This window comes from Cryptomeria japonica, chromosome 8, assembly GCF_030272615.1.
Source record: "Cryptomeria japonica chromosome 8, Sugi_1.0, whole genome shotgun sequence".
In the NCBI taxonomy this organism is placed as follows: Eukaryota; Viridiplantae; Streptophyta; class Pinopsida; order Cupressales; family Cupressaceae; genus Cryptomeria; species Cryptomeria japonica.
The window spans coordinates 511,335,279-511,407,367 of NC_081412.1; the positions used below are offsets into that span (position 1 = coordinate 511,335,279).

General features: G+C 36.1%; 1 protein-coding gene across 2 annotated transcripts; it reads right to left on the reverse strand.

Annotated features, from left to right (window-relative positions):
• Positions 1-22,040: 22,040 nt before the first annotated feature.
• On the reverse strand, positions 22,041-44,815 carry LOC131053764 (basic helix-loop-helix protein A). Of its 2 annotated transcripts, none has more exons than XM_059209895.1 (8): positions 44,120-44,815; positions 43,753-44,007; positions 28,939-29,035; positions 28,238-28,252; positions 28,059-28,134; positions 26,705-27,775; positions 23,534-24,019; positions 22,041-22,739 (listed from the first exon to the last, which is right to left on the reverse strand). In XM_059209895.1, the coding sequence occupies exons 2-8, from the start codon at positions 43,883-43,885 to the stop codon at positions 22,659-22,661; spliced, it is 1,959 nt and encodes a 652-aa protein (XP_059065878.1). In that variant the 5' UTR covers positions 43,886-44,007; positions 44,120-44,815; the 3' UTR covers positions 22,041-22,658. The 2 variants fall into 2 exon arrangements, with proteins under 2 accessions (XP_059065878.1, XP_057844388.1); XM_057988405.2 differs by having other exon boundaries at positions 28,059-28,115; positions 44,120-44,813.
• Positions 44,816-72,089: the final 27,274 nt, after the last annotated feature.

Sequence of the window (72,089 nt, forward strand, 5' to 3'; positions counted from 1 at the left end):
GATGGTATGATGAAAGAATAAGTATCTGGTAGAAAACTGAGAGAAGGGGGGGTGAATCAATATATTGAAAAACTGATACAAAGTTCCCAATCTCAAACTCAGTCACAAGAAGTAAACATATCTTAGTCAAGATCAATATTCATAAGAATACTTGACATCAACCGGTTTAACTGTTATGACAACTTAATAGTAAACAACTTCAATCTTGTAAACATCAACAATGCTTAATCATAACTTGACATATTCATCTTTCAGTGCTTCTACTTATTATGCCCTACCATAAGTTAACCAAATCAACAAATAATATCATAACACAAAACCATTCACCACTTGACACAAATTTTTATACGTGGAAAACCCAAATAGGTAAAAACCACGGTGAGATGAGCTCTTTTGAAGTTCGCCCTGTTAGGATCCAAGCCTATTAAATCTTTACAATAAGTCATGTTAAGAATTAATTCCAATTAGGAATCACCTGATTAAGGGATTTACAAATATGCCTTGATGAAAAGCACAATACCCTGTTAGGAGTAACCTCACTGAAGGATTTAAGAATCCAAGATAATGGACCACCTTGTTAGAGGATTTAACGAGTAACAAAGCTTGTTAGAGCTTACCCGGTTAAGGGATTTCACTACTGCTTTAATTGTTAGAAAACAACAAGTTTTCTTGATCTGTCTGAGTAGCACTACATTTGCTTGATCAGATCCTTCTAAGCTTCAATCTGCCTTCACTCAAAGTGTAAATCCATTCACTAGTTAGGCAACTACACACTCAACAGGTTTCTATCAATCTTGCCAACAACCTTTACAAACAACTTCATCGAACTTAAATACAAATCAGTTAGGTCGGTAACACAACAAAAACCTAATTCTCATCATCGAGATTACAAACAAGTCGGTACAATCCTGACTATTAGAAATCATGACAATCTCTTCATATTCTTCAAGAAAATTCCAACCGCTTCATCGGACTTTGTAACTCATCACGCTTTGTGCATTAGATGCAATCCACTTTGCTCCTTCCCTAGACAAAAAACAAATGCGCCAAAACAATTTGAACTTATCCTTATACAATGATCACACATGTCTTCATCATTACCGCTTATCATATAATAAACCAACAAACTTGATCAGTTAGTGTTTAACAACTGATAGGGTTTACCAGTTACATTACTTAGAAAGGTTTAACCCTTTACACCAGTTCACCGGTTCAACTCATAAACTTTGCATACCGTTTTACAGCATCTTCCACAATTCTCTTCTTACCAGTTACTAGCCAACATCAAAAACAATAATATCATCAATAACATGAATACCATTACCAGTTCAATTGACATCAATGACAACATATAATTAATGCAATCTCTATGCAAAATGCCAACAAACTCAAAATGCCAACACCTTCCTGCATGTGCAGGCCCCTCATTGTATCACATACTTTCTGCAAAAGTATCATCTAACTGTGGGTAGGCTTCCCACTGTGGTTTTTACCTTTACGAGTTTTCCACATACAAATCATGGTGTTATGTGGTATGGTTTCTTTGCATTGATTATCTGTTTAATTGTTAAGTTGCATTATTTATCGGTATTTGTTTCTGCTTTATCGGTACTTAATCTGGTTAAAGGTTATTAAGTGGATTAAATGTTATAATCTGTTAACAATTGATTCACCCCCCCCCCTCTCTTAGTTGTTCACCGGTTATACTAACAATAAGGCTCCTGAGTTTACAAACTTTATCAACTATTGTCACCTTTTCACGATTCAGACTCTTGATCTTCTCAAGCAAAGATACTACTTGTGCTTTGTTACTGCTCAAGGGGACTAATAGGGGATCAAATGCCTGAGATAATTGATCAAGCTGATCATCATGCTCTTTAATCTTTCTCTCAATATCCTGAGTAAACTTGGATAGCTTTAAACATGAATTATAGATATTTCCTTCCTCAAACAATGCTTCGTGAACACTTTTTATGCCATCATCCAAAGTGATTCTATAATCAGCAACCATGTTTTTTAGTGTCTGAAATCTTCTAGCATGGAATTCATTGCAGAATTTCTCTTCAGCAAATTTTTCAAATGATTTAAAGTGATTGTCCATAGAATTGATTAAGCTTTTTAGATTATTGAATGGAGTGTCTGATAAGTCCTTCTGAAATGAAGGCATGAGTTTCTCCAATACACCAAATGCCAATATGACCAACTCATTGTTCTCTGTGCATGATTTTTCCAAGTCTTCACTAGTTTTGGCTTGAGAAAACACAACTAATTTGAGAACTTGAATAGGGGACAAAGAAGCTAGGTTGATGGGGCCTTGAGAAAATTCCAGATCCTCTACATAGATTTTCTTTCCCTTTACCAGATCCTAAGTGGCTCTTGCCTCCATAACAAAATTAACCTTTGACTTCTTCTCTGAATCAACCTTATCTACATCACCAACATCAACATTAATCTTATCTCCTTCATCTTCAACTTCTTCAGAAATTGGTTTCTCAACATCTTCTTGTGATTTCTCTAGAACCATCTCATACTAATTATCTAACAAAATTGCTCTTAAAATTTATTCAGTTTCTCTTCTTACCTCTTCACTTCTGCTAATCATTATCTTATTCACTCTCTTCTTGCTTCTGAATTTTTCCTTGTTTTCTTCAAGAATCCTGTCAATTTCTACCTTTTCTATCATAGGAGAGAGTTCAACTAATATATATTCTCTTATTCTCTCTTCCTCTATTTTGGCAGTTTCTTTCCTCATGTCTAGAATGTCATATAAGCTCTGAGGAATCTCTAACATTATTTCAATAAGACCTCTATTATATTTATTCAAGTATTCAAAAATTTCCTCTTCTATAGATCTCTTTCTAGTATTATCCAATAACTCATAATATTTGGAAATAGGTTTAAGGTTACCTTCCTTGACAATGGTTTCCTTAACCTTTCTTACAGCCATAATAGTGTCATCTGACTGGGTGTTCTTGTTGGAGTGCTCTTCACCGAATTATTTTCCTTTGACAACTTTAGCTTCTTTACCACTCTTCTTTATTTCTTTTGTAAGGAAACTTGCAACCATCTTTATGACAATTTCCACATAACCCAATTTAGATTTTAATCAAATCAAAACATAGAATCCACATGCAAAGAATAGACAACATACCCATGAAAATGTGACATGAGATATATCCTGGGAAAACCCTCATGAGGGAAAAACCCAGCCTCCAAAAGCATCATCCACCATGCATTATTAGCAATTCAACCATTACAATACAGCTATGGAAAGCCTTCAAAAACCCAGCCATAACCAAGCACTCCATGTGACCAAGCATGAATCCACACATCGCATGCCATGCTTCCTCCTTCACAAATGCTAACCTGGCTAACTGACCAACCCAAACAAGTACCCTTGTGGTGTTTTTATAGAGACAAGCAACCACAAAACTACCAAGTGGTATTACATCAAACCAAGTGCCCAAAACCATGTGACAATAAAATATAATATTTTTCCTACCTACCCTTGATCCACATTTAATGTTGGGTACTTCATCACAATTACATTCCCCAATATTAAATAAATACAATATAATAATACCAATGTGTCAATACAACTCATCAAGTGGTTACAAGAATATTCCAAGGGAATCACTACATGTTGCACGTCCATCCTAGGTGCAACAATACAATATGATATTACAATATAATTCTATGTCCACCTCACACAATAATAAAATCATACAACAATGAAACATTATTATGCAAGGTGTACAACACCATTTTCCCAACATTCTCCCACTTGTTGTATACATTGAATAAGGGTGAAGAAGTAATATGTCACACGAACAAGAGACTGATCTCTCCACACACATATACCATCATGGAATCCAACTGCTTCATGTGCTCCATTAAGATACCTGCAACAAGAAACAAAGTAACCGCCATCTCATACATGAATGCTCCCACCCTCCATCATGCCATTGCCACTAGACATGAAAAGACCATCCAAAGAGAAAGCTACACAATGTATCGCAACAAATGATAAGTCCTACACCAATAGATATTCGAACACAAACACTAATCCAAATGTATCCAATGCAAAGGTAGTTGTTTACATGGATGAAATAACACCCACACCAAGTGCTAACACATCAACTATACATGCCTCCAAGACATACAAACCAAGTGAATAACATCTCATCAACATATGCAACTTGCAACATGAAACCATAAGCCCCAAGTGCAATACCTTCCATGTGTGTACACCAAGGAACTCATATTGCATAGGTAATGTCAATATCAGAAATGAATCCAGTAACATCATATCATAGAAGTGTAACCATGTAGTATCAAGAACATCCACATCAATATGAACATCATGTGAACCGATAACCTACAAGTACCACTCTCACACCATGTCTCCAATATTCTCCCATGTTCTCCACACCAACAAAAGAAAGTGATAAAGGAACCACTATGACATCTCCCACCTGACAACACATGAACACAAAACTAGTGAGCACGTAGCTCCAAACAACCTCTACCCAATGTAATGTAAATACAAACATCCAAGAAGATAACCGAAACAAAGAGAGAAACACTGCAAATCAAAACTTGTAGTATGTCCTTCTACACACACCTCTAAATGTCAATTGTTTCAAGTATGATCTCGTCCATAAAACCCAAAATGAGAAACCATCACAACACCCAAACCCATTTAGTCCCTTTGACCAAACAAACATATATAACATGTAATAAACATGGATGTAAGCCCCTCATAACCAAGAAGATCAAACTAAATATACATTCCTAAGCCTAGGGAATACGCCTAATAAACCATCTCCCAAACTAATATCAATGACTGCCACCATCATAATAATAACTCAAATGCACAAGGAGATAACCAATGCCATACATCTCTCAAATCAACCCTCTAGAACTAAACATCTCCATAGCTCAAGATCCATATTTATGAAAGATAAGCATAAACATAATACACCTAAAAGGAAACAATGGGCAATACCTATCAATTAGTAAACTATCAAGGAGACCAAGAGTAGGAATGAGAATGCTCATCAAGCTATCCAAGTCATTATGACTCATTTAAGAACAATCTCCTATCAAGTCCATACCAGGTGAATGCTCCTCGGACTTTCTACTGAAACCATCAACCATATCAACACATCTCTAATCACAAGAGAATATCAGCATCACCTATGTCTCCATGTACCCATGAGTATTTGTAACCAATCAATCCATGCCAAACTCCAAATGCAACATAGCACTACCATGAAGTAATCAAGCAAATGATTACGTACCCAATACAAAGAGAACTACCAATATCAATGTCAAAGCTCCAACCGCAAAATCAGGAACATAAACATGACAACATGATCTAACCACCCCCTCCAAGGAGATAACATGCTCCATATGAACATCTCAAATAACTATAACATGCCATAACTCTAAATGCATATCAAGAGTGTACCATGACATAATATCAACCATCCTATCAAACAAGGATAACATGTCAAATGAAAGCATAAAACCACATCTCAACCAAGGACTCCTTGAGCCCTCAAGATGTCAACATCCTCAAATATCATGAAGATCACCATCTCCTACCAGTCTACCTGTAAATGTGAAAGACCCTTCTACAGCAACAGGATCTAAGGCATCCTCCAAACATCAGCACACTAAGAATATCATCCACCATCCAATGGTGAATACACATCACTGATACAAGATCCCACTAAACTGTGATACTGAGATCTTCATAGCAACATGATAACCATCTCCTAAATGAAGAGCATCTAGGTATACACACATACAACTAAAATGTCAACAATATCAAGTAAACCATGAACTCCATCTCAAGAAGATACAAAACCACCAAACAAACAATCAAGAACCAATCCTACACCACCACATCATCACTGTCAAAAGCTCCCACTGAAAGTGTAACCAAGTTATCCATGACATCATGATAAAACCATCCTCTAACATGAGAATCAACCAAAGCCATCTAACAATCAAAGAACTCAAAGTGCACATCATTAGCTCCCAAAAGTCAAAGTAACCATGATCCTTAACAGAAGAAGATACACTGTCATAACCAATCAGGAATCCAATCAAATAATCATCAATCAATGCACTTGCAAATCCAATCATGTCATGCCAAAGTCCCTAAAAACAAGGAATAATCATGGCATCGTGATCACATCCACGAAACAAGCATCTAACTCTCAATATGTCTAACCTATCAGCATCACATGGTCAACAACATAGGTCCTCCATCATGATTGTACCTGGTAACCACATCTCTCCTCATCAACATGACAATAAAATCAACAAAACATGTGACTAAACCAAGCCACCAATCTGAATACGCATAAACAATAAAATATATATGGGCATTCACAACCCATATCCAAGCCATAATTGCAATCCCGTAAGTATAGACCGCCTGCAACACTACACAACTTGTAGACCCAACAATGCAACATATATAATCAAACCAAAAATGATAACCATATCATCATAAGAGCAATATGAGATACAACACTGAGTATACAATGACATCAAATCCAAATTTCCAATATGTAACATGTCATAAACTCATAATGTCACCATAGTCAAAAGAACCTATAAACAAATCAGATCAAAATATTAACAAATAAAACATGTCAAACCTACTCCAAACCTAAACCAAAGTGAATTTCTCTCCAAGAGCTTTCCATTGACTATTTGAAGTCCAAAATCTAACTTTGTATGCTCAAGTTATGACCTCTCAAAGCTATAAAGGTAACTTTTCCTTCCAGCTGACATATCACTACCCAAACAACAAAATCTAGAAAACCTTATCATATCAAAATTAAGTTCATTGAACCACCTTTCCAACAACTATAAGAAGTCGAAAAACCTACATCATATGCCCGAGTTATGCTTTGTGAAAGAAAACAGCCAGTTAGGCTAAAACTGCAAGCATGGACTCCAAAATAATTTTGCCAATATGCCATAAAATCATTTTTCAAATTTTCTCAATATGCCAACAAAATTATTTTCAAAATTTTTTAATCGCATATGGCCCCTGGGTGGACCCCTCCACAACTGGCATATAAAACATTATTGGCAATTTCCAAAGTTTTATTTTAAAAAAAAAAACTTTATAAAAAAATTATTGGCAGATTTAATTTTTTTGTTTGTTTGTTATGTTATAATTTTTATCACCCCATGGGGGAAGCCGACCCGCACCCCACAAGGCCCTGCGGAGTACACTACAGGTTGTGGTGTACTATCACATGTTGCGGTGTACTACCGCATGTACTATTGCCTATAGAAGGTACGGGGGGGACAAGGGTTGGTGGCCCCAACCCCACCAAATATTTTTTTTTTTAAATTTTTTTTTCATAAACTTTTTCAATCAACCCTCCTTGCAGATAATTATATATTTTTTTTAATTTTCTAAATTTTGAAAGAAAATTTTTGCCGACGATATATATATATATATATATATATATATATATATATATATATATATATATATATATATATATATATATATATATATATATATACATATATATATATATATATACATATATATATATACATATACATATATATATATATATATGTATATATATATATATGTATATGTATATATATATATGTATATATATATATATGTATATATATATATATATGTATATATATATATATATGTATATATATATATATATATTGCAGACTAATAAAAATTGATGGTCGTCAGACTGTGACATCCACAAATTTGCATTTTTTCAACTGTGGCCAAAATAGGTCAAATTATATATTATTTTTCATCTCTCGGCCAACCTAAATTTATCCATGAAGTCTATTTTGTCCCACAATGCCATTTGTGAAAGATCACCCCCAAAACCCTCAAATAAAATCACAACCAAGGAAACCCATTTGACCTAACATTTTGTGAACCCCACATCTGCCAACAACACATCATAACAACAAATCCAAAAGCCTCAGATCTGCAATAAACAACTTGCAAAACCCTCATATCTTGCCTTGTCTAGCATTCCTTCATGCATTCATTGATTCAACTTAGGGTTATAACACCATAAAACTATATAGCTTTGATACCACTTGTAAGGAAACTTGCAGCCATCTTTATGACAATTTTCACATAACCCAATTTATATTTTAATCAAATCAACACATAGAATCCACATGCAAAGAATAGACAACATACCCATGAAAATATGACACAAGATATATCTTGTGAAAATCCTCATGAGGGAAAAACCCAGCCTCCAAAAGTATCATCCACCATGTATTATCAACAATGCAACCATTACAATACAACTATGGAAAGCCTTCTAAAACCCAGCCATAACCAAGCACTCCATGTGACCAAGCATGAATCCACACATCCCATGTCATGCTTCCTCCTTCACAAATGCTAACCTAGCTAACTGACCAACCCAAACAACTACCCTTGTGGTGCTTTTATAGAGACAAGCAACCACAAAACAACCAAGTGGTATTACATCAAACCATGTGCCCAAAACCATGTGACAATAAAATATAATATTTTTCCTACCTACCCTTGACCCACATTTAATATTGGGTACTTCATCACAATTACATTCCCCAATATTAAATAAATACATTATAATAATACCAATGTGTCAATACAACTCATCAAGTGGTTACAAGAATATTCCAAGGGAATCACTACATGTTGCATGTCCATCCTAGGTGCAACAATACAATATGATATTACAATATAATTCCATGTCCACCTCACAAATTAATAAAATAATACAACAATGAAACATTATTATGCAAGGTGTAGAACACCATTTTCCCAACATCTTTCGCCACATCATCTGATTTTGTTTCCTCTTCATCATCAAGAATAAGAACTTTGGCTTGCCCTCGTTTCCTTTTCACTTCACTAGATGATTTATCTTGGGGCTTGGGTGAACTAACAAGTTTTTGACCACCAGATGAGGATGCAAAACCCTTTGACTACTTAGGCTTGGGAACAAGGACTTCCGATTTAGCCGTCTTTGGCTTAACCATATCTTCTTCCTTCAAAATGTTCTTTTCTCTTTCTCTCCAGACTGCCTCCTTGGTTATTTTCATATTCTCGACCAGCTGCTCAACCTCCTTCCTGACTTTTCTCTATATCTCAAGCTTCTTAAACTGAGAATGTAGGCTCAAGCTCTTTTCCTTCTATGTGTTGAACCTCTCATTAGACTTGTCCACCGGTTTGCTTAACAAATGTTGGGCATATGCATCAAGAATGTGTGCTTCAACCTCATATCCCATGGGCATGATCCATGGGGTTCTAGGCTCTACAGCTTCCATAACACATTGGTTAGTGTCCACCATAAAGAAAATAGTATCTTGATACTTATCAACTATCTCTTTAGGAATCCTTTCTCTGCTTTGCATCATGTTTTGAAAGGTTTTGAAGTATCTCTAAAGAATTCCATTCTGGACTATAGCATCTCTGAGACCATAAAGTGAATCTTTTATCTGCACTGCCACTGGTTTGTCATAGGCCCATTGCACTTTGCCAACACCTAGAATTTCAATCATGAAGTAAAAGTATAAACACATAATCAAGGTTCCATACTTGAATACATGGTTTTTGTCTTGCTTGATTTTCTTCAAATTTCTCAATAACTCTCTTTGGAGTACTTCACACAAATCATACCACTTATCTTCCTTCAATATCTGATAGGAAGCATATATTATTGTATCGGATACTGAATTGTCTCTACTGGACTGATATAAAGTGTAACCCATCACCATTGATGCAAACTGAACATCATACTCAACAATATCATGGATTGTCATTGATCTGTTGTCAAATTGTGAACGGATTGCCTCAGTTACCATTTGATTCTTCATATTTCTTAAGGTAAATACTTCACCAACTGAGCTTAAACAGGTTACTGCCTTGATTGCACTCTGAGTAACCTTGTAAGGTTTGTCAAGCCACATGACTTCATCATGTATTCTTCTCAGAATGTATCAAACACACTCTGGCTCATCGAACACTGGAAAATGAACAAATTGTGTGAAACCCTTCTCCTCAATTGATTTGAATTCAGGTTTCAAGCTTCCCATTCCATAAATCATGTGCTTTATGTACAAATTCAACATTTGGGCACTTCTGAGCTCTTCAATATTATAATGGATGTAAACCCTAATATCTTCCACATGCAATACTCCATACAAAATGGATGAAAAAGAACCATTTGGATCATTTTCCATAGATTTATAGGGATGCTTTTTAAAGATTGGCCTAGCCCTTTCAGTAACACTAAGAGGATCCGCGGAACACTGAGAGGGGGGAGGTGAGTCAATTTTCTGCAATTTAGTTTAGTCATCCAGACCTATAAACCACTTAATGCAGATTAAGAAGAAGAAAATGTAGAGACACAAAGTGAGGAACAACAACAACACCATAACACCAAGATTTTAACATGGAAACCTGGTTAAGGGAAAAACTAAGGTGGGATTCAAACCCACAATATTAGTATACTCTTTTAGAAGTATAAAAATATTACAAAAAGGAATGCACATGCATTCAAGCACACTTCCTAGAGGTCACTGCTCAAATTATAAATAAGGGAAGCGACTTCGGAAGGCTCACTGACTTACAAAACATTTGTAAGAGATTAAAATGAAGTTTTAACTATGAAGTAGCATCAACAAATGCCTATATATAGTTCCAGTTAAGCACAAAATATATTCTTACTGAATTCTGCAACACTGCTCTGATCTAATATTCTGCTTCAATCCGGAGCATAATTCTAACACTTGTGCATGTGGAACTGGGCATAATCACTCATACACACTTCACACACTACCACCACACACAAAAATACCCATTACAATAGATCTTATATATCCACATCACAAATTAAGAACCATTTCATGTCGACTTCAATGCCACGCCACAAAAGATGAAACATGTAAATGAGTCAGCTCAAATCCACCTTTAAAGCATATGTGGACCAAAACAAAATGTCCACACACTTCCCACATGACAACTCATCAACTCTAATATGCAAACAATCGCCAAAATCAATCTACATGATCCACAAAAGCGAATCACCACATGCTACGGGTGTTATACACTGTTCATACCAAAAACATGATTCTTGAATCTTCTAACTTGCATGAAACTCATTATCGGAGGCCACAATCCAACAATTAGGCATATTACATGACCACAAGCCTTCTCTAAAATCTGCATAGAAAAATACACAACCAAAATAATTCACTTACCAAAACTATTCACTACCGAATATCCTGCTTTACTAATTGCATCTCACCGAACTCAAACAATCTTCACTCAATCTATCAGAATGATGAAAACAGGAAGTGCAGATACCAAAACTGATATGAGTTTCCATCAATGACAACATCTAAACATACTTGTAGTGTCTCTTGCCAACATGTGTACCCCAGGGACAAGTGAATGTTGTCTTGTCTTGGTCATGTGGTATAATTATTATTTGGTTGTACTCATTGAAACCATCCAAGAAGGAGAAATATTTTTTCTTGCTAGAGAGTCTATTACTTGGTCAATGAAAGGAAGAGAAAAGTGATCTTTCCTTGTTGTTGAATTAAGTTCTTTATAATCCAAAAAAATTCTCCACTTCCCTCCATTCTTCTAGAAAGTGGGCTACTTGTGGAATATGAAGGGATATTGGATTGGGATTGGGTCATGTTGACAAATTGTTGTTCTAAAGATTAAATTTTTTGAACAAATGGTTTATGGGAGTATTAATAGGTGAATTGTCTTGTGAAAATTGGATTGTGATGGAGGCTTTGAAGGGGTATTATGTTAGGTAAGTGGAACATTTTGGTATGTGGATGGAGGAGATAGTTGATGCATGCTTTGATAAATAAAAGGAAGATTGGTTAAAGATGAAACATAAGCATATTGATTAATAGGATAAGTTCACTACTAACATGTATGGTATTACCATTTTGTGCAGTGGTAGTCATGATAGAAGATGTGTATGTAGGAACATTGGGTATTATTTTAGGAATAGGCATTGGTATCTCAACTTGGGTTTTAGGAGCATAATATCCAAGTATTTTTGTGCAACTAGTTGTCTTTATAGTGTTTTCATCCATTATGTGATCTATGCTACATAGAACATCCACACTATGTTAATCACTTTGTATCAACTTCCTTAGATTCTCAATCAAGGGGACTACCTCTCCAACTAAGTGTTCTTTACTCACAAGTTCTTTAAGACCTTCCAATTCCTTATCAAGCCTCATCAATTGTTCTTTAGATGCTTGTATTAAAGGGTCGTCCTCATTATGAGAAGCAGGAGGGAAATGATTTTAAAATGTTAGGCAAGATAGGTGTTGGATTGTGGGAATATTGCTCTCCTAGGTGTTGGATTGTGGGAATATTCCTCTCTTAGACTCCTTAGTTAGAACAAGTTAACACTCAACTCCGGCTCAACACCATTACTAGTTAAATCATGATAAGCCATGAGGTGATAAATTCTTCTCACTAGATTAACAAAATAAGTTATGATGCTCATAAATAAGTATAAACTCTAGCAACACATGATTGTTCCTAAGAAATAAGAAAGGAAAGCTAGAGGCAAAGAGAAGGGATTTGGTTTATGCTTGTAGTGCTTTTAATCAATTGACAAAAGTAATTGCAAATGTAAATAATGATAATATAATCAACTAGCCAATGATATGAAATGATAGCAGTGATGCAATTGTTTAAGAAAATGATTAAACTATGTGATATAACAATAATATGATCAATTAACCACTTAATTAAGTAATATGAGATTTAAAAAATATTAATTAATTAATGATTTAAAGCACATGAAAGATGAATTTCATAAAGAAATGCATATAAATCTGAAAATAAATTTAGATATAAACATCCAAATAAAAAATAATGGAAAAACATATAGGTTCACCAAAATGAAATATTGGGAAAAGGATCCTTTTTACTAAGACTTCATTTCCTAATTTGATTTCATTGGAGATAATCAATGAGAGTAAATAGACAACAAGATCCAACTTTAGTCCTAAAGGAGAGTTGGATCTTATGTATGATTACTTCCTCTTTTTGATTCGGGATTGAACTAATATGAAATATGAATGATATAGGTAATTTTATAGTAAATCAACAACTTTTTGCATAAATACTAAGATACATCACAAAAGGCAACAAAATAATATAGATTTGTAAATGAGAAACATAAAAGAACCTGTAGCAAAAATCTAGGGTAGAATTTGCTACACACTAGGAATGGGTGAATTTTTCTTGAAGGTGTTTTTGTCAACTAAAAGTTTCAAATTCCAAATTATAAGGCTCTTGATGGGGTCTTTGTAATCCTCGTCATTTAATTTATCAATCCAGAGCTGTGTCCATGGCTGTATGCAATAGAGAATTGAGAAAACTCATGTGAGTCTATTCTAAATTGTAGGAAAGGAAAGCTAATCTAAGGCACACTTGCATGAAAGGAAAGGCTAATGTAAGGAAAAAATTGCATGATTTGAAAGGCCTAAACTAATTCACACTTTTTGGAAATAAAATACTTGTTTTAATTCAAATTTACTCTAAGAAATTCTAGAAAATACATTGCTGGAAATGAAACTAGTCTATCCTATTTCCTCGAGCTAAAACAAGCCTTTCTAATTACCCCCCTTTGCTTGATTGATTGCAATATATTTATATAATTCTCATTCCATATCTACCAAACCAATATACTAATAATGTGGATCCAAGATCCTCTTTTGAAGGGGGCATTTACAAAACATTGATAAAATTGATCTTGTCCTTAATCCTGCCATCTTTGTCTCAGTCATCTTTAGTCAATTACTTCTCTCTCCTTGTTGTGAATCACGTCAAACACTCAAAAGGGTTTTTATCCCTTCAAGTCTAGTTTTTAGATCCTTTTGAATTTTTGAGTTTTATTAAGAAAAGAGGGAGATATCGTTGTTTTATTGAGACTGCATTTTTCACAATTTCTGGGCGGTTGATTTCTAGGAAGTCTTCAAGTTCTCAACGTGAATGAAGGAATTATTCTTCAGTCTAGTTGACCAAATAATTTTTGATCATCATGAAGAATATTCTACAATAATTCAACTACATTGTAGTTCTTTGGTAGCTTGAGTTATCTTTGCTGGAAAAAGATAACACAGTGTAGTGTGCAACTGCAACTTGTAGGAAACAAATACTTTGCCCATTGATCTAGGAATGACTGGTGCTCCATGATTTTGCATGATTGTTGGAGTGTGCTAGGAGTCTTCAAGATTATTCTCTATCTTCTCTTAATCTCTTCAAAGTCTTCTACAATATCTTGAGTTATCTGGAGTTAATGCCTAGAGCTCTCTGTTGCAAGTGTTTTTGAAGCTTCTTCTTGTCATGAGTTATTCAATAACTCATTCAACCATAATGCAACATCTTTCACACTCATGGAGACATATTAGAAGTATTTTGGATCACATTTATTTAACTAAAATAAACCGAATAACTACTTTATATTCTACCTTAATCAAGCTAAAGAACTTTCAATCATTACTCAAATCCACTTTTACAACAATACACTAAGAAGAAATAGATGATTTTAATGGGTTAAATATGAGACAATTTATGGTCTCATCATCTCCCCCACACCCAAAGTGTTGTGGGCCCCTCTGTAACTCATAATGAGCCTTCACATTCAATAAATTCACTTTTATAACATTTTCTTTAGGTAGCTCCGGGTAGCTCCTGATGGCTCCTTATGACTCCCGATTAGCATTTAAAATAAAATTTTAGCTCTTGACATCTCGATAAATCTTGGAATAAGCTTTTAGGAACCTTTTCTTCTTCTTTTTGAGTGGATTGAGTAGAATGAAAGAACTTTAAGCTGAATAAGAGTAAAATAATAAAGCAGATACTTGATTTTACCTTAGTTTTTCATGCAACCATCTTGCGTGAGTTGTAGTTCACTTTCCTCATGATGCATGCAAAGATTTTCTTCAACTTTTGAGAGCTACAACTTGATCTTTTATGTTGACTAACAACTCAGATTGCTTCATCATTGTTTTTGCTTCCATGCTTTTGAAGATTTAGTGTTAGAGCTAGAGCTCAAGACTACAACAACCAATCATCCATGATGCCAAAATATTTGCAACAAGTTTTGAGTGCAACAACTTGTACAAAAGTGCATGTTTGCAGCCTTTGAGAAGATGAAATAGCATGTGCAAAGCACTTATTTGCAAAAAGCAAACCTATCCTAACCTACTCTACTAAATGATGTAGAGAGGTTACACATAACCATTAACTAGTTGTGAAAAATATCTCCCCTTTCTCACAATATGTTTCCATGCATTCATATTTTTGAGAGAAGATTATGAAAAGAAGATGACAATTTTTTAAATCTAATGCTTCACCTTCCTTTGAAGTGGAAACCCTCTACATGATTTCTGATCCTCGAAAATGCATGGGTTGATTGGAGAGATATTGTAATTCTTCCTTCTAATCTGGTACATGCATGACTGGAATTAGCTCCTTGTTCTTCAAATCTTTGATTGGGAAGCCCTTCTTGGACTTTGAAGGTCTCCAATTAAGTCTCGCCTTTGCAAGCTTTTGTAATGAAGATAAGATTTCTTCATTGTATTCTCTACCTCTTGCAAGCAATAAGCCATCAATTCTTTCTTTAAAGAAATATCCTTTGCTAGGACTTGGAGTGACGGTCCTCCAACTAAGGATATTTTGAAAAAAATAGCAGTGTTTCTCTTCAGATCTAGTGTTTGGGGGTTTTAATTTGGTGTTTTGGGGGGTTTTGAGAGAAAAATCTTTCTTGGGGAACTTCTAAACCTAAAAGGTTGCCAAATTGATTTTCCTGGTTCCCTAATGACACCTTTCCCCGGCAATGGTGCCAAAAATGATGGGGTCGTTGTAATCCTCATCATTTAATTTATCAATCTAGGGTAGTGTCCATGGTTGTATGCAATAGAGAATTGAGAAAACTCATTTGATAGTCTATTCTAAATTATAGAAAAGGAAAGCTAATCTAAGGCACACTTGCATGAAAGGAAAGGATAATCTAAGGAACACTTGTATGCATTGAAAAGGTTAAACTAATTCACACTTTCTAGAAATAAAATACTTGCTTGAATTCAAATTTACTCTAAGAAATTTTGGAAAATACATTGCTAGAAATGAAACTAGTCTATCTTATTTCCTCAAGCTAAAACAAGCCTTTGTAATCCCCCCTTTTCTTGATTGATTACAATATATTTATAGAATTACCATTCCATATCTACCCAACAAATCTACTAAGAATGTGGATCCAAGATCCGCCTTTGAAGGGGGCATTTACAAAACATTGAGAAAACTGAACTTGTTGTCCTTCATCTCGCCATCTTTGTCTCAGTCATCTTCAGTCAATTACTTCTCTCTCCATGTTGTGAATCGCACAAAACACTCAAAAGGGTTTTTATCCCTTCAAGTCTCATTTCCAGATCCTTTTGATTTTTTGAATTTCATTAAGAAACGAGGGAGATATTGTTGTTTTACTGAGACTGCATTTTTTACAATTTTTGGGCAATTGAATTTTAGGAAGTCTTCAAGTTCTCAATGTGAATGAAAGAATTATTCTTCAATCCAGTTGACCAAATCATTTTTATCATCATGAAGAATATTCTACAATAATTCAATTACATTGGATTTCTAACACAGTGTAGTGTGCAACTGCAACTTGTAGGAAACAAATACTTTGCCCATTGATTTAGGAATGACTGGTGCTCCATGATTTTGCATGATTGTTGGAGTGTGTTGGGATTCTTCAAGATTCTTCTCTATCTTCTCTTAATGTCTTCAAAGCCTTCTCCAATGTCTTGAATCATTTGGAGTTAATGTTTAGAGCTCTCTGTTGCAAGCGCTTTTGAAGTTTCTGATTGTCATGAGTTATTCAATAACTTGTTCAACCACATTGCAACATCTTGCACACTCATGGAGACATATTAGAAGCATTTTGGATCACATATATTTAACTAAAACAAACCAAATATCTACTTTATATTCTACCTTAATCAAGTTAAAGAACTTTCAATCATTACTCAAATCCACTTTTACAACAATACACTAAGAAGAAATAGATAATTTTAATGGGTTAAATATGAGACAATTTATGGTCTCATCAGCTTTATAGATTTTTCTCACTAAAATTCAAACAAAAAGTGTCAAACACTAGAGTTGTGCTCCAACATCTAGGTGTTTATGTTTGTTTAAAGTTTGAGAATGTTTGTCAACAATTTTCTTTGTGCAATTCCGCAACTTTCGATTGTTGAATCTATAACCTACACATATAGAATAGGTAAAAATATTGTGTTGTATAGGGCCTTGCCTAAGTCAAACCTTGTGTTGGTGATTTTGCCTTCATTACAACAATGTCGGATGAAAGAGAGCTTACCCCTAGTAGGGTAGAGGCTAAAAACCTTAAAAGAAATGCTTGAAATGACAAATTATACCTTTGATGTGAAACCACTTGTCTTGAAGCCTCACACAAAGCTTGATGTTGCTTGATAGATGTTAATCCATGCCTTAATTGGGTAGAAACAAATAAAACTTGATCATGATTGTTGAACTTGAATGCTTAATTGGAGACTTCTCAACTGCCTTGAAGATGCTTGATTGAAAGCTTGATTGGAATTGAATTCATAATAGAAGGATATTTAAATGAGAGAGGGGGTTGTGTTTATACACAACTTGCACCTTTTCAGGTTTAATTTTTGAAGAAGGTTAACATTGAGGAGAACTTTCTTGCTACTCACAAAGCTAATCATTGTAATTTCAAATTTGGTGCTAAAATGCCTAAACAAGGGCATTGGGTGCCCAAATCCATGAGGATAGGGGTGCTAGGCACCCAACTCCTAGCATTTTAGGCCAAAAAAAAAGTCTATGAGTAGGAGATTGCACCATGTCTTTAGAAATGGTCCCAAAACTGAGTGCAATCAAGTATAAATCAGGAGCATGAGGCACAACCACCAAAGTGAGCTCAAAATGAGTGTGAAATTGTAAAGGGATACAATTGACAACACTACACATTGATATAAATGAATTTTATAGTATTAAGTGAAACTTCATATATCCATTTTTCAAGCTAAAAATAATGTAAATGCAAAATATATGTATGATAAAGAGAGCCTGTGTTAAGAATTATTATTTGAAGAGTTATTTTACCTTTTTTGTGTAACTTTAAATTTTACTTTTGACTTCCTATCATTTATTACTCTAGTAATTCTTTTATTTTATTCTTACTTTGAAAAATGTAGTAAATACTACATATTTATATGTTATTTTTTAAAATCTACCTTGTGAAATTAATATATATTATTTATTGGAGAAATATATTATATTGCTTTAGAATTAGAAATAATTTTTGAAAAAAATAAATACATGTGTCTTCTTTAAATATTTGATTTCTTGTTTTGTTTTATATTTATATGTTTTTAAAATTTTACTAGTTATACATTTAATTTACAATTTTATTTTGTCTTTAAACTACTATATTGTGTTTTGATTTTTATGTACATAAACACAATCACTACACAACACTCCATACTTTGCCACCACTATAGAATACATATCAAGGAATTTTAAAATTTCTTTTCTTAAAAAAATTGATATTGTTTTTATATCAAATGTTGTTGTTTTCCATTAATCACATATAATATAATTATTATACTAACTAACATATCTATCTCAAATAAATCTATGGAAAGGATGTTGAGAGATATCCTACTTGAGGTGCTTATTTTATTTCACTTGTATATGATAAAATTATCAAAAGTAGGTGTCTTGAGAAGGACATCTCTCCACTTTTAGACATATTTATCTAGAATAGGTATGCTACTTAATATAATACTTATAGTACATGTCAAAATAAAAAATGTGAACATTTCTTATAAAATTAAATAAGAGAAATGAGGCAAAAATGGGTGGGGTCTTATTATTTGTATGGTACTTGTGCTTATAAGATTTAATCTTGCAACATATTCATACTATATATTGTGAATATTTATTCCGTATGCAAATCAACAAATAATTAATTGTTCATCAAGATGGTCTCATACAGGAACACATGAACTTATGTATCTTATATAAGAAATCATAAATATGTTCATTAACAAATGAATTAAACAATTTTTTTCTTTATATAAAATATCATAACTATCCAATGAAAAATAGCGTCATTTACAAAATAAGGCGTTCATGTAAACAAATATTGTTGTTATTTGGACAAATATTATTCAATATTGTTGTTATTTGGACAAATATTATTCTTATGTGTACAATTACTGGGATGAAAATGCATATGCATTGGAGTACTTCATAAATGTTTGTCTAATGACAATTGTAGAAGGTGAGCACAATAAATAGCTTGTATTTTATCATGAAATATGAAAAGGTAGCCAAAAGAAATTTATGATCATTCAAAGTTGAAAAGAAATTTATGATCATTCAAAGTTGAATATGCTTTGATTATCTCTTTGATTTTTTGTCTTATTTTTCATTGTGGCTAATGTTGTTTGGACATCTCTATGTATTCCTTTTTTTTTTAAGGGGTAAATGCTTGTAACCCGGAGCTATGAACCGGTGGGGCTTGAACTGGGGGGTCTTGAACCTTGATGGCAAGAACAACAACACAACAACTTAACCATCACAACATGCCACTATATCTCTATGTATTCTTGAAGGCTTATTGTTTAATATAATTTTTACCTTTTTGTCCAAAAAGAATAAGAAAAGAGAGTTGAATATAGTTATATTTTAAATAAGAATGTGTTGTTTTTAAAAACATAAATAGTATATCGTGTTTAATTTATGTACAATATAAAGATTTGAGATAAAAGGATTTATGGTTACCAAAAAGTGTCGAGATCATTAATTTCGCATATAAACTATATTTTAAATAAGAAGTGACATTCTAACATTAAGTAATATTTTTTTCAACTATTAGTGATTCCATGATAAGGTTTTTGGTCATTCTTTAAAAAAATGTTTCAAGGACACTTCTCATACACATATTGATGTGGTGAGTTACATGATGAATGGCATTTCCTAACCTTGGTTGTAGATAAATGTCCATACACATTTAAAAAAAAATAGAGTTCCTACAAAATTCCATATAACCCCTACATTATTGCAAAATCAACTTGCATTACTACCAACATTTTTCCACTATCATGAAAAAATCAATTCTTTATTTTAAAAAAATGTTAAAATGAATAAAACATGTATTATTAATATTTATTAATATACTTCCAATTGTTAAAAATGCTAATAATAAAAAATAAACTGAATTAAATAACCGAACTAGATCCAAAGTTGTAAGATTTTGGTCTTCCTTCTTCAATTTCTGTAGTGTTTTTATCTTTCAAAATTTAAACACCAAATTAAAGTTTCGAAAGAATTTATAGATATGAAAAAATCTGTTAATATTATACTATTTATCTTATACTAATATTAAATTTAATTTTAAAAAATCATAAAAAATTTTAACGCCAGATTGAGGATTAAAAGGAGTTTATAGATAGCCAAGCATTGCAATAAAAGCTGAAAATGATATTTCGTCATAATTCATGAGCGAAAGAAACGTGAGCGCAGAAGACAATTGATTCAGAGTGTGCAAGCTTCATTGATTGGATTTGATGTGACCATTAATAATTGCTTTTGGCAATGTTCTTTTCAAAACGATAAGTAGGTCTGGCCAGGATATAAAACAAAACAGGCCGAACCTGTTTGAGTGAGGCATGGCCAGGAATGGTCTGGCATTCAAACCTTGCCAACACCTAAACATGGAGGCGGCAGAATAGACAACATGAACTGCGTAGAAACACCAACCCATATTCATCAAAAACCATACTAATAATTCAATGTTTACAATTCATAGTGAATGTTGTTTCTTAATTCAATTGTGTTTAAGATTTTTCATCAACATTTTTTATCACATCTATGATAGATCAGAATGAAAGAACCAAAGGAATCATATCAATGTTTCCCGCCACATTCCATGATCTATAATTAGATGAAGAGAGCCAAAAGAATCCTATGGCTCTCTTTATCTTAATGATTGGATCACGGAATGTGATCTGAAACATTGATGCAAAAATCTTGAATACAATTGAATCTAATAACAACATTAGCCCTACACTAACAAAAACAGAAAAAAAGTCCAGTAGGAGTCTCAGTCTAAGGGATTGGTACCCCATATCAAGATCTGTATTTCATCAAATTGAAAATTGCAATTCCATTAATGGCCCATGAGGATTTTCCTAGGAATGATTCCAAGCCTTCATGGTTTTTTCTTTTTTGGGGAATCATTTACATCTATTTTATTTATTTATTGCTCCTGCTACCTACAATTAATAAAACAGTCTCGTCACATCAATTCTTTTCTTCAACAATGGTTCGTGGCACGCGTGGTATACATGTGAGGTGACTGGTGATTTAGTCTGCAACGAAAAAGAGGTTGGCATTGACCGAACAAGAAGGACAATAAGAAATTTTAATGGAGATAAATCAGAGAATCTAAGTTAAAAAAGTTTTCTTAGCAGGTAAACTTGTTTGGGCCCATTCCTCGCGTCCATATCAACACCCACTTCGACTTTGGAATGCATTGCAAGCTCACTCTCTGTCAAGTGATAAGTGATCCGTGTGAAAGACAAATTGAATCTACGGGCATATGTCCCATTCAATTGAAAACAAACATATGCAGACAAGTGGATGGCAATTTGAAGACGGGCATCTGTCCCATTACAAAAGAAAATTATCAAGATGGCTACTTCCACCTTCCAAAATAAGCCATCTTCCAAAATAAGCAATTTGTCTGCCTCATATCATTTTCTAACATCATTTCAATATTATGAGAAAGTTATAATAAGAACTACTTAGTTATCAAATCTATATTCTAGAAAGGCATCATGGTACCCACAGAATGACCTGAGGTTATAACCAGATTTGACTGGAAAACAGAACGTCTACAAGAGAGAGAAGAAGAGAGGAACTCTTTTTCTTTTCTGTATATTATTGAAGCACTGATATGTTCAACTATTGTAATAATAGGCAGGCTGCACACAAATTTTTACATTTTTCAATAATCCAAGCTTAACTCCTTCAATTTACATAGCTTTCAGATGAAGTTGCCGCCCAAAACAGGCATGTTGAACCAAGTGGGTGTCGATATGCACCCACCTAAATATCTTTTTTAGCCACTACATTAAACCCCAATACATATAATTAATTTACACAAAAGACAATCATTAAAACTCTGGCTTGGCAGCCTAAGAGGACAGAAACAGTTAACTAAAACACCTGCTAATCCCCTGTAAAATCTTGAATAAGTGGTATAGATGCTCCAAAATTAGATGATGAAAATCTTAGAACCTCCTCTTGCAGCAACTCTTCAAGTAGAACTCTACTTCATACATACAAGCAAAGATCAAAAGGAAAAACAATTAGCTTGATGTATTCCCCTACTAGTATGTATGCATTCTGATAAGCCAAGCCATAGAAGTTTCAACCCTGTGGGATGCATTGCATTGTTTCTTTTCGCCTTTGTAAATTTCGGCCACAACTGAACTTCATAAATACAGCTTACAGCAACAGCAGTTCAACCCCTATAGGCAATGCACTCGACTGTTTCTTTAACTTCGGCAATGCTTACTATTTTACCAGCCATGGATTCCCGGATCTGCATTGAGTATGCACAGTTGTTAGCATAAACTGCTTCTATTCCAGTATTATCTGAAATGTTGATGCAAAAACTAATACACAATTGAATCCAAAAGCAATCTTCAAATAAGAAAAAACTGTTCAAATGACACAACTCCAAAGCTCCCAATAAGCAACTCTGAGATTCAGCACTCTGCTGATGACTTCTCCTTAAGTTGGCTTCTCATGATTATACTACCTATGTCATCTCATTGGATACATAATAAGAACAAGAAATCAATTTGTTGGTGGCGACCACATAAGCCAACACATTTCTAAGTGTATGCCCACAGTTTGACATGCCTGTCTTCCCTCAGGCTACATAATTTCAAGTTTCCTCCCTTATTTAATCCTTGATGCAAGTCTGTTTTTACAAAGACTACATGCAACAGTGAGCCAGACTCCACTACCCAAATCAATACTAATTTCTAGAAAGCTTTAGATCCTCTGTTATATGAAAATACTCTTTATAATTCAAAATTCACAAATGAGAATCAAACTAATCCCTGATGCAAGTCTTTTTGACAAAGACTACTTGAATTAACAATGAGCCAGACTCCACTACACAAAATCAATACTAAATTTTAGCAAGCTTTAGATCCCCTGTTTATATAAAAATACACTAAAAACCACAAATGAATAATACAGTGGAGGAATCAAACTAATCCCTGATGCAAGTCTTTTAAATCAAGCAAGCTTTAGATCCCCTGTTTATATGAACATACTCTTTACAATTAAAAAACACAAATGAATAGTAGAGTGGAGGAATCAAACCTTAGCTTTAAGTGCTACAAGAAGCATATCATCCACCACTGAAGATTGGATTGAGTATGTGTCCAAGTGTAGAGCACTCAAAGCCTGCATTAAATTGAGGAGTACATCGTCTCTCCTAGGACATTGTATATCTATTGAAACTTTACTCTGTTCAGTGAGAGAAACCTGCACATCTGAAGCTGCATAACTATTTATACGGGATCCTTGAAGGTCACAGATTTTCCCGTTCTCCAGTCTTGGAAATTTACAGGGTGGCTTTGTGTCTGTTAAGGTCCAGCTGAGTTCCTCATCTAAACATTGCACATTGTCTATGTTTCCATCATGTCTTCCTATTCTGTCATCCGTACGCGATCGCTTTAGTGAATTTGGATTTCTGGTACTGATTTCTGTTTCCATTTGCTTGTTGGAAGTTTCCAACTCCTCTACCCGCCTCTTAAGTTGCTGCAGATATTCTATGGCATCTGCTAAGATTGATGCCTTGTCCATCTGCATTAATATGTTTTGACATAATAAGTACATGTAAAAGGTGATACAGTGGTTCTTGAGTCTTAAAGAAAAGTTTTGATATGCTTAAGCAATGGATTTTCCCTTACACGCAAGTACATTGCAGAGACATCTTCTGAAGGTATAAAGTGTTAAAAAATGTATCTCCAGGTTTTGTGTACTCTGGTTACGAATTCATATCCATGAGGAAAAGCTATCTCACTTTCAAAAAATTTAAACAAATCTTAAAAATTCACACAAGTCAAATCACCCCAAAATTTTGAGATTTCAAATTGGGTCCCTTCCTTTGGTTTATCTTGATATTCCTCTGGCTGTGGTAGTCCGCTTAGGGGTACTGGCAGGAGCTGTAGGACAAATTACGCAGGAGGGTTAATCACTAGACTCATTGATGGGTTTCCACTAGGAGGGTGACTCTTCTGGAATCAATGATCCAGGCTCTCCTATTTACAGGTGCTTTGTTCAAATGGCTCCTTCGTATTTTATTAAGGAATTTGACGTTCTTTTCCACCAATTCTTCTGGAGTGACAATTTGCTTGCTTCTAAGTGGAGCTTTATCAAGTGGGAGATTGTTTGTTGGCTGAAGAAAGAGGGGGGCTTGGTCTTCATTCAGCGGCTCTGAATGGGCAAGTTCTAGCTGCTAAATTAATTTGGTGATGGTGCAAAAATTAGGATCAGATTTGGGCAAGAATTTTTACTAATAAGTATCTATGAGGGGTTGACAATGTAGATGTTTCTCGATGTCGCCTGGAAGGAATGGATCTATGATTTGTCATACTTTGAAGATAGGGGCAAAGTTAATTAAACAGGGGCTTTTTTGGATCTATGACAAGGGCTCCGAAGCACTCTTTTGGCTTGATTCCTAGGATGGTCACCCTCCAATCCTTTCAATGTATCTGCACTTACAATCCCTTTGTGATAGTTTTATTGCAGTTGGATGGCGCAAGGTGGCTGATTATAAGACTGTTCAGCATTTGCGACAAGTAGATGTTTGCAGATGGAAAGACCCCCAAGGATGGCCACCTGGAGGGATAGAGGAGCTCGGCAAGAGTTAGTTCGGATTCTTGCTAGTAGGGAGTGCAATTCCCTTATAGGGGCAGATATTCTGACGTGGGGTCAAGATCCAACAAGTAAGTTCTTGATGGCTTCAAAGTACTTGGAGCTTGATAGACAGATATTGAGGAGAGTAGGGGTTCCATGATGGAAAAAAGTGTAGAACAAATTTTCTTGGCCCAAATGCAATTCTTTCTTATAGTTGGTTGATCAAAATTGATGTCTTACTTGGGATAACTTACGCAAGCACGACTGTCGGGGACCTACTATGGGTATTATGTCTTAATAGTGAAGAATGTATGTCTCATCTTTTCTTTCAGTGTTCTTTCTTTAGGAAGATTTGGCATTTCTGGTGGGGAGTTTGGAATCGGGCCTGTTTGCATGCCTCCTCCCTGGCTGAGTTTTGGGGTCATTTAGCTAAGCCTCCAATTAAGACCTATTTTCTCCAAGTAGCCTAGATTATTGGGCCTACTTTCATTTAATGGCATCTTTGGTTAGAATAGAATAGCAAGATCTTTCAAGATGCAAAATTGGTTGTACAGCAATTGTGGTGGAAAACTATTCATACACTTCAGGAGACAGTTTTGGCTTAGTGTGATGTTTCTGGTGTAGTGGATCCCAGTGATGTCAATTTTTTTCTAAGGTTGACCTTTTTCAACCAGGGGACTGGTACTTCTACTGGTTGAGGAGGTAAGTAGGTTACGTGAAATGGATGTAGATAGTCTAAGAGAAAGATTATCGTGTAGGTCAATGGCTTCCTCCTTCTCAAGGAGTGCTGAAGATAAATACCAATGGCTCTTCTAGGGGAAATTATGGTCATGCAGGTGTAGATGGTATTGGTAGAAATAGTTCTAGTGATGTCTAGTTTTTCTTTTCCATTTATAAATGGTTTCATACAAATAATTTCATGGAGGCTCTCACCATCTTGTATGCTAGAGAGAGGTTGTGATCTTGGTTGGAAAATGATTATTTGTGAATCAGAATCTGATTCACAAGTGGTGGTGGATATGTTGAATGAGCAGCGATTGAATGATGATGCTAATTGGCATTAAGTTGTGGTTATTCGACAAATTCTAAGTTTGAGTAGGTCTTTAGAATCTATTACATTTTCGCATATTCCTAGGGAGTGGAATAGAGTAGTAGATTACCTGGCCAAATGGCCATTGATCGAATGTAGGGTTGGAATATTGCGGACAGAGGACATTTGCCTTCGAATTTATATCATATGTTAAATCAATTAGTTGTGGTAAAGATAGGAATGTGTAAGATTTTATTCTTTGCTGGGCTGTTGGCCATTCTTACTTTGTAACTCTCATTTGTGTTAAATAAAATTTTAGCCCTTTTGCCAAAAAAAAATCCTCGTAAAACAGAAAATTCTAATTAAAATGCTCTTGAAAGCTTGCAATGCTGAGGTTCCTGACATTCCAAAACAAAATATGATTTAAGCACAGTTGTTTTAATGTAAAATTTGTAATGGAAATAAAATCTCTGTTTCAAGATAGTTTTGCAAATGCCAAAATTCGGTTTAGTAGTCATATTCGTTTCACCTTAACAAAAGCTCTGCCAATGAAGAAGATTATTTATGGCCTCTAACATATTTTGACAAAGGGACTTTACCTTGGTAACAAATGGAACTAAAGACCGGAGAGTTACAAACTTCTCATTCAATTTTTCCCTCCGCCTGCGCTCTGCTATTACATGGCTAATACTCAGATCATCCTGCACAATTCTACGACCCACTACTTTGCTATCTATGTCGTCTTCCATGAAATCAAGTGAAATTTGGTCTTTGTATCTACTATGAAGATAACGGATTCCAAGCAAGACCTTTTTCAGTAGCCTCTGGGGAGTAATCACTGCCTTCCCATCAAAGACACAGTTGCTTTTGTTTTGCCATTTTGTAAAACAACCCCGACGAACAAGTTGTGGGTGCCCATTTTTCGTGGGTTTTGGATTGATTACACTCAATTTTGTCAATTCACTGGCTTGTTGCTCTAATATACTGGACAATGTCCGAGAATAGTGAGTGTCATCTGATGATTGAGGTGCTGATTCCAGAATGGTATTAAAGGCATTTGAATTTTGATCCAATCCCAGAAGCACATGCATCTCAGGCTCTGAATAAGTGCATAGCTGAGGGTCAACAATGGACTGAGATATACACTCACTTGAAATACCAGATGCCTGTAGTCCATGACTCATGTCCTCCTGCATATATGCCCAACTTTCAAGTGAGGTTGGATCTACATTCACATGGTCACCATTTTGCTGCTTGTGTAGAACCTGTAAGGAATCGTTCCTGCTTGCCAAGGAAAATTCAGGACCAGGAATATTAGAACAGTCTTCAGGATGTGCTGTCTTGAAGTCTTCACAAATATCTACTGGCATTGATTCATTTCTGAGTTGTGGAAAATCGGTGTCTTTTGTATCAAATGTTTGCAAAGGAAGTGGCAAATTTTCGGAATTTGGTAGAAACTGTCCACATTCTGTAACAGAAGATCCACCATTATTCCGAGCTACGCATACCACAGTGTCAGGTGGTAACAAAGCTGGAAGCAATCCCACTTGATCTTTTTCGTCTCTGTCTGAGGCATGTGGACTGGAAGCTGATTGATCTGAACACATTAATCTCTGATGGTCCCTAAAAAAACTCATCATGTGTTGGACAAGAACAGGTTCTTCTCTCACCTATCAGCAAAAATTGAAGGAATTCAACTTCAGTTTGAGAAGTAGTCAATATTAGTGATACGACATTGCTCTAAAGTTAAACATTATTAAACACGTTAACTTTTATTAATATGAGACCCAGTCCGGAGCTCCCTGACTCACAGATTTACATTGCCAAACTGAGAATAGAATTCATTTTCCCTAGGTAGAACCAACCAAAATGAATCATTCTTATTCAGAAGTAATATTGTCAAGGAAACAAGAGCTACTGCGGTCTTAATTATCATGAATTTAAGCATATTACCAGTTCTGTCGCACCGAGCTCCAATACACCATCTGTGAGAGGAATGCATACGACAGTCTGCAACAAGATATAAACCCTGGCAGTCAAAACGATTTGGGTATTGCTTATTTCATATTCTGTAAAACAAAAGCTAAAGTGGGATTCCTTAAATTAAAGCTAGGAACTAAGATTGAAGATACCTGAATTGAAGCGCTCTGAAACAACGCAATAATGTCATCCGGAGCAAAATATACAAATGGAAACCCAATGTTAGTGCTAAGATGAAAATATTTCACCACTCGACTGGTGAAATATACTAAATAAAATTTATATAAAGAAGACTGACAGTTCTGATACCATTCTAAAAATAAGTATGAAACAAAAGAAATGGAATGGCATGCACAAGGAAATTCGGTTGTCAATTTATTTATTTCAATTTATAAGATATACATTAAGGTGTCAATTGTAATCATGTATATTTTAAATATGCATTGTTTTTTTAGATTTGATTGTGAGTTTTTTTTCTTAATTGTAATCATGTATATTTTAAATATGCATTGTTTTTAGATTTGATTGTGAGTTTTTTTTCTTATTATTTCAGTTCAAACTCCATGAACCATCATCAAAAAATAGAAAATGAGAGAACAAAAATCCACAATATTTTCACTAATTTAACTCTTAACCATCCACAATATTACTCCTAAATACCAAATCGGACACTCGTTTTACTATATATTACGACAAGCAAGTTTGTGGCACTGTCAACTGAATCTTGTGCTTAACCCTGCACCCAATGAATGCATTGCAAAGTTCCAAGTTGTACATAACACGAACATTTAATTCAAATACTTACATGCATTGGATTTGGAAGAAAACAAACATAGGAGGATGATAAAATTACCTTAGCAAGAAGGGCACGAGGGAAAACTTTACTATCAGCTTCATTAGCTTGGCACAACCACACCAAACGTCCCTTAACAAATGCTCGTCCAGGTAGTCTACAAACAAATACAATATTCATGAGTTGAAGTCGAACAATAAGCGTGACAAATGTAATTATTCAACATAGTATGTAACCTCCAAGCATGACAATTCCAATCATTCATCGTTGTAAGTAACCTCCAATCGTTCACTTTATGATAAAAAGGATAATTTTATATAATATAAAGAAAGCTAACTATAGTTAGCATTACAAGAAGGGATTAAACTTGAAACAAGTCTACAAAGAATGATATGCCTGCTTGCCTTAGTAAGGCAGAGAGAAAAGAAGAGAAAACCTCAAGTGCAAAGAGACATGACAGACATACAAAACTAATATTGACCCTGAAAAAGATCAAAGAATAAGAGAGGAACTATCAACCCATGGAGTAGCAGAAAACCAGTTATAATTTCTAGTCATCTCGCGTTTGGATGATATCTACACTCATTATAATTCTTGTTGTAAAACCATCACTGGCAGTCTAGATTAGGTATATTAGGTAGAGGCTAAATGCATGGTAATTTGATGCAGGAGCATTTTTGGTTAAAATTTTGACTATTCTTTGAGATTATTCTCATACAGTTATTTGTGGCTGTCATGATTTCAAGGGATGATTTCAACTTTTTTAAGGACCATTTGAAGTGCATTAATTTTTCTCATGCATCCATTCATATTTTCTTCTTTTTTGGAAGCATTCTAGAATCTAGTTAATTTTGGGGATTCATAATCATATGTTCTCATGTGGCTTCTTAAATGCGTTTTCCGCTTAAATATTCATGAGGTCATCAGCTCCACTACTAGCCAAAATAAGCTAAGTAGCCGAATGAGAATATTCCTCCAACATATCCAGTGAAAAGTAGAAGATGTGACAGTCAAAAGCCAAAATTTTAGGAGAAAAAGGGACAAACATGATAATTTAGCATCTAATCAGCAAATAACTTAAGTTACGCTCCAGTTCCTAGGCATCTTTTTAAGCTGGAAAAGAAAGCATTGTCATGGGAATGAAAAGATAACAGATTTAGAGCACTTAGGATGCACATTTGATCATATTTGATCATATTTATTAGTTAATTGAAATTTAAAATCATAATATATTTTAAAATTTAATTAATCAATATTTAGAAACAGACATTGGTTGTTACCGTACTGTGTAAAAGCGATGGGTGGCTGTAGAGAAAAGAATCTAAAGTCAACTAATTTGAGGAACTAATGGATGCTACGAAAAAAAGGTGTTTGTTGATGCAGGCCAAGACATTCAGCATTAAAAGAGTGGTATATTGCTGCTTTTGTACTCTGGTAGGTAATATATTAGGTGTCACTAGAGTGATTTTGGGATTCGATTTCATAGAGGAGTTCTCTATATGCTTATGTTGGCAATGTTAAACAGTAGATTTTAGTGGAACTATGTTCTTTTAACAATCATAAAAATTCAATCTTTGTAAATTTGGTTTGTGTTGGTGAAATGTCTTAGAAAACGATAGGTTATTTTGCTAGCAGCTTGGTGTGTTGTTTTTATTAGAGAATTTACTTGAGCTGCAAGGATAAGGCAATACTTGATTAGAACCCCTTCCTTTACTGCAACATAATTTGTTCAGTCCTGTTTCAATCAATAAAGCCCTAATTTGTTTAGAATTGTCTAAATCAATAAGATAATTCTATTTCTGCATATCTCTACTTCATAAACAGAAAGTCATTTGAATAGAAAATTAGAAATCAACCATTTATTTGTTCTTCTCTTCTCTATTTGCATTCCCTGTCACTGTTTTAGGTATGTTCATATTTTGAATATGAAATCAGAGACAAATTCACTGTGAAGGGAGTGCGCGGGGTAGACAATGGATTGGAAAGTTTTGTAACTTTAGAGCAGAGGTATACTCTCAAGTGGTCAGATTCGGATTTTTCAAAAATATCTGGCCAAATAGAAAATCAGAATGGTGGTGCAAACTTCCACCTATGGAAGGTAAAGATGAACATGTTGTTCTTGGGAGCAGATCAGTGGAAGATCATTAGTGGGACTGAATTGAAATCTATTAATGGCAATACAACAACCAAGGGGTAGCACAGAGATGGCAAAGCATTAGCCACAATCTTGCTCAACTTGAAGGATACATAATTATTACATCTAAGAAGTGTGAAAACTTCAGAGGAGGCTTGGGATACATTGTGCCAAATGTTTGAGATGAAAAATGTGACAACAATGTTGTACCTGTGAAGAAAATTCTTTAGTATACGTATGGTTGATGAAGAATTAATCTCATCACACATCAACTTGAAAGCTCTGAAAAATCCGTTGGTCGTAGTTGGTTCTCCAATCCCAAGAGAGGATAACTTATGACTTGTGGGGAATCTTCCATAGTTGTTTGAAATCTTAGTGGTCCCTCTAGACACACAAGCTGATCTCAAACTGCAATAATTGAGTTATTATTGTTATTGTAGGAGGAGTTGAGAACAAAAGGCGTGGGACTGAAGTTTGAAAATTCCACTGCCTTGAACGTTGGAAAGAAAAGACACCCGAAGGAGGAGAAACCATACTGCAATAGGAGTTGAGAAGAAAAGACATTTCCCACCGCCTTGTAGGTTGAAAATAAATGATACCCAAAGAAAGAGAAAGCAGCCACCACTGATGGTGGAAGTTCTGCAAAGAAGAGATTTACATGACTATCGGAAGAAAGGCAACAAATCTTATGTTGGAATATTGTTTAGTAATTCCTCCCACTTGCATAGTTTTATGCTTTTAGTTTTTCAGCTTTATTTGGGATGATTATGCATAAAAGTTGTTTTAGTTTTTTAGTTTTAGTTTTTTGCTTTACTTCTAATAATACAAGTTTTCTATCAATTAGTCTGATCCTTGATCTGTTGATCAAGAAGCTCATGTAATCTCTTGAATCAATAGAATAGTTTATTTGTGTTCCAAATTTATATTTCTTTCATTTGGTATCAGAGCAGGTTGCAGAATTTTTTGATTGTGCAGAGCAGGTTTTAGAAAGTTATCTGATTCAAAAAGATCGTGAGAAGTTTAAGATTTTTAAGAACCAGTCGGAGCACTAAAGAAATTACTAAATCCAGTCATAGCTGAAGACAAAATAACCAATCCACAGGAAGCATCTAGAGGAGATCGACGAAGATCACAAACCATTTTTCGTGATATTTTTCCATTAGAAAGCCACCCATGTTCAAAAGGGTGAATTTTTATTGAAGCCAACAACTTTCAATGTAGAAGCCACCTCCTCAATAAGGTGAAGTCAAAACCCTCGAAAGAGGAGATTGCAATTTGGCATAAACTATTAAGTTTGTAACCACCTCCAAAAAGATGAAGCCCTTTGTTTATAAGATCGTTGAAGGAGAAAAAGACAACTATCACAAATCATTAAAAATATTGATTTGTATGAAGAAGATCATGGATCTTGTAAATGCCAAAAAATTAGTCAAAGCCACCAACATGAAGTTGTGTGAAGAAGCCCAATCATGGTCTTTGAAAAGGCCATATTGTTTTTTGTGGAGAGAAGCCTTCTATGAGAGGAGAAAAGATCACAAGTTTGACTCCGGATGCTCAAGATATGGCCAAAAAACAAACCCCCCCTCAAAAAGGCAAGAGGGTGGAGGTCCAGTGGAGGAGCCAGGAGGAGGTGGCGCACGAGCGGCGCTCCGGGGAGGAGCAACGAAGTGGCGGGTGCAGGAAGAGGAGGCCGAGCGGAGCAGCGGTGGCAGGTTGGGTCGGGCAGCGGCGAAGGGCCTGCAGAAGTCGACTGGAGGTTGGCTGGGCGGCGACGGAGGGCTTGCAGAAGCCAACAGGAGGCGGGAGTTCCGACAGGGGCCGGACTGACAAGTCCAGCAGGGGCCGTACAGCGGCCAGACTGTCAGGTCCGGTACCTTGCGAAAACTAACTTCCAAAATTTTTTTTTTTTTGAAGCCCTATGCTTTTTTCGCCCTTTCTTTTTATTTTATTTTTTTGAAGATTTTTTTTAAAAAATCAAAATTTCGGCCTGCATGCCGTAAAAAGAAAAAAAAAAATTGAAAAAATTTCTCGATTTGTGTGCCAGGGCCGTACGGCCTGGTTTTGGAGAAAAAATCACCCCCAAATGCTCAGGAGTCAAAACTAGGCATGTTTTATATGAGTAGGGATTTTTGGGCCTTCTGAGCACGCTGGTGAGGTCCATTTAGGGCCAAAGTGCTCAGAAAAAGAGGGCTAACCCTAAGTACAAAAGAAAAACTTCTTGAAAACCCTAGATCTGCTTCCAATGCAAAAATTCTCAAAACAAGAACAGATAGCTACAGATTTAAAGCTCTGATACCATGTGAGAATTGAGAAACACAACACCACAGGAGCCTAAAGATCTTTTGCAAGCTAAACAATCTGTTACAAGGAGAAGCAAGGAAGCAAAATAACTGAAAATCAAAGAACATAGAAAATATGCTCAAAAGATGAGAGCTCAATATTCACCAAAATGTATAATGAGATAATACAAAGAAAAGAAAATTAACCTCTAATAGGTCAAAAAACCCTAAAAGAGAAAACCCTAGGTTTGCACATAATAATTAATAAAAGAATTAATTATTATGCACCTAATGTTAGCTTAAGTGTAAAAAGAGATAATAGGGAACTTAAAGAATTAAACAAATATTGTTGACTTCACACAACTATCACACCTGGAAGCTTCGCATCACAAGGCTTCTCCAGGCACGAGGGTTGTGGTCTTGTTTGGATGAGGTTCAGCCTGTACTGCAACATCCTTATGAGCTTCTTCAGCACAAGAACAAGATGGATGAGGCCATGGGTTTTCTCTCTTTGCATGTCTCTGACAGTCTTCTGTTTCACCTTGATGAGTTGCTCACTCCTCGGGCTATGTGGTTGAAGTTTGATTCTCTCTTCGGGAGGGTTAATGAGATTCAGGCATTACAGATTGAGGCAGAGTTGGTTTCTTTGTCACCTGATTCCTTTCCCACCATTGAGGATTTTTTGAACAAGTTCAAGACTACCAGATCTGTTCTTCAGGGATGTGGCAAGATCAAGACAGATACAGAGTGCATTCATTTGATTCTTTCGAAGCTTCGGGGTCATTTTTAGTTTTTTGACTCTGCTTTCTACTCCACCATGGATGGCTTGGGTGCTCATTTCAACATGCCTACCTTTAATGTCTTTTGTGAGCGTTTGTCTCGTGAGCAGTCTCATCTTTCTCAGCTAGATAAGCTCTCAAGCTCCAAGAACAAAGCATTGGTTGCCCAATCCTCTAAGGAGAAGAAAAAGCCCAATCCTCTAAGGAGAAGCAAAAGCAGAAACCGAAGCCCAAGAAGAATTCTGCCGATAGTGAGTCTTCCTCCAAGCCATCTCCTAAGTCTGATTCTCAACCTCCATTTCCTCCAAAACAAGGGAAATCTTCACAGTCTGGTGAGTCTTCCTCCAAGACTAAGAAGAAATCAGGAGACACATGCAGTTTTTGTGGCAAGGAAGGACATCCCGTTTTTAGGTGTTGGAAACGTTTAAAGGCTTTAGAGGAAGCCATATAGCAGCATCACATCTCCTCACCTCAGGCATCTTCTCCTTCCACAGGGAAAGGTCATGCTCTCACTACGCGAGCTTCAACTTATGGGTCCACATGGATACTAGATTCTGGTGCTTCTCATCATATGACACACACTCAGCAGTTGGTTACTTCTCTTGCGTCTTGTGGTATTTCATAGATTGCAGTGGGTGACTTAGTTCAGCTTTCAGTCTTGGGTTCAAGTTCTGTCTCTTTGGATGGGGGTACTCTACAGGATATTCTGGTTGCCCCTAACATCTCGACGAACCTCCTGTCCATTTATCAGATTTGCCACTCTGACTTTGGTGAGACAGTTGAGTTCTCACCACATGATGTGGTTATTCGGGACCTCCATGACCCTGATTTGGTTGTGGCTACTGGGAGTGTTGATACTGCATCGCGTCTCTACAAATTTGATGAATTTGAGCCCCCTTTGGGTACAAGTTCATCTCTTATAGCACATGCAGATTCAGTGAGTCAGCTTTGGCATGAGCGCTTGGGCCATGTCAATTACAGATATCTTCAGCAGATGAGTGCACAGGCACTTGTTCTTGGGTTCCCACAGATTTCCTGCACTGATGGTGTTTGTCATGGTTGTGTGCTTGGCAAGCATCACAGAGATCCCTTTCCGAAGGGAAGAGCCTCTCGTGCTTTGGCACCCTTGGAGTTGATTCACAGTGATCTCATGTCATTTCCCACTCCTTTTCTGGGGCCAAGTATGTACTCACTTTTATTGATGACTTCTCCAGATGCACATGGATGTACTTTCTTAAGTATAAGTCTGATGTCTTTGATTCCTTTCGAATCTTCAAGACATTTGTAGAGAAGCAGTCTGGCTGTTCTATTCGACGGATACGTACAGATAATGGGGGGGAGTATGTGAATCAGACTTTCAGAGATTTTTGCACTGAGCATGGTTTGCAACATCAGTTTATTATTCCCTACACCCCTCAGCAGAATGGTGTCGCTGAACGCAAGAACAAAACTTTACGGGAGATGGCAAATTGTATGATTCAGCCCAGGTCCATGGATTCATCTTTTTGGGCTAAGGCTGTCAATTGTGCCAATTATATTCAGAATCGGATGCCTCACAAGGCGATTCGACATATGACTCCTGAGGAGGCTTGGTCTCATGACAAGCCTGATGTTTCTTTTTCCCAAGTGTTTGGCAGTCAGGCATGGACTTTTCTCCCTGATGCTCAGAGGAAAGCCATGGAGCGAAAGAGCCGACCACTCATTTTTATTGGCTACTGTGAGGATGTTAAGGCGTACAAGTTGTTTGATCCTGATTCTAGAGAGGTCCTATTTCAATGGGATGTTCAGTTTGATGAGTGCCTTCCCACAGTGGATACCCCGACTCTAGGTCTACTCCTTCCACTGCATCTCTTCAGGATCTTTTTGCTGATGATTCTGATGATGGTGCTGATGATCCACCATCCCCACCTCCACCTGCTCCACCTCAGCTGCCCAAGTGGGCTCGCCTTACTGTTGAGGCGGCAGGTCCTATGGCCGGTGATCCTTCAGATACTCGTCGCACCCGTTCTCATACTGTGGGTTCTAGTCTTTTGAGTCATGCTATTTCAAATGATCCTCAGAAGTTTTCAGAGGCTACCTATGGCCGATGATCCTTCAGATACTCGTCGCACCCGTTCTCATACTATGGGTTCTAGTCTTTTGAGTCATGTTATTTTAGATGATCCTCAGAAGTTTTCAGAGGCTACAGGACACCCTGAGTGGGATTGTGCTATGGAGGAGTATTCTTCTTTGATGAGGAATCATACTTGGGATCTCTGTCCTCTTCCTAGGGGCAGAAAGATGGTTAGATGCCACTGGTTGTATCGCACTAAGTATGTTGTTGATAGTTCCATTGATAAGTACAAAGCTCGTCTTGTTGCGAAGGGTTTCTCACAGGTTGAGGGTATTGATTACTCCGAAACTTTTGCCCCTGTCGCCAAGATGAACTCTATTCGCTTTGTACTATCTCTTGTAGCTTCTAGGGGATGGCCTGTTTTTCAGATGGATGTGAAGAGTGCCTTCTTGCATGGGGACCTCCAAGAGGAAATCTACATGGAGCAGCCTCAGGGATTTGTGCAGGACAGTTCTTTGGTTTGCAGACTTCGGCGTTCATTGTATGGTCTCAAACAGGCCCCTCGGGCTTGGTATGAGAAGATGGATTCTTTCTTGCTCTCCACTGGATTCACCCGCAGTCATTCTGATCACACAGTGTACATTCAGCTTCTTGAGGGTGAGATCTTGATTCTTGTGTTGTATGTTGATGTTCTCCTCATCATAGGTAGCTCATCCTCTATGATTCAGCATATTCAACGAGCCTCGATGGACCAGTTTGAGATGACAAATCTCGGTCTTCTGCACTATTTCCTTGGTCTTCTGCACTATTTCCTTGGTCTTCAGGTGATTCCGTCTTCTGATGGGATCTCCATTTACCAGCAGAAGTATGCTCTTGACTTGCTTCAGCGCTTTGGTATGCTTGATTGCAAGCCTGCTCCCACTCCTTTTCAGGCAGGGGTTGTTTTGATTATTGTTTGTCCCACTCCTTCAATAGATTCTACACTTTATAGGCAATTGGTTGGCAGTTTGTTGTACCCGGCTCACACCCGTCTTGATATTTCCTTTGTGGTTGGCCTTGTCTCTCAATTCTCCTATGATCCTCATGAGATTCATTAGCAAGCTACCAAACGTATTTTGAGGTACATTCGGGGCTCTATTTCTCATGGCATTCACTACACATTAGGGGAACCTCACATTGTTGGCTACACTAACTCAGATTGGGCTTCTGATGTCACTGATCGGAGGTCTACTTCTGGCTTTGTTTTTTGTCTTGGCTCTGGTCCTATCACATGGTCTTGCAAGAAGCAGACTGCTCATGCATTATCATCTACAGAGGCTGAGTACCGCGCTGCTGTGCTCGCCAGTCAGGAGATCTTATGGCTACGACAGTTGATGACTGAGTTTGGTTTTCCTCCTGATAGTCCCACTATTCTTTGGTGTGACAATCAGAGTGCTATTCATATTTCCTGCAACCTGGTAGAGCATCAGCAGATGAAGCACATTGAGCTTCACATGCATTTCATCCGCCAGTTGATTTGGGATGGTGTTCTCATTCTAGAGTACATTCCCACTTCCGAGCAGGTTGCAGACATCTTCACGAAACCTTTTGCATCGCTACGCTATCTTCAGTTGCGCTCTATGCTTGGGGTGAAGGAAGTTGTCCTTGGGGGGTCTTTATGAGGCCTTCCTTCCTTATTTTTCTTTTAGCATGTTCTTTTATCTCTTTTTGGAGAGGAGTTTTTTGCCACTGAGTTTTCTCCTTTGTCTTCGTTTCATAGAGATTTCATTGTATTTGGGTACCTGATCAAGCCTTGTTGTTGGGACCCATCTTTCCTGCTTTCAGTAGCTGTTCTAGGTTTTAGCTTCTCCTTAAGTCTAGCTTAAGGGGGGGTGTTAGAGTATTGGGTCTTTACTTGATTAATTAAACAATATTTGTTTAATTCTTTAAGTTTCCTATTATCTCTTTTTACACTTAAGCTAACATTAGGTGCATAATAATTAATTCTTTTATTAATTATTATGTGCAAGCCTAGGGTTTTCCCTTTTAGGGTTTCTTGACCTATTAGAGGTTAATTTTCTTTTCTTTGTATTATCTCATTACACATTTTGGTGAATATTGAGCTCTCATCTTTTGAACATATTTTCTGTGTTCTTTGATTTTCAGTTATTTTGCATACTTGCTTCTCCTTGTAACAAATTGTTTAGTTTGTAGAAGATCTTTAGGCTCCTGTGGTGTTGTGTTTCTCAACTCTCACAGTTTTGTGAAAGTTGGAGAAATTATTTTAAGCCACTGATATGCAATCGTGTGAGGAAGTCAAATCCAAGTCTTAAAAAAGCCTTGAAGGAGTTAAAAGTCAAGAATTTGGAGTCTAAACAGAGATTGCCGCATGATGGATCATGATAGGAGTTGAGCCCGTTGAAGCCGGATAAAGATTCAGTTGTTCTTTCTGTTAAATCCATTAGTGGTTGAAATTAAGGGGGAGATTGTTGGAATATTGTTTAGTAATTCCTCCCACTTGCATAGTTTTATGCTTTTAGTTTTTCAGATTTATTTGGGATGATTATGCATAAAAGTTGTTTTAGTTTTTTAGTTTTAGTTTTTTGCTTTATTTCTAATAATACAAGTTTTCGATCAGTTAGTCTGATCCTTGATTTGTTGATCAAGAAGCTCATGTAATCTCTTGAATCAATAGAATAGTTTATTTGTGTTCCAATTTTATATTTCTTTCATCTTAAACCCACAAGCAAACACAACAAATTAAGGAGCTCAAGAATCTTTAAGTTTTTTGTAACTGCGTAACTGTAAGTGATCAACACCTCTAGCATATTGATTTGGGAGCCTCACAACATATGACACCATCTATAGATTTATCTGTCATATATTAGAATCTATAATCAGAAGGTTTATTGGGTAATGACTCAAGTTACAAAATCTATGGAGGAGCAGTGATTTTGGTAGAGCTCTCAGATGGTATATGGAAACAAGTCCATAATGTTCTACATGTTTCCAGGTTAACCAAAAAACTGTTATCTGTTAGTAAAACCAAAGACATGGGAATGAAAGTGAAGTTTGATTCCAGCATGTACATGCTGAAGAACAATGATGGGAAGCTCGTAGCAAAGGGAGTAAGATATGTTAGCCTATAAAAACTGTGCTCATTAGTTGTGGAAGAACATGTTTTTGTTGCAAGAAATCTGCGAGGCAGATTTATGGCATCAAAGATTCAGACATATCAACATGCACAATCTAGAACTCATGGATAACCAGAAACACGTTCGGTTTGATTTTAAACAAGGGATCAGACTTGATGTCATGTGAAAATGTATTTTGGGCAAGATCAAAGGACAAATTTTCCATAAGAAGAAGCACTCAAGCAAAGGAGCTACTAGTGCTTGTATATTCTAACTTATGCGGGCCGAGGTAGACGATTTTCATCAATTATTACTTGAGGTATACATATGTTTTCTCAATAAACAAAAAGTCTGAAGTTTTTGATAAGTTCAAATACTTCAGGAATCTTGTGGAGAAACAATTAAAAAAAATTGCATATATAAGCTTACGAGTGACATTGGTGGAGACTGCAACTCCCAAGAGTTTGAAACATTCTATATGGGTGCGGGATTCCAAAGACAATCGATATACCCATACAACTTAGAACATAATGAAGTTGTTGAAAGCAAAAACCAAATGTTAGTTGAACAAGCAAGGAGCATGCTGAACCATGTTGGACTATCAAATGGTTTTTGGGCTGATGCAGTTGCTACAGCAGCATACGTCGGTAATAGAAATTTCAAGCAACGCAATGATTCGAAAAAATCAAGAATAAGTTTGTGGTTGGGGATCAAACCATCTATAACCTATATTCGTGCATTTGGGTGTGCAACATATGTGCACATAGTACATACCTAATGAGAAAATGTAGAACTTGTACATGAAAAGTTAGAAGTGCCTTTTTCTCTTGGATCTGTGTTGAGTATTAAAGGCTACAAGGTGTATGATCCTACTGAACCCTTGGTGACAATCAACAGAGACATCATATTTCGTGAATTCATAGGTGTATTGAATAAGGTGGGAGACAATGAGCATCCTACAACTACACTGAATTCTAACTTAGTGCGACCACTATAACAAGAGATTGATCGAGGTAGTAATGAAGAAGGTGGTGTACAATCTGGTCAAGAAGAACGAAGGAATTGATGTTGCATGTGAAGAAGAAATTGCAAAATCTCCATAGCAACTTTGAAGGCTGGAAAGGATTAAAGAAATCTTTTCTTTAGAAGTAAGGAAATATAGTCAATTCATCTTTGCTTTAGCATCCTTTGTAGCTAAACCTAATAGCTTATTTGAAGCTCTAGATTCTAAATACATGTCATATTAACTAACAAGACAAAGAATTTAACCACACATCCTCCAGGGAGAAAAACTATGCTATTGGGTGCAAATGACTGTTCAAACAAAAACTCAAAGCAGATGGAACCATTGATGTATACAACTTTCAATTGGTAACCAAGGCTATTTAGTAATTTACAATAAGTTAGCGGGTATTGTTATCATCATAAATTTTCACCTATGGTTAAACTCACATCCATTTGAGTTTTTCTTGTTGTTCGTACAATTGATGACTTAGAAATCCATCAATTGTCAAAACCGTATTCCTTAAAAGAAGATATCTTTATGAACCAACTAGAAGAATTTATGGTTGTAAGGAATGAAGAGGCGGTGTACAAGCTATAAAGACCCTAATACCTATACACCAAGAGCTTGTTACTAGTGAATCAAAAATTATCTCTATTCTTCTGGCTTTGTAAAATGTAATGCTGATTTTAAATGTTTGTGCTGAGAACAGATTACTTGAAGATCATAATTGCCTTATATGTGGATGAAGAAGCTATTAAATGATACAAAGGTAATGTTAGCTTTTGAGTTTGAAATGATAGATCATGGAGAGAGACACCATAACATAGGTATTTGAGTGCAACAAAAAGCTCTTGTTTGACTCAGTTTAGTCAGCATAGCTATGTTGAGAACTTTCTGAAAAGGTTTGCTATGGATATGAGCAAACAGCTCTAGAGGGTAGTGTCCAAACTAATGGTCTATGTATCTCCACAAACTATCGAAGAAGAAAGGAAGATGACAGCATCTCATATCAAAGTGCAGTGAGCAACCTTATCCACACAAGAACTAACATTCCATGTGTAGTGGGAGTACTGAACTACTACTCATCGAATCCAAGAGCACAACATTGGACTACTGTGTAAAACATCTTCAAGTATTTGAAAGGGATAGCCTTTCATGGAATTTGTTATCAAAGAAACAAAGTTATTGCAATGCTTGTACAAGTGATGGGTGATTGGGAGGGTGATGCTGACAGCAGAGATCAATGACCAGTTATTGTTTTCAGATTGGAAATGGCTCAGTCAGTTGGGGAAGCAAGAGGCAACTAATGGTCGATTTATCCAACACAAAGGCTGAATAGGTGGCAGCAACACAAGCAATGGAGGATGCAGCTGCTGAGAAGTTGCTCAAAGATTTGAGATATGAACAACAACCACCAGATCATATACTGTGCCAACCAGAGTTGCACAGCTCTAGCAAAAAATCCCAAGTTTCATATGAGAGTAAAAGATATTAAAATTCAGAACCACCTTTTTCACAAGAAAACCGAAGATGGAGAAGTGGAGTTGAAATTTTGTGGCACTGAAAGCATATTTGTTGACATGTTCATATAAGGTCTCCCAATGCTCAAACATGAATTGTTCGTTGAAAAGACTGGAATCGTGACAAACCAACAACCAGTAGATGTTGGCTAAATAGTGAGTGTAGGAATAATTATCTGCCATCACTGGTAATCTAGATTAGGTAGAGAGTAACTTAATAGATGCTAAATTGGTAGTAATCTGTTCAGTTCTATTTCAATCAATGAATCCTAATTTGTTCACTTTTGTCTTAGTCCATAAATCTAATGGTGCAGAATTCTTTGGCCTGTACGATACGTGGGAATTAGCTTCAATGCCATCCCAACGTGAGTATCAGCAATCTTGTGATCATTACGTTGAACAAGTTATCTACTTTAATATCTTTTTGGATTCCTAGATTTTAAAAAATATTAAAATGAAAGATTATGAAAATTTTATATCATTAAATTATTTACTTACAACAAATATATGAAATTTAATTTTAAAATACCTGCACATTTTATTTTTCTCACTATTATACTTCCAAAATATATGTTTCAAGAAACTTAAGCTCATGGTTCTTATTTAACACACTATTAAGCGAACTTTCTCAAATTTATATCCCGGAGGCCGTAACCATAACAGCTAATCATACGGCCAAAATCCTCATAAATGGTCCATACGATCTGATTCGTTAGACTGGCAGCAGTATAATTATCATTATTAATTTTGTTTTTACCTATTTATTTGTTGGGAGTTTGCCCCGATACACCTATGGTATTGTATATTTTACGTATTTTTATTTGTACTTTGCCACTGTGCACGTCGGACAAAGTCCCGCAGTGGACCCCACAAAGCGATGTTAATGCGATCCAGCTGTTGCCGGCGCTACATTTGGCGGAGAATAGAGTAAGCATATCGCAAATCTTTATATGCTTAAAAAAGTGGGCCCCATTGCTACGTCTACACCTAAATCTCGTGCAACTTTCCTAAATGCGATTTCATTGATGACAGGCTAACAAAGCTGCAGAGTTTACGTCTATTAACATTGCTATTTTTCTGCAACTTTTTTAGCCTTGTAAGTTGGATGCAGCTTTGTTGCAGCTCTGTACTGACTGCCTCTCCTTAAAGATCACAGTAGTATACTTTTCAGACTACTGTCTTTATTGTGTTTTTCAATACTGTGTACTTACAGAGCTTACATGTACGCTACACGAAATGCAAAATTCACTGGAATGCTTGGAATCCAAAATGGTTTCTTTTTTATGCGTACCATCAACTGTCATTAATTGGGGTTTTCCCTATTCTGTTAGGGAAAGCATTATTGTTTTAGATTGAAATAAGCTGTGACCTCCATGGTAGGTGATGGTCGGTTTTGCATTGATGACAGAGAGCTCAGTTTCAGTTTCATAGGTGAAAAGAATAAGATCATCCAAAGTACGCGATCTGATATGGGAAAAGAGTTCGAAGATAACTTAAAGATGTGTTCTTTAGACTGCTGGTTCACTGGCATCATTAAAATCTTTCACTCATTCATTAAAGATGTGTTCTTTAGACTTCTGGTCTCTCGGACATCATTAAAATCCATCCTTTCTTCATTAAAGATGTATTTTCCCTATTCAGTTAGCAGAAGCATTATTGTTTTAGATTGAAATAAGCTGTGAGGAGAGTACCCTCCATGGTAGTTATGCATTGATGACAGAGAGTTCAGTGTCAGTTTCGTAGGTAAAAAGAATAAGATCATCCAAAGTAGGCGATCTGATATGCGAAAAGAGTTTAAAGATGTGTTCTTTAGACTGTTGGTCTCTCGGACATCATTAAAATCAATCCTTCATTCTTCTTTAGACTGTTGATCTCACGGGCATCATTAAAATCTTTCATTTATTGATTCATTCATTCACATCGAGCATTGAAGTTATGTTCATAAATGCTTGAGCAATAGAGGAATTTAATGGAAAGAGTAAATACCCACCCGACAGAAGGGGCAAAAGTGTAGGACATGCAGACCAAATAGTACCACTCTGTATCAGTGAGATCCTCGGGCGAGAGGGCAGCACAGGGTCTTCTTGCAGGCTGATTTGTTTCTTCCACAGAGAGAGACTCATAAAGCTCTCTCAATTGCACACTTCTCTGTAAGCAAAGTTCCTCAGGGCTCAGCTCCATGGGCTGCACTGTTTTTCTCGTCTTTATATCTCCATTGTAGTATCCTTCGCTCCATTCCAGTACACTGCTTAATGCAAACAAGAACAAACACACACACAAACTGTAATCAGACCCACCACCTTAGAATCAAAATCTAGTAACACAACAAGAAGCACACTAAACATATGCTCAAATACCCTTCTTGGGGAGAAAGCTGCCAAAAGATGGAGTATGTCCACTGGATGCTCTGTACAAGTGCCTCCAGTTGGGTTTTAATGAGTTTGTTTCGGTCTAGGGCATCTGTTCCAGAAGAAGAAACCATAGCCATCGGCACAGCCACACACATTCCTCTGCTTCACTATAGCATTCTCCCAACACGGATATACACTTCTATTCTATATCATCATCAATCCTTCAAACCAGGCAACTTATGAGAATAAGAATAGGAAGAAGAAAAAAACTGATTCAAGACAAGGGCCTTGCACTAATAATGTGAAATGTCTGCCTCCAATGGCCCCTTGTGTTTGTCTTCTTGTTTGCTTGTAGATTACAGTGTACTTACTATACAACCTACACTTTTTAACTGCTTTGGGATTCTGGGCTTTGTTTTTTTGCTTAGCCCTTGTGGTTTCACCCTGAGTTTTAAAGTCCCATTCTTAATGATATGATATATTTATCCTGAAAGGCGCCCCCCACCTAATTAGATTAAAACAGCTCTGAACAACAGCTGCTGCTGCTTCTGATGTCTGAGGACAGGGAGTGTCTACATGTAAACCATAAGTCAACAATGTGTTTTGACCGGCTGGCGGCTCCCCATCTGAATAATCACCACTTTTCTCACGTGGGCAACTTGATAGCAACAGAGCAAAAGCAAACAAAAGCGTCTCTTTCCGTCTTTTTTCTTCACACCTTTTTACACAATCCAAGCTTCTGACGGAAAATTTAATCCATGAATAGGAGAGACTCGCACCGTCATCGTGTTCGTCATTAGGAGAGGATTACTCCACGCAGATGACAGATTAATTAAATCCAAGTAAACATATATAGGACCAGTTCTTGAAAAGGGAGCCATTCCAATTATTTTTAAAAGTACTTAAGTGAGTTTTCCTAGATAAGTAAAACCAGACCAGACATTTGAGTCACATCCTAAGTTTGATGGCCGCATTCCCTTTCTTTTTTTATTTCACGAGAACTTTTATATTAAAGGGAAGATTCTGAATGTATGTGGAGTTTATATAATGAAAAAATTTAATGGGTGGAGTATAATTGAGAAGGTGATGGTATATTTTATTACTTGAGTGTAATTAGTGAGTGTGATGTTACGTTCTATTATGTCATTCATTAAGATTCAAACCTTCAAATGTATTATATAAGAAATAAGGTTCATATTTGATTTGGACAATTTTGGCATAATAGATACCTCAAAATTTTTGACTCATAGCTCAAGAGATATCAATGTAGGCTCGTGTTCTTATAATGCATTGCAAAATGAACTTGTGAAAACTGAGAGAATTTATATTATGATTTTTTTAAATTGACTTTGACAATGGTATATTTTTTTATTGGCTGAGTATAATTGATGAGCCTGATGGTATGTTCATTCATTACGCCATCCATTAAAGCTCAAAGTTTCACATGTATGATATAAGGGGTGAGGCTAGATCCACCTTAGATAATTTTGGTAGAATGGATGTACCTCGAGTCTTGATTCGTAGCTAGAGAGATAACAATGAAGCCCCATGTTTTTGTATCGAATAACAAAATGAATATGTGAAAAATTATAGTATATTATGAAAAAATTGAACTAATTGAGCATAATTGATGACGATGATGCTAAGTTTTTATTAGTTGAGTACAATTGGTGAAGGTGATGGCATGCTCTTTGATTATGCCATCCACTAAGGTTCAAACATTCTTTCATTATGCAATTCTTCAAGGCTCAAACATTTATGTCTATGATAGAAGAGATATTTATATGTATGATATAAAGGATAAGGCTGGAGTTTGTCCAAGATGACTTTGATGAATACGATACATCACAATCTTTGACTCATAGATGAAGAGACATCAATGTAGGCTCATGTTCTTGTATCAAACAACAAAATGAACTTGTTAAAAAATACATAATCTATATTATGAATAATTGTAATTGGTTGAGTATAATCGGTGAGGGTGATGGTATATGTTTATTGGTTGAGTACAATTGGTGAGTGTGATGGTATGTTTTTTTTATCACGTGCCATTAATCATGACTCAAACTTTCATATGTATATTATAAGGTATAAGACTCAAATCTACCCTAGACGACTTTGGCAGAATAAACACCTCCCAATCTTTGACTCACATCTGAAGAGATATCAATGTAGGCTAGTGTTCCTATATCAAATAACTAAATAAACTTGTTAAAAAGTATAGAGATATCAATGACAATTTTGGTAGAATAAATACCCTCGTCTTCATTTCACAGCTAAAGAGATATCAATGAAGGCTTGTGTTCTTATATTGACTAACAAAATGAATTTATGAAAAAATATAAACTATGAAAAATTTGAACTAGTTGAGCATAATTGACAAGGGTGATGATAAGTTTTTATTAGTTGAATGCAATTTGTTCAGTGTGATGGTATTTTTTTATTAGTTAAGTACAATTGGTGAGGGTGATGGTAATTTTTTATTAGTTGAGTACAATTGGTGAGGGTGATAGTATGCTCTTTGATTATGCCATTCCCTAAGGTTCAAACCTTCTTTCATTATGCCATTTACCAAGGCTCAAACCTTTATATGTATGATATAAGGGATATTTATACGTATGATATAAGGGATAAGGCAATGCTCAAGTTTGACTTTGACGAATAGATGTATCCTAGTCTTTGACTCATAGCTGAAGAGACATCAATGTAGGCTCATGTTCTTGTATCGAATAACAAATTGAACTTGTGAACAATTATAGATTCTATTATATGAATAATTTAATTGGTTGAGTATGATTGGTGAGGATGATGGTATATTTTTATTGGTTGAGTATAATTGGTGAGTGTGATGGTGTGTTCTCTGATTACGCCATCTATCAAGGCTCAAACCTTCATATGTATGATATAAGACTCAGATTCGCCTTGGACGACTTTGGCAGAATAGATAGCCCCCAATCTTTGACTCGCAAATGAAGAGATATGAATACAGGCTAGTGTTTCTATATCAAATAACTAAATGAACTTATGAAAATTATGGAGTTTATATTATGAAAAAATTTAACTGGTTTGAGTATAATCGGTGAGGGTGATGGAATCTAAGTACAATTGATGAGGGTGATGTTATGATCTTTGATTACATTATCTACCAAGGTTCAAACATTTAAATGTAAGACATAAGGGGACAAAGCTAGAATCTTTCTTAACAACGTTGAGAGAACAAATACCCTCAATCTTTTACTAATAGATGAAAACATATCAATGCAGAATTTATATCATGAAAAAATTTAATTGGTTGAGTATAATTGGCAATGGTGATGGTATGTTTTTATTAGTTGTGTACCACTGATAAGGGTGATAGTATGCTCTTTCATTACATCATCTACTAAGGTTCAAACTTTTAAATGTATCACATAAGGGGACAAAGCTAGAATCTTTCTTGACGACTTTGGTAAAATAGATACCTTCAATTGTTTACTCAGCGGGTATGTTTTTATTAATTGACTATAATTGATGAGGGTGGTGATATGCTCTTTGATTACATCATCTACCAAGGTTCAAACCTTTAAATGTATGACATAAAGGGATTAAGCTAGAACATCTTTTACTCGCTACTGAAGAGATATCAACATAAACTCGCACTCTTATATCGAATCACAAAATAAAATTGAAAATGTCTAAAAGAATTCCATAAACAAATAAAGTTGACTGTCAAATTTAGACCTAAAATCGAGTCATTCTGTAATCTCCTTGGGAGCAATCGTTTTCGCATTTGCATCCATTTCCATCGCTTCTCGAAGTTTGTATAGCCAATGATTTTGTCTGGTGGGTTCTTCTGGTTATCTGTCCTCCCGCATTGGGCAGGGAATCTTTTCCCTCCTCCCATATAAGGAAATACTGTAGAGAGCAGTGTCGTAACAAATTGGACGAAGCAAAATTTTATTGTCATGGATTTTCGTGTTTCAAATTTCCCTGTTTGAATAGTGCATAGAGGGAATCTCTAGGTCGTGCACAATTTTCCACTTGGAATTCCTTACAGAACATTAAATTGTTTATAATACATGCAATCTCTTGTTTTGAGATACGCACGCACGTAATAATTATGCCTTGTGATGTCCTTGCATAAAAGAAACTAAATTCATTTCATGATAGACAGCCAAGACACGTACAAAAAAACTATAATAAGAATTTATAAATTAATTTGCTTATAGATGCCCTACTTTTAATTCCAGAGCAAATCTAACTTATCATATTATACAGTAGATATGGTGAACATGGTGGATTCATACTGGACTGTCTATTCTGTCTGTAATGCAAACTTTTTAGTGAGATCTAATGGTCCCTTAATAATTTTGGTAAATGACAGCCACTCAGACTCTCAGAGCTTTAACAATTGTTTAATGGTGCCTACGGTAAGCCCTAAATCATAGCCATTAACTATCATCTTATAAAAATGTTTTATGGTCTGCAAAAAAATTATTACATACCACAGAATCTTCTGAAATTATTATTATTAATGTATGTTGTCATGAAATTTAACGCCTGGTTGTGAGGGATCAACATATCAAATTATTATTTTTATTTGAATCTACATCTTTTCCTTAAAGCAATAAATGCTAAGAGCTTTATAAAAGTTTTCTCTTTCATGCTGGAATTTTTAGTCGTTGGTTTGCCCAAAAAGAAGAGGATCCCAAATTGCATTAATTTTCAGTCGCACCTTTAAATTATATGGATTTACATAAGGGAAGGGTATCAATAGTTGATATAGTTAATTTCAGGAATAATTTCAAATAACATTCAATAATATGAATTTTCAATGGCATTTAATTTCGTGTAGTCAAAAAGAAAAGGGTCTCAAATAGCATTCAATAATATGAATTTACAATCGCATCTTTAAGCAACGGGGATTTACATAGGGAAAGGTACCACTAGCAGTGGTAGCTAATTTCACACACACTAATCTCCTAAACAATATATTGAATTTTGACAATTTTTTTAAGGTTTTCTTCATATGTTCATGACTTAAGAACGCAAAGCTATTGTTTCAGCTTTTGGGTAGTTGTGAAGAATGTTGGATGATTCATTATATGCACAAAGGTCAAAAAGTGGTCATTTAGAGGTGTCGCCAGATACCTACTTAGAGATGCTCAAATAACCGTGCACTACAAGCACCTCAAAAATTTGCACAACTAGTCCAATACATGTTCCTCTAATAACTATTTTTACCAATACTTATGCACAAATACCTCAATAATCATGCACTATGGGTACAATAAGTTGTACAACTCCTCCAATTAAATATTTAAATTTTAAGTACTAGGGGTACAAGTGAACGGCTATCAGTACATGTGAAATATCTTAATGTGTTTTTAATTATCATTTTTTTTTTTTCTTTAAAGTTAGTAGTTGGGGTGTTAGGTGAACAAGGAATGAATGATTATTGGAACACAAGCAATAATCAGGTCACTTCCCCTAATATGTTTTATGCCCAAAATAAAAATTAACATGTTATATCTTAATACCTTGAAGACCCACATATTCACATGCAACATAACATATCAAGTTTTAATAGCAAGGTTTTTATCTTCTATGTGTTATAATAAATCAATAATATTGGTGTATAACATTTCATTTTTCTAAGTATCATTTAGATTTAGCAAGTGTTAAATATTAATAATAATACATAATTTGTTACAATACAAAATTACCTCTACTCATTAATATTGAAATATTTTAATATTAATTTTTGTAAGTTTGGGTAATTAAGATTTTTGTTTAATTTTTTTGACATGAAGATGGGATGTTTTTCAAGTTTTAATTAATACAAAAAAAAAATAGAGATATTATTAACAAAGAATAATTTGCAAAAACAAATAGTAAGAAATTAGGGAAAAGATGAAGTAAATAAGTGTGTACAATTATTTTAGTATCATTACAAACTTGATGTGGTATTTTAATGGGTCAAATGAATAAACATTAAAGGATGTGTAGAGTATACAATGAAAGACACCACAAGATGTTAGGCATGAGTTTTTCATAATCTAAAAAGATGAGATGAGTGTTTTTGGATTCATTTTTGTGAATTATTTTATATCGATGTTCTAGATTTATTATCAAAATGAAGAAATAGTTTAGAGTTGGAATATAGACTTAGCTATCTAAATAAGATAAAAGGACTAATTTGAAGAGGAAAACAAATGAAAAGAAAAGATTATAAGAAGACAAAAGATGAAGAAAAATAAAATTTTTATCATACCACTAATTTTTAAGAATGTCAAACAATTAATGAAAAATAAATTAAAATGTTTTTGAGAGAAAATTAATTTTAATAAAACAATAATATTTCTCCTTCGTAAAAATTCTATTAAATAAAAAAATTATTTTATGTTATGAATTATATCTATTTTTATGAAGCAATAAAAATTAATATGTTTGTTTTATAAATTTGAAGAAAATAAAAAATATTAAATATCTTACTTTGAAACTAGAATTAATAAAAATATTACTAACAATTACTATTAAATATTTTAAGAATACGTTGTAAAAAAAATAAAAGTTGAAGTTTATATAATCTTCCAATCTTCTAATGAAAAAAGGTCACTTAAAAAATTACTTGCAATATTCTCGTTTAAACTTAAAAATAATTTAAAATACGTATGCCTAATGATTATCTAGCCATAGACTAAACATAAAGAGATGTCCAAGTACATTTAGGGCATAGATATATTTTCATGTGGATCATCTTTAACACATTTCAATAAAGGGAAAAAAATCTAAAATGAAAGAAAATTACCAATTCTTGTAAACTTTAGGTTAGACAAGTCAATCATATAAGAAAGGTATACTCTTTTTAATTGAGGCAAGAGGTGGCATCTATATCCTTCTTTCGTAAATATTTTAGGTTTAAATTAATATTTATTTTGCACATGATTGATTTTAATAGAATTTGAGATTTTTTTTTTATGTATTAAGTATAATAGAATAAACTGTGCATACAGTCGAATACTGTTTGCAGCTAACTGCTCACTACATATTACAAAAAAATAGATATTTAAATGTCACAACATCCAACTCCAGGTGAATATTTATGTTTTCCTATACAGTCTAAGTTTTAAACAGCCATAGTGACATCTTCAAAAACAAACTATCTCAAGATAATTAGGCAAAATAAGTCAGTTGTTAATCCAGGATGTCTAGCCTAAGGGGCCTTCCATCCAAATGGCGGTCTTTCCTTCTTGGAAAATCACTGGGATAGCGACAAAGTTGTGTAACTGATTCGGTTTCCTGTGATCATACACCTCCCTAATTATTGTGTTGAGGGCAGAAGAAAGAGGATCTCAATCCCTGTTAGACTGGGTCCAAGCATGGTTGTAAGAAAGTTCAAAGATGTACACCTGAATTGACCCCTTATCTAGCAGTCTATCAAACTTCTCTTCCGAGATCTTGATATAAAGCATGACCTACGAACCAACATGGCAATGGATAAGTCTTTTGAATGACTCGGTAAGTTCCCTGTCTCTACCTTGAAACTTTTCCTCATTATAACATTTCCAAATGTACCACAAAATTTCACAAGTTAGAATTGACAAGAATAGATTAGTATCCTTCTTCAAACCTTTAATATAACCAATCATAACATCAATATGAGAGATATCACCTTGGAAATAAATACCAAACACATTCTAGATTTCTCTGCCAAAAATACAGCTAAAAAAGATATGATGAACATTCTCAATCTTCCTGCACATAGGTCACAAAGACGGATTGTTATGAAGATCTTTAATAGGAATTTTTTGCAACATCAAGAGCCATTTAAAACATTTTTGCTTAGGTGAGATAACAGAATGCCAGTGAAAGGAGAGTATTTTTTGCTATTGTTCCTTAGAGTGTTGTAAAATCTAAACAGTGTTGAGATGAGTAATAATATCATTACTATTAATTAAAGAATTGTAAATCAATTTAGCACTAGCTCTAGGTAGGGTGGGTCCATCCACCCATGTGTATGAAAGAGGTCTGTTCTCTCTCACTACACAGGGAATAGATAAATCCAAGCTACTACAAGTAGTTCTAATCATGGAGTAAGTATGGGCATTGGAAGATGAAATATTAAACTTTTATTGAAGGGATAACCATGGGATAAGGTCACCATCCCTAATAATGTCATCAAAAGTGATAATGCCCTTAAGGGCCCAACTTTTGGCCGAGCACCCTTGCGTAAGAGAAAGAGGTTTACCTTTATGTAATAGATTCCACCAAATAGATTTCTCTCCTACTATGGAGTTGTTGTTATCAACCACCCCATTAATCAGGTGCCTAGTCAACTCCCAAGCCTTCCAGAGTGTCTTAAAGACGAGAGATCCTGTTGGGGATACAGGAAACTTGTCAATGATGAGATCAACAAAGGGGAGGTGTTTCCAGCTTTTGGCTTGTTTGGGAACAACAAGGAGAATGTTGTTTCTGACTAATACTTTCTAGGGTCCATCTCCTTCTAGAGAATGAAAAATCCATTTAGCAGCAAGTGCAATACCTTGTGGATGGAGATCTTTCAAGCCTAAGCCCCCTAAGCATCTGTCCATGCAACACCACCTCCATTTAACCGAATGTCATTTCTTGTTACCTTTATCATCCGACCACAAGACATTCCTAATAGCTTTCTAAATTTCATTAACTTGATAGCTAATGAACAACTAGACTGAAGAATAGTACAGGGTGTAGGAAGAAAGGATTTTGTGGCAAACTTGCACTCTGCCAGCAAGAGAAAGGTACATCTTATTCCATTTATTAATCTTGTGATGAATTTTTTCTTTGATCCAACTCCACATTCCCTTTATGTTGGGGTTGATTGCAAAGGGGATTCCTAGGTACTTAACCTGCTTAGATGGGCCACCCCACTGAAAATCATAATCTGATAGCCAACCGGGGGGGCATCCTCCCACCCTAATAGCATAGATTTGGGAGTTGAGACTGTAGCTCCAGAAGCCTCATGAAAAATATTCAACTTGTGTAACAAGGCTTTGAAATTATCTTCCTCAAGTTGTAGGAAAAAAGAGGTATCATCCGCAAATTGGGCATTGGTCAAATTCATGCCATTGGGGAGGGAGATACCTCACACCGGGGGGGAGAGGGAATCATCTCTGAGAAGATAGACCATGGCATCCACGATAATAAAAAAGAGAGCATGAGCAAGAGGGAATCCCTGCCTAATAGATCTACTGAGGGGAAACTCTTTTGACCAGGAACTATTGATATCAATTTGGGTAGAGGCATCTTTTAACAAGACCTCAACCATCTTGCAAAGCTCTTTAGGAATTCTGAAAGCTTCAAGCATCATCATTAGAAATTTCCATTCCATCTTGTCATAGGCTTTCTCAAAGTCAATGAGAAACATAGCCACTTTTTGTCTAGAGATTTTAGACTAGTTCATGGCCTCCCAGCTTGTAATCAAAATTTTCAGGATATATCTTCCTTTTATAAAGTCGATTTAGGTGTTGCTACCACCTTGGGGAGGATTGATTCAAGTCTAGAGGCAAGTATTTTGGCAAGAACTTTGTATGAGACATTGAGAAAGGTGATTGGCCTCCAATTTTTAACAAGTGACTTGTCACCGTCTTTAGGGATAAGTTTAATCACACCCTTATTGATTTCCTACCCTAGGGAACCAGATTTGATAGCTTCTTGATAGAGTTGCAATAGATCCTCTGAGATCCACTCGCAGTTGGCTTTATAGAACTCGGCAAGGAGCTCATCTGGCCCAGGGGCCTTGTCATTTCTTAATCCCATAATGATCTTTCTGACCTCTTCAATGCCTATAGGCTTATTCAAGGAAGCAACATCACTTACAGATATCTTATTAGGGATAAGCTTTTTGCATTGTTCAAGAGCCTTATCAGATCGACTGGAGTCCCATTCTGATGTGAATAAAGACTCGTAGTATCTAAGGAAAACATTTTGGATATGTATTGGATCAGTCATCTTAACGCCCCCTTCCCAGATCTTGTCTATTCTCTCCTTTAATTCTTTTTGCCTCAGCATACTGAAAAAGAACTTAGAGCCTTTATCACAGTTTTGTAGCCAATTGATCCTGGCACAGATCGTTGCCCCATGAGCTTTCCTGTACTGAATTTACCTAAGTTTATCCCTAGTGGAAGAGAGAACCAAAGAAAGATCAACATTATGAGGGTCCAATTGAGCCCACACTTCTTGGTTGAGAAGTAGGTATGTAAGAAATCTTTCCTCTGATCTGTTATCCTTAACAAATTTAGTACCAACAGTCTGACAAAGAGATCTCCAGCTCCCTACATTCCTTGTCCACCTGCAGATAGGAGACTATGCTCTAAAGTTCCAATTGTTGATCTGTCGGGATATGTATAAAGCATATCGGATGTCTTGATTCTCAAGAAGTTTGACATTGAGTAGAAAGCGGTTAGTCCTTCTAGGAGGCGTGGGGGGTAGTATTTGATCGCAATGTGAGCCATAACAGGATGATGGTTTGAAAGTGTGTATGGGATCACTCTGATCACACATCCGGAGGGGTCCCGGTTGAAGGAGCAGGTTGAGCGAGATGTATAGAACCGGTCTAGCCTCGAATAAATCATCTTGTTCCCCTGTTGTGCATTGCACAAAGTGTACCAAATGTGGTTAAGTTCCCTCTTTCTTCCTAGGATATGATTAAAGAGGTTGAGTTTGTTCTTCATGTTCTCTCCCAATACATTTTCTCTCCACTATTCCATTCCATCCTCTGACCTCCCGTCTTTTCCTCTACATCTTCAATCATATTAAAATCTCCTCCAAAAATCCAAGTAATATCAGGTAGATCCAAGAGCCATTTCCAAAGCTCCACTCTCTCTATAGTCATTAGGGGTATAGATAAAGCATATGTCGCTCTTGTGGCCATCTTTCTCCAAGATTACCTATGTTGCCCTGTTGCAGGGGGAGGAGCCACTATCAATGACCAAAGGGGTAAATTTATTGCTAATCATTATTAGAACACCACCTCTACCTTTGGCGTGGTTGGTGGTGAAATAGGAGGCATCCCTCTATATTAACCTAAGGTTAACATCCAGGAGGAAATTAGTAGCCTTAACTTCTTGTAGAAGTAGAACATCTAAGTACCTATACTGATTAAGAAACCTTCTGATAATAAGTTTAGTATTAGGGGATTCAAGTCCCCTTATGTTCCAGGTGATGAGATTTAGGTTCATCTAGAACAATTCATTTAGGGGTATCATAGGAAGCTTTGAAGCTGCGAAAGCAATTGGGAACATCTCTTCTATTGTTCTTCCTCTTTGGGAGAAGAGATACCTTCTTTTTGCCAGATGACCTCCCTCTCTTTCTTTTAACATTAGCAGAAGGTGCACCACCTTCAGAAGTATGGATATCATCTTCTTCATTTTCTGCATCATTGGAGTGTGTCTCTTCATCGTCTAAATCGACAAACAAAGGTTCTTGGTCCCCAGTAGGATCTTCAAAAAGAGGGTTGGTATTGACATTGTTAAAGTGTTCCAGGGCTAAGGTCTTAGAGTTACTAGGCACCTAATTGCTAGCCATGGGTTTGTCTTTAATAACTTCTATGCTCACGATCTCGCAGTCATAGACAATAGGATGAGGGTTTGGCATGGGATAAGAGACTGTATCTCTATCTGATTCAAGAATATGATGATCTACATTCTTACTACCCAAATTGGGCACACCATTAGGAGAGAAATAAATTCTCCACTTATCGCCAAAGATAGATAACATGCTAATAGTTTGGTCATTATTCAGGCTAGCAGTTGCGATAGTTTTATCTTCAAAGTCTTTAACCATAGATTTGACAAAGGAAGATCCATGCCTAGGAGACTAACGTGAGGCATCAATCGACATGGGTCGAGGGGGGTTTTTTAATTTATCTAGGACAATTTGTTGTGCATTCTTGACCCACATCTTCCTCGACTTAGGGGGGACGACACAATCATCCTTCAATTGGGCCAATGAAGTCTCAAGAGAAGAGTGTGGAGAGGGATCCGTAGTGAAGCTTCTGAGGACCATATTATCATCAAACGTGGGGGGAGAGGATGATAGCTTAGCCATAGCCTCCGCCATCGCTTTATTGAGTGTAGCGTCCTAAAATTGCGACACTTGCAATTTCGACCGCATTTGGGTCTTCACGATGGCGATGCAACACGGAACCTGAATGGAGACCCCGAAACTTGTTCATGACATCAAAAACTGCATTTTTCAGCACCCTAGCCTGATCCTCCTTGCACCCTGCTGCCCCTGGAGGTGGGACCATGGCGCCCAGCACCCTGGTCCTTTAGGACTAGGGCGCCCAGCGCCCTGGTCCCCTAGGACCATGGTGCCCAACGCCCTGGTCCCTGGCCCTATTTTGGGCCCGGTCTCTTTTGGGGCTTCGGGTCTTTAAGTTTGCAAATTGGAAAATAATCTTCCTAGGTCGGCCCAAGGTTGGAAAAATCAGTCTTTCAACCCTAATTGACAAGTATATAAACTACATTTCCTCTCCCATTTTGGAAGATGGAAAAAAGGCGGAAACGATATTCAAACATTCAAGCATTCAAGCATTCAAGCATTCCTTCAAGCAAGTGATCATTCTAAGTCTCCTTCAAGGCTAAGTGTTGCATTCAAGACAAGGATTCAACCATTGAAGAGGAGATCACATACAACATACAACATACTACATACATTACACCTTCGCATGTAAGAATACAAACATTCTTACAACAAGGTATCAGTACTTGTTTACATTACAAACATTTACATTTACAGCATTCTCATTTCTTGGTTAATTCCAAAACTGGGGTTTGACCTAAAGGCAAACCCCTCATCCCTAACCCCCCAATCGTCCTCTCTTTTCTGTGTGTAGGTTGCAGGTACGCGGCTGTAATTGAAGATCTGGAATCCTTGTGCAGAGACGAACAGATCCACCTTCGTTTCGCAGATTTTTCGGAGGACTGTGTGCACGCCGAGCGCCATCGTCCCGTCAACTTTCACTCAAATTTGCAGAACAACACCGTCTCGACATTTTACTGCTAATTCTAGGTCTGCAGCTTCATCCCATATCCCTATCTCTGTTTATAAGCGAATCTTTCCTACTTTACATGCATTCCTAGTTCAATCTTTCTATCTACATTCTTTACAAAAGAGGGTATCCTTGATGTCTTAACCCTTGAAACTCATATAGAATCCAATCTTGCATTGCGTGGGATTGGATCTTGTGGGTTTCAACCCCTCTTTTGAATGTAAAGTCTCTCCTAAGTGAAAACCATCAACCCTAGTGACTCTCCCTTCTCTCTCCTTGGAGTTGGGGAGGGGAGAATAACTAGGGTTCGATTTTTCCGCTTTACATTTTGGTGAACCCGACGTGAACATCCTCATTCTGATTATTCATGGTTAGATCTAAAAATTTTGTTTTCCTAATTACATTTCCATGTTTGATCTTTTGCAAATTTTAGAGGTTAATTGCATAAAAACCCTAAAATTTTCTTTTTAAGTAATTAAACTTGTGAAATGATTAATTGTTAATGCTTGTTTCAGATCTACCCTTCTATTGCAAATTGTCAATTCATATTTGTGCTTTAATTCTGAAAGTTAAGTGGTTAAATGTCAAAACCTTAATTTTTAAGACCTTCTTGATTCAACCTTTGACTGATAATTTCACTAATCAAAACACTTCCAAATCGGCTGTAACTTTGGATTCCTCAATAAAATCACAATATCTTTCATCCCTGAAAATTTGGAAAAAAGTTGCGAGGACCGTGTGCACCCCGAGCGCCATCATCCCCGACATTTTTTCCGAAATTTCGGGAGCTAGATTTTACTGTATTTTTCTGCTAAAATCCAGAATTTTGGCTGATTTTATCAATTTTAACACCTTCAAAATTAAAGTCAAAGTTGGTCTAGCAATTGCTTGGATTTAGGCATCTAATCATTCAAAAACTGTTGAAATTGAAATTTGTATCAAAATTGTGTTTCTTACAGTCCTAAATCTGAAAAGTGTGTTGGCATTCATTCGAAATTTCAGTGTTTTATTCAACTTTTTGCAGTTTGTGACTTTTGAAATTAAGTGTTTAATTGCAACAACCTTGATTTCCACTTTCAAATTCGAATTTTGCATGAAATCAAGTCAACTTTTAAATTTCAAAACTTGCATTGCTTTCAGTATTCCCTCTAAAATCATAAAATTCAAAATTTCAGTTTCCCTCTCTTTTTCAAAATTCAAATTTTGCATTTTTCAACAATCTTGGTAGGGTTCAATTTTGAGATTGCAACTTTAATTTGGCCTATCTGCAGATCGTAAAATCACTCAATTTTTTCAGATTAGCTTTAAAATCATCATAACTTTCATCCCTGAAAATTTCGAAAAAAGTTGCGAGGACCGTGTGCACTCCGTTCGCCACGGTCCCGGACATTTTTTCCGAAATTTCGGGAGATTGTCCTGATTGCATTTAACAGCTTAAATCTAGGAGATTGGCTTATTTTATTGAAATTTGCTACCTCTAAAATTCAAAATCTCTCTCTCTCTCTAGTGCATGAGTTTTACAACAATAAGCCCTACTTACACTATTCCCGTTAGACGAAGCCTTAGAATTAAGTCTTTCCAAGGTTTAATTACTGAGGAGATGGAACCTAATTTGAATGGCCTTTTTAACGAGGACATGGGTAATTCCTCTAATCCTCTTAATGATGAAGAAGCTCTCCATGAGGTTTCTGTAGAACAACTTTCAAAATTGGATAACCAATTTGATGATTTTCGACAATGGATGTCTCAAGAATACCCTGATAGTCAAGCTCTTCCTTTAATTGAGGGTCTAAAACGTATGCTTCACAGTGATAAGAATGGAATTGATATTTTGCGTGGTATTGCACACATTGTGGATTCAAATGTGATGCCTATGAAGAGTTGTGTTGAAACTTTGGGTTATACACAACCTCCTACTCAAGTTAATCATTCTATTCCTTTGACAATTCCTATTGCTAGTATGCCTACTTTTACATCAAACATAATGACTACTTCAATACAAGACATTCCTCCTATGATCACTAGTCATGGGGGCAATCCCTCTTCTTCAATCAACCCTCTTCCTTCATTCAATCCGACTTCTTCATTCATTCCTTCAATGAGTGTTCCTATTATATCTCCACAAATAAACATGACACAAGGGGGCAATTCATTTAACCCTTCTATTCCTCCTTGTAGTGTTCCTCCTTTACAATCATCTCCTATGACTAACTATCATAGTGTCCCACCACCTTACTCTCTACCTTCTTTCAATAACATAACACCTCCATCACAATCTAACACGTCTAATATGAACTCTTCGACTGAAGCAACCATTAACAATCTTGCACAAACTGTCTCTTCTTTACAGCAACAAATTGCCTCTATGAATCAATCTAAGTTTAGTGTGCCCACATTTGATGTTGCGAGCCCACTTTCTCTTGACATTGTTCGAGCTATCCCCCCTAAACATGTTGAAATTCTGCATTTGGAGCTTTATAATGGTAAGGGTGATCCTCTAACACATGTTAAGACCTTTCAAACAATATGTACTGATTTTGCTTATGACCAAAGGTTGCTTGCAAAACTGTTTACTAGAACATTAAGAGATAAAGCCCTACAATGGTATTGCTCGTTGCCTTCTTATTCTATTACTTCTTTCGAACAACTTGCAAATGCTTTCATTCAACAATTTCAAAACAATATAAGTCCTAAAGTTACTTTGATTGATTTAATGCATTGTAAACAAGGTGTTAAAGAAAAAGTGACTGATTTCATTGGTAGATATAAGCATTTGTATGCTCAAATTTCTTTTCCAGTGCTTGACAATGATATTCAAAGAATCTTTATTTCTAATTTACAAAAAGATATTAGAGAAAAACTCCTGTTTTCTGAGTTTACTTCTTTCCAACAGTTGTGCGCAACTCTTCACAATTATCAACTGACTGTGAGTCAAATGGAACAAGCAAATCCTATGACTCCGAGTGATAAGGGTGATAGTAGTCAACAACCATTTGGGAAGTTTAAACCGAACAGAGAGTCCATTAAATTCAATGAACACATCATCAACAACAATGTGAATGCGGCATCAGGTGTGCCTCCTATTTCTAAGTTTTTCAAGAAAGAAAGAAAGTTCACTCCTTTGAATGAGTCATTGCATAGTATTATGAATAAGTTATTGGAACAAAATGTGCTTACTCTTCCTCCTATAAGGCAAATAGATCCTGCAAAGATTAATTCACCCTATTTTGATAACAAATCTTTTTGTCAATTTCATCGTCATCCTGGGCATGATACTGAAAAATGTTTTGCTTTAAAAGGTAAAATTCAAGATTTGATTGATAATAATACTATCTCTGTTTCTGGAGTGAATGATAAAGGCAACACATCTGTAGCTCCTCCTAACCAAAATCTTCATATTTTTACTGATCCATTGCCTTCTCATACCTCTAATGCGATTGATACTACTGATTCCTCTGTCTCACCTGATGATCTTGTGTCTATGACTCCGAATGTGATTAACTTTGTAGAGCAACAGAAAATCCCTAAAGAACCTTCCATCACCTTTTATTCTAGTGAAACTATCAGGGCACTTGATGGTCCTTTATATATAGTTGCAAAAGTCAAGAATACACCTTGCCGTGGAGTGCTTATTGATCCTTCTTGTATGGTTAATATCATTACTGAAGAATTTCTTTTTACTTTGCAATTGAATCAAGTGATCTATGATGAAACAAATGTGGTTGTGAAACTATTTGATGCATTTTCTTCTCTTGCAATTGGTTCTATTACATTACCTATTGAGGTCCATAACAAATCCCTTGATGTGGACTTTGCTATTATTCCATCATCCGAACAATTTCGTGTGAAGCTAGGCTATCCTTGGCTATCTTCCATGAAAGCTATTGCTTCTCCTATTCACAAGTGTTTGAAATTTCCCCATAATGGTGAAGTTGTTACTGTCAATCATAGTCTCTTTAAACCAGCTGAAAGAACTTCTAGTGTTCCTATTGATTACTTTTGGCCTAAACAATTCCAATCTCTTCCTCCGCGAAGTGATCATCTTTTTAAATCTTATCAAAAGTGGAAAAAAGACATGATCCTATCTCTAAGTGAACCTAGAACACCCAAACTTGACATTCCTATCGTTCTTGAGAAAGAAGTTCTTCCTTTGAAAGATAAAACTAATGTCTTTCCTCAAGAAGATTCCCAACCCATTCCTATGAATGTGACTATGCCTATATCTAATAAACTTCCTAAAAGTAGACCTATACCTCCTCGTCATGATGGACTTGGTCTCCTTCCTAAACCAAATATTCCTCCCTTATATGGAGCAGTTCCTCCTCCTTCCTCTTATGGAGAGAAGAGACCTTCCTCTTCTCCTATTGTTCAACTTAAGAGACCACAACCTAAACACCCAAGTGATAAGGATGAGAACATTCCTCCTCCTCAATCTTCGCAACTTCCTACTAAGGCTAGACGAAATCGTTCTGCACGTGAACGCCGACGAAAGCGTCGTCTTAGAGCTCAGGCAGCTGCTTCTCAAACTTTGCAATCCCCAAAAACACCTTCAACCAATATTATTCCATTTTCTCCTCAGCTGACGATGGAGCCGAAATCTCCTGAACATAAGATGCATGATGGTCTTGATCCTGTGCGAGTTAAAGATCTTATTTTTATAAATCTTGATGATGATATAGATGAAAATGTTATTCATGATGAAAATATTACTCCTGTTCATTCTGATAGTGAATATGAATATGTTGATGTTGATAACCATCTATCTAACGAATTTTCTAAAGCACTTATCCTAGCTCCTAGACAAGAACACCGTGGCTTGGGATATGAACATAGCCCTTGTTTGGATCTTGTGATAGCTCCATCTTCTGTGTTGGATGTTCCTCCTCTAGTGTGTTTCCTACCTTCCCGAAATATTGATCAGCAAGATCGGGGGGTAGATGACATGCTAGACTAGTTCATTAGCATAGCAGACTCTCTCCTCCTCTCTTTTGTTACTTCTTCTATATGTTATTCTCATTCTTCTATTTGTTGTCCTTAGTGTTGTCTATTTGAGGACGATGCAAAACATTGAGATCTCTTTTGGTCTCTCTCATGTTGACTCAAAAGACACATGTGTTCCCTTCTTCTAGGTGACCTTCCTTGATTGGGGAATTAAGAACAATTATGCATACATACATATGATATACATGAATTATCATACAGCATACTGACCCCGAGGAAAGCGAAGTCACCTTGTGCTTTGTGTTTTGTGTCTATTATCCTTGGGCTTATCTCACACTTGGGGGCTAAATCCTTGTGATAACGTGCTCCTTTCTCATTTCTTATATGTATCACTACCTTAAAGAAATCACCCTCGGTGAGGCATGTGCGATCGCTTTAACGTAGGGGGCATACATCCCGTTCATATCTTTTCAAGATACTTGAAAATTTCTTGGAAAATTTAGCTTTGCCTTGAAAATTTTTGATATCTTTCTTGCATGACTCATAGTGAGGGAACCTTACTACTGACAGTCATGGTTCTCCCTCGTGATCTTCCCTTTTACTTTGTCAATCGAAGTTGTAAGATCCTTAGTCCACTGGGGGCTTGGTGTATCTTGCCTCCTTGACGTGGTGAAAGTTTTTCAATGTTGTTTCCTTGTACTTTACCGGAAGTATGAGCGTACGCTTATACTCCCGCTAAAGTGGGGGCTAAATGTAGCGTCCTAAAATTGTGACACTTGCAATTTTGACCGCATTTGGGTCTTCACGATGGCGATGCAACACGGAACCTGAATGGAGACCCTGAAACTTGTTCATGACATCAAAAATTGCATTTTTCAGCACCCTGGCCTGATCCTCCTTGCACCTTGCTGCCCCTAGAGGTGGGACCATGGCGCCCAGCGCCCTGGTCCCCCAGGACCATGGCGCCCAACGCCCTAGTCCCTGGCCCTATTTTGGGCCCAGTCTCTTTTGGGGCTTCCGGTCTTTAAGTTTGCAAATTGGAAAATAATCTTCCTAGGTCGGCCCAAGGTCGGAAAAGTCAGTCTTTCAACCCTAATTAACAAGTATATAAACTACATTTCCTCTCCCATTTTGGAAGATGGAAAAAAGGCGGAAACGATATTCAAACATTCAAGTGTTCAAGCATTCAAGCATTCAAGCATTCCTTCAAGCAAGTGATCATTCTAAGTCTCCATTCAAGGATAAGTGTTGCATTCAAGACAAGGATTCAACCATTGAAGAGGAGATCACATACAACATACAACATACTACATACATTACACCTTCGCATGTAAGAATATAAACATTCTTACAACAAGGTATCAGTACTTGTTTACATTACAAACATTTACATTTACAACATTCTCATTTCTTGGTTAATTCCAAAACCGGGGTTTGACCTAAAGGCAAACCCCTCATCCCTAACCCCCCAATCGTCCTCTCTTTTCTGTGTGTAGGTTGCAGGTACGCGGCTGTAATTGAAGATTTGGAATCCTTGTGCAGAGACGAACAGATCCACCTTCGTTTCACGGATTTTTCAGAGGACCGTGTGCATGCCGGGCGCCATCGTCCTGTCAACTTTCGCTCAAATTTGCAGAACAGCACCGTCTCGACATTTTACAGCTAATTCCAGGTCTGCAGCTTCATCCCATATCCCTATCTCTGTTTATAAGCGAATCTTTCCTACTTTACATGCATTCCTAGTTCAATCTTTCTATCTACATTCTTTACAAAAGAGGGTATCCTTGATGTCTTAACTCTTGAAACTCATATAGAATCCAATCTTACATTGCGTGGGATTGGATCTTGTGGGTTTCAACCCCTCTTTTGAATGTAAAGTCTCTCCTAAGTGAAAACCATCAACCCTAGTGACTCTCCCTTCTCTCTCCTTGGAGTTGGGGAGGGGAGAACAACTAGGGTTCGATTTTTCCGCTTTACATTGAGTTCATTAAGTTTGTCAAGAATAGGGGTCTGCATCGTAATATGATTATCAAGGGATGAATTAACTGGGTTAGGGATAGCACCATTTTTGGGGTGAGAAATAGGTTTTTGTTTACCCAAGATATTGCAGTTTTGACGCAGGTGGCCTTCACGTCTGCATAAAAAACATGCATTCATCCCACCAAGGATTTCTACCTCACACAAAATGGGGTCATCATCCAAGTCAATAATAATGGACCTTGGTAAATCCTTACTAGGGTTGATTGTGGTAAGCACCCGAGCATCCAAGTGCGAGACCAGTGAATGCGAGTGATCAACCCTAATGGTTCTACCAATTGGCTCGAGAATTTGTGGGATGAAACGCCACAACAACAAGGGAAGATTTTTTATAATAACCCATCTAGGGTTGGATAGGTCCAAGACTTTATCACTAACTGCTTCTAGAGTCCATTTCACAACCCTAAAAGTTGACTTTCCAACCGACCAAAATTGTTTGCTAGCAACTTGGGCCTGAGATTTAACATCTTTAAAAAAGATAATATATAAACCTTTCTGAATCATTCTGCAAAAAGAGAAATGCAAACCTAATTTATTAACCCATATATTTTTTAGCCAATCATTCATGAAATTGTGGGCAGGACAATTGGATAGGTTTGTGGTCGTGAAGAAAAATGCAATATCCTTAAGCCTAGCTTTTTCTTGATTAATGGAATCAAGCATAGAAGAATTGGGAGAAATAGTAAGAAAATCATGGGGTGAGGCAGGGAACTTACCTTCTTCTCCGAAGAGCCCATCGCTACCTGCAGATAAACTGGAAACCCTAACATCAAACTTGGTGAGGTCTGAGATGGGCATCAGGATATCATCAATAAGAGCCGCTTTGAAGGACTTAGGCGAAACTGGCCTCTCGGGCCAAATGCCACTGGAATCGCATGACATAATTGCTTGAGCAAGTGGGGGGAGCATTGATGGGTGAAATTGCCCTTCGGATGAAGTCGGACGATGCCCGATGAGACCAGGAGTAAATGCTAAGAAAATAAAACAATAAAGAGAGGGGAGGCGAACTTACCTACTTGGAAGAGGCCACCTACACTCCTCCACGTGTGAAGCCAAAGACCCTTGACATTGAAGCAAAACCCTAGGTTGATGCAGAGTTGTAGAGCCCCGAACTTGGGATATTTAACAGATAAAAGTTTTTTATCCATGTCTCATGTGCTTTAATATTGAAATATTAAAATTACAAGAATGAAATTATTAATAGATAGTTGAAAGGAAAATAAGACTATACATTTGTGAGACTAAAACATAGATAAAAATTCTTATTACTCTAATTTTTCAAGTTTTATGTTTCATATGTTTTGAAGATGGATAATTAAAGGTTTAAGTGGGGAAATGATGAAGGGGTGATGTGACATATATAGTACTTCAAAAATAACTACTATTTTTTTGTGTATAAGACTAAAAAATAAAAATTTAAACTATTTAAATGTATTGGATTGAATAATGAAGATGTCAAATATCATTCTATATATTTATTCAAAATTATGATTACATTCAAATTTAAAGATTTAAATAAAATTAGTTAATGGTTTAACATCTGTAATTACCATTTATCTCTAAAAATTACATCGAACTTATCATCACTTGAATAACTAGACTCATCAATGTGAATCTCCTCCAAACAAATACCAACAATCTTTATTTGTGTTGCAGCATCATCAATTTATGCTAGCTTCTTTGGCTCTACATTGCATCAAGCTACTAGTGTAGACACCTAAATGTTTCTCTAGAGTACCTCCTCCTAATTGACTAAACACTCTTCTTAGACAAGTCACCTTCACCTAAAGTCTTTGACTTAAATAAATAATCATATTATTTAATTAATCTCCTTTTCCATCTCACCTCACAATACATAAATTATATTTTTACACTCAATTTTCACCTCACACGTGGTTAAAATAATTAAATATTATTATTTGATTATAGCTATATTATCTCAACCTATCTTAACAATAAATGACACCTAATAACACTTATTCTCATGGTTTCAATATTTACTCCACCGAACCCAAGAATCTCTAGGGCTCATAAATGCACACCTCCATCTCACTCCTCCATTTTGTCATTGATCATATGTAAAACCCTTAATCAACCTGCATTGTTGATCTCATCATTAGATCTCAACCATTCATCACCTCTTTCAAAATTATATAAATTTAAGCACCCTCTCATTCATTTCATCATCCATCAACTTTGAGCTAAGTACATTCTATCAAAATAGGCAACTTTCAAACAAAGGAGCATCCACATACCTATAAACACTTGGAGCAAATAATTCAACAATGGAGCTTATGGTAACATTTGAGTTGATTATATATGTTATTATAATATTTTGGATTTCATTACTAAGCTCTATCTAGAGGTTTTGTCTTTGGTTAGAATATGAAATTACATGCTTGTTTTCTTCCATTTGTATTTTCAAAGAAAAGAAATATGACTAGAATATTATTATACATAACCATGTTGTGATAGATGAGACACAAGACATTATGTATAACCACAAGCTTCTCCACCCTTTTAGCGGTAACTTGGTTCATTTTATTAAAGTGGACGAAATTATAAGCATATCAACTCCTCTTAGAATTATAAAAGCTATAAACCAAGTATATTAAATTGATGGTTGGCGTGGTTATCAAAGAATTAAGCTCATGCATAGTCCACCATAGAATCATATCCTCCTATGCCATAGTCTCCCTATCTGTCTTAACCTCTTCTAGATATCTGCTAAGAGTGAACAATTTCTCACTTAGTGTAGTTTCATAAAATTGTGACCCTAGCAATTTTCAACTGCATTAGGGTCCTCATGCATGTGAGTTTGAATTCTCTAGCCTAATCGAAGACTAGAGATTGCCCAACCCTCAGAAACAGCTTCTTCCTTGGCCTCTACATCACCCCGTCCACACTCTTCCCTGGAGAAAGGGGTAGGACAGGGGTGTGGTGCCCCTATCCCTGCCCTATTTTGGGGCAGGACCCTTCCTAGGGTTGCATTGGGCAGAAAACTCCCCCGATGTCAGCCTATGACGAAAATCAAATCTACTAACATGTATTTAAGGGGTATTCATCCTCTTATTTGCATAAGTTGGATAGGTCGAAGTTGGAAAATTTGAAGTTGCACAAGTGATCAAGCGTTCAAGAGCATTCAAGCATTCCAACATTTTTTTCCAGCATTAAGCATTCTCAACTCTCCCTTCAAGGCTAGGTGTTGCATTCAAGTCAAGGATTCAACCATTGAAGAGGATATTGATTCCAACATACAATTCCACACAAGAATTTCTATCAACATTGCTACTACAACCTCCCTTGAGGTGATTTACAATTCAGTCTTCCATTTACATCTACTTGCAAGTACTTTATTTCATTACTTGGTTAATTCCAAAATTGGGGTTTGACCTAAAGGCAAACCCCCAATCCCAATCCATTTTCCTCTCTTTTTTGTGTGTAGGTTGCAGGTGCGCAACTGTACTTTCAAATTCGGGCTTCAGCTTCATTTGTAGAGGCAAAAAAACCCTTTTCGTTTCACGGATTTTTTGGAGGATAGTGTACATTCCCGCCATAGTCTGGGCAACTTTTCTTCAAATTCGTAGGGTGACTTCATCTCAACATATTACTGCCAGATCTAGGTGCACAGCTTCATTCCATATTCCGATCTCAAGCTATAATCAGTTCTTTGTCACTTTTGCATTGCATAAATCAATCAATTTCATTTCCATTTCAAATAAGGAAGAGGGGATCAACTTGTCATTCAAAATTCAATCTTCATCTTTGAAGGTTGAATCTAGTGAATTTCCTCTCCTCTTCCAAATGCAACTTGGTGAAAAGTGTTTGAAGGGTAATCAATAGTGAAACTCTCATCTCTCTTTGAGGGAAAGGGTATTTTTCCTCTTGATCTATCATTCATCATTTTCACCATATTACATTTTGGTGAACCCGACGTCTTGCATCCTTTCCTTTGAACAAAATTGCATATTTTTTATTTACAAGTTCCAATTTTCTACAAACTTAGTGGTTGAATCATTCAAAACCCTAGTTTTTAAATTTAAAATTGAACTTGTAATTTGTAAAAAATGCTTGTGGTAAATCTTAGACCTGAAAATTGTCTTGTTTGTCAAATTCAATTTCCTCATTGTCTTGTTCAATTTGTAAATAAAATTTATAAAATTAAGAGGTTACTTGTTAAAACCCTAATTTTCAAAAATCATCTTGAACTTGTGGAAAAATTGGATTTTCATATTTTTGATTGTTCTCAGATTTGTCTTCATTCCCACAATTCAAATTTTCAATTTTCCCCCTTTTTCCCAAAATTCAAAATTTAAAATTAAGTGTTTAGGTCATAAAACACTAATTTTTAAAATTAATTGGATTTTTGTGCAAATTTCAAATCAATTTCATTCCAATTCTGATTTATAAATATTTTCCAAGGTGTCCCTATCCATTAGGTTTGACCTTTTTTCAAAATGGTAATTCAATTCCTCTTTTTCTTCAAAACCCTAATAGGGACCTATTTTCACATTTGCGCCTTCATTTCGCCCATCTAGAGGTCGTAAAATTCATCAATTTTTTGGGATTAGCTTTAAAATTGTCGTAATATCCATCCCTGAAAATTTTGAAAAAAGTTGGTCGGAACATGTGCGTTCCTGCCACGGTCCTCGATTTTTTCCCCAAAATTTTGGGAGACTGTTATGACTGTATTTAATAGCCTAAATCTAGAAGATTGGTTGATTTTGTCGATTTTTGATCCCACAAGAATCAGAAATACCTCCCAAATTCAAACATTTCAAATTTCAAGAAATTTTTTAAAATTAAGAGGTTAATTATAGTCTGCCCTAATTTTAAAAATTCTGATTTTAAAATTAAGTGGTATTCCCTTGGCCCTAATTTTAAAATTTCAATTTCCTTTCATTTTTGGAAATTGTGTCATCCCCTTCTTCCAACAAAGTTCAAATTGTGTAATCATTATTTTCTTAAATTTTGCATTACTCAATTTTTTAAGCTTTGCTCCAAAATTCAAACATTCAAACATTCCCTCTAGTGCATGAGTTTTACCACTATTAGTCCTACTTATCCTATCCCCGTTAGAAGAAGCATTAGAATTAAGGCTTCCCAAGGTTTACTTACCGAGGAGATGGAGCCTAATTTGGGTGACTTCTTTAATGAGGATCGTGCTAATTCTTCCCATCCTAATCATGTGCCTATTCACGCCATTGATGAATCCCATGATGAAGTAGAAGTTTTAAGTAGGGTTTCTATAGATCAACTTTCCACATTGGACAATCAATTTGATAGTTTTCAACAATGGATGTCCCAAGAATACCCTAATAGTGAATCTCTTCCATTAATTGAAGGTCTTAAGCGCATGATTCAAAGTGATAAGAATGAAATTGATATATTGTGTGGCATTGCACATATTGTTGATTTCAATGTCATGCCTATCAAGAGTTGAGTTGATTCACAACCTTCAACACAAGTCAATCCTTCTATTCCTTTGACTTCTCTTATGACTAGTATTCCTACTTTTACCTCCAACATCATGACTACATCAACTCAAAATGTCATCCCTACAACAATTGGTCATGGGGGTAGTCCCTCTTCTTCATTTAATCCTCCATCTTTACCTATGTCTTCCATGAGTGTTCCTATTATTCCTCAACCAAGAAGTGTGACACAAGGGAGAAATTCCTTCAACAACTTTATTCCTCCTTTAAATGTCCCTTTTCCTACTCAATCATCACATATGCCTACTTATCATAATGTCCCACCACCTTATTCTCAGTCCATGCCTTCTTGCAATAACATCACACCACCTTCCCAATCACCTATGTCTAACATCAATTCTTCTACCGATATGACAATTAACAATCTTGCTCAAACTGTGTCTTCCTTATAACAACAAATTGCTTCCATAAATCCAAGTTTAGTGTGCCCACCTTTGATGTTGCGAGCCCACTTTCCCTTGATATTGTTAAAGTCGTGCCACCTAAACATGTTGAGATCCCTCAATTGGAACTCTATAATGGGAAAGTTGATCCTCTTACACATGTTAAAACATTTCAAACCTTGTGTATTGATTATGCTTATAATCAAAGATTGCTTGCAAAATTATTTACAAGAACATGAAGAGATAAGGCTTTACAATGGTATTGCTCTTTGCGTTCTTATTCTATCACTTCCTTTCAACAATTGGTAAATGCTTTCATCTAACAATTTCAAAACAACATTGGTCCTAAAATCATGTTACATGATTTAATGCATTGTAAACAAGGTGTTAAAGAAAAAGTGACTGATTTCATTGGTAGATATAAGCATTTGTGTGCTCAAATTTCTTTTCATGTACCTAATAATGATATTCAAATATTTTTCATTTTTAATTTGCAAAAAGATATCAAGGAAAAGATTCTTTTGTCTGAGTTTACTTCCTTTCCACAAGTATCAACTGGCTATGAGTCAAATTGAGCAATCCACTCCTATGGCTCCAAGTGATAAGGGGGAGAGTGTTCAACAACCATTTGTGAAGTTCAAACCAACAAAAAACTTCATCAAGTTCAATGATCCAATCAACAACAACAATGTGAATGCTACAACAGGTGTGCCTTCTATTTCTAAAATTTTCCAAAGAGAAAGACAATTTACTCCTTTGAATGAATCTTTACATAGTATTATGTCTCAGTTGTTGCATAGAAATGTTATCAAACTTCATCCTATAAAACAAATTGATCCTTCTAAACTTGCATCCCCTTGTTTTGATAACAATTATTTTTGCCAATTTCATCATCAATCTGGTCATGATACTGAGAAATGTTTTGCATTGAAGAATAAGATTCAAGACTTGATTGATAATAATACTATATATGTGGCAAGTGTGAATGATAAAGGGAATAAATCAGTAGCTCCTCCTAATCAAAATCTTAAGATTTTCACTGATCCCTTTCCATCTCATACCTCTAATGTTATTGAGATTCTGCCTAATTCTCTCTTTTGAAAAATTCACCTCCATGGCTCCAAACTTGGTTAATATGGTAGAAACACAAGATATGCCTAAGGATCCTTGTATTAAATTTGACCCTAGTGAGACCATTAGAGCACTCGATGGCCATTTATACATAGTTGCAAAGGTTAAGGATATCCCTTGTCATGGTGCCCTGATTGATCCCTCTTGCATGGTTAATGTCATAACTGAAGAGTATCTTTCCACTTTACGATTGCATAAACCACTATATGATGCTTCTAATGTGGTTGTGAAGTTATTTGATGGCATCTCTTGTCCTACCATTGGCTCTATCAACCTTCCTATTGAAGTTCATACTAAATCAATGAATATTGACTTTGTTATCATACCTTCTTCTGAGCAATTCTGTGTGAATTTGGGCTATCCTTGGCTATCTTCCATGAAGGATATTGCTTCTCCAATCCACAAGTGTCTGAAATTTCCTCACAATGGAGAAATCATAACTGTGAACCATAGATGATTTCGTCCATCTGAAAGAAGCCCCGATATTCCTATTGATCTCTTTTGGCCTAAACAATTTCAATCTCTTCCATCAAGGAGTGATTCTCTTTTTCAATCTTATCAAAAATAGAAGAATGATATGATATTATCCTTAAGTCAATCTAGATCCCCAACACTTGACATTCCTATTATTCTTCAAGATGAGGTTCTTCCTCTCAAAGATAGAACTAATCTCCCTCCTAAGGAAGATTGTCAACCTATACCTATGGATGTGACTTTACCTTCTCTTAAGGAAAACAACAATATTCTTCTTAAGGGTAGACCTATACCTCCTCCTCATGATGGACCTAGTCTCCTTCCTACACCTAATATTCCTCCTTTCTATGGTGCAGTTCCATCTCCTTCCTCTTATCGAGAGAAGAGGTATGCCTCTCCTCTTGTTCAACCAAAAATACCTCAACCTAAACCTTCCACTATCAAGGAGAGAAACATTCCTACTTTTTCAAGTGTTCCTCCTCCTTCTCAGCCTTCCACTAAGA

Excerpts from the sequence above, each read along its gene's own strand:
- LOC131053764 (XM_057988405.2), bottom strand. The coding sequence starts at position 44,268 with ATGTGTGTGGCTGTGCCGATGGCTATGGTTTCTTCTTCTGGAACAGAT. Across the intron at positions 24,020-26,704 it reads TAGTTCCATTTGTTACCAAG|ATGGACAAGGCATCAATCTT; the intron begins GTAAAGTCCCTT and ends ATATTAATGCAG. Across the intron at positions 22,740-23,533 it reads TTGTAGCACTTAAAGCTAAG|ATCCGGGAATCCATGGCTGG; the intron begins GTTTGATTCCTC and ends TACTCAATGCAG.